This window comes from Colletotrichum godetiae (assembly GCF_030913485.1).
Source record: "Colletotrichum godetiae strain CBS 193.32 chromosome Unknown BDP55scaffold_57, whole genome shotgun sequence".
NCBI lineage: Eukaryota > Fungi > Ascomycota > Sordariomycetes > Glomerellales > Glomerellaceae > Colletotrichum > Colletotrichum godetiae.
The window spans coordinates 172732-238289 of NW_026851305.1; the positions used below are offsets into that span (position 1 = coordinate 172732).

At 54.0% G+C, this 65558-nt stretch overlaps 19 protein-coding genes across 19 annotated transcripts; 10 read left to right on the plus strand and 9 right to left on the minus strand.

The window, feature by feature from the left end:
- Positions 1–6535: 6535 nt before the first annotated feature.
- BDP55DRAFT_733038 (uncharacterized protein) lies at positions 6536–7274 on the plus strand (the record flags this gene model as incomplete). The annotated part of the gene is made up of 2 exons (XM_060580022.1): positions 6536–6573; positions 6995–7274. The coding sequence occupies 2 exons, from the start codon at positions 6536–6538 to the stop codon at positions 7272–7274; spliced, it is 318 nt and encodes a 105-aa protein (XP_060424487.1).
- Positions 7275–8201: 927 nt separating this feature from the next.
- BDP55DRAFT_678882 (FAD binding domain-containing protein) lies at positions 8202–11360 on the minus strand. Its single transcript, XM_060576013.1, has 8 exons — positions 10924–11360; positions 10791–10870; positions 10213–10720; positions 10123–10157; positions 9860–10073; positions 9729–9802; positions 9376–9656; positions 8202–9288 (listed from the first exon to the last, which is right to left on the minus strand). Exons 1-8 carry the CDS (start codon positions 11073–11075, stop codon positions 8578–8580), a joined length of 2055 nt encoding a protein of 684 aa, XP_060424488.1. The 5' UTR covers positions 11076–11360; the 3' UTR covers positions 8202–8577.
- Positions 11361–11855: 495 nt separating this feature from the next.
- BDP55DRAFT_733040 (uncharacterized protein) lies at positions 11856–14311 on the minus strand (the record flags this gene model as incomplete). The annotated part of the gene is made up of 5 exons (XM_060580023.1): positions 11856–13364; positions 13417–13704; positions 13754–13889; positions 13940–14195; positions 14263–14311. The coding sequence occupies 5 exons, from the start codon at positions 14309–14311 to the stop codon at positions 11856–11858; spliced, it is 2238 nt and encodes a 745-aa protein (XP_060424489.1).
- Positions 14312–15098: 787 nt separating this feature from the next.
- Positions 15099–17224, plus strand: BDP55DRAFT_733041 (DNA-directed RNA polymerase I subunit RPA34.5-domain-containing protein; the record flags this gene model as incomplete). Its single annotated transcript, XM_060580024.1, has 2 exons — positions 15099–16173; positions 16227–17224. 2 exons carry the CDS (start codon positions 15099–15101, stop codon positions 17222–17224), a joined length of 2073 nt encoding a protein of 690 aa, XP_060424490.1.
- Positions 17225–18038: 814 nt separating this feature from the next.
- Positions 18039–19196, minus strand: BDP55DRAFT_636712 (uncharacterized protein; the record flags this gene model as incomplete). The annotated part of the gene is made up of 2 exons (XM_060572925.1): positions 18039–18477; positions 18535–19196. The coding sequence occupies 2 exons, from the start codon at positions 19194–19196 to the stop codon at positions 18039–18041; spliced, it is 1101 nt and encodes a 366-aa protein (XP_060424491.1).
- A 229-nt stretch (positions 19197–19425) lies between these two features.
- Positions 19426–22286, plus strand: BDP55DRAFT_719667 (uncharacterized protein; the record flags this gene model as incomplete). The annotated part of the gene is made up of 2 exons (XM_060578446.1): positions 19426–21369; positions 21442–22286. The coding sequence occupies exons 1-2, from the start codon at positions 19581–19583 to the stop codon at positions 22284–22286; spliced, it is 2634 nt and encodes an 877-aa protein (XP_060424492.1). The 5' UTR covers positions 19426–19580.
- Positions 22287–22881: 595 nt separating this feature from the next.
- On the plus strand, positions 22882–24411 carry BDP55DRAFT_334903 (uncharacterized protein). Its single transcript, XM_060566873.1, has one exon. It carries the CDS (start codon positions 23007–23009, stop codon positions 24264–24266), a length of 1260 nt encoding a protein of 419 aa, XP_060424493.1. The 5' UTR covers positions 22882–23006; the 3' UTR covers positions 24267–24411.
- A 2687-nt stretch (positions 24412–27098) lies between these two features.
- Positions 27099–27650, plus strand: BDP55DRAFT_697458 (uncharacterized protein; the record flags this gene model as incomplete). The annotated part of the gene is made up of 2 exons (XM_060577684.1): positions 27099–27147; positions 27172–27650. The coding sequence occupies 2 exons, from the start codon at positions 27099–27101 to the stop codon at positions 27648–27650; spliced, it is 528 nt and encodes a 175-aa protein (XP_060424494.1).
- Positions 27651–28684: 1034 nt separating this feature from the next.
- BDP55DRAFT_733044 (AMMECR1 domain-containing protein) lies at positions 28685–29506 on the minus strand (the record flags this gene model as incomplete). The annotated part of the gene is made up of 1 exon (XM_060580025.1): positions 28685–29506. One exon carries the CDS (start codon positions 29504–29506, stop codon positions 28685–28687), a length of 822 nt encoding a protein of 273 aa, XP_060424495.1.
- A 1918-nt stretch (positions 29507–31424) lies between these two features.
- BDP55DRAFT_562383 (uncharacterized protein) lies at positions 31425–31681 on the plus strand (the record flags this gene model as incomplete). The annotated part of the gene is made up of 2 exons (XM_060570150.1): positions 31425–31491; positions 31554–31681. 2 exons carry the CDS (start codon positions 31425–31427, stop codon positions 31679–31681), a joined length of 195 nt encoding a protein of 64 aa, XP_060424496.1.
- A 3895-nt stretch (positions 31682–35576) lies between these two features.
- Positions 35577–36838, plus strand: BDP55DRAFT_697461 (uncharacterized protein; the record flags this gene model as incomplete). Its single annotated transcript, XM_060577685.1, has 3 exons — positions 35577–35770; positions 35827–36051; positions 36106–36838. 3 exons carry the CDS (start codon positions 35577–35579, stop codon positions 36836–36838), a joined length of 1152 nt encoding a protein of 383 aa, XP_060424497.1.
- Positions 36839–37420: 582 nt separating this feature from the next.
- On the minus strand, positions 37421–39222 carry BDP55DRAFT_733047 (cytochrome P450; the record flags this gene model as incomplete). The annotated part of the gene is made up of 2 exons (XM_060580026.1): positions 37421–38989; positions 39085–39222. The coding sequence occupies 2 exons, from the start codon at positions 39220–39222 to the stop codon at positions 37421–37423; spliced, it is 1707 nt and encodes a 568-aa protein (XP_060424498.1).
- Positions 39223–40179: 957 nt separating this feature from the next.
- BDP55DRAFT_335023 (uncharacterized protein) lies at positions 40180–41392 on the minus strand. The gene has a single exon (XM_060566874.1). It carries the CDS (start codon positions 41219–41221, stop codon positions 40424–40426), a length of 798 nt encoding a protein of 265 aa, XP_060424499.1. The 5' UTR covers positions 41222–41392; the 3' UTR covers positions 40180–40423.
- A 1523-nt stretch (positions 41393–42915) lies between these two features.
- BDP55DRAFT_335027 (ThiJ/PfpI family protein) lies at positions 42916–44518 on the plus strand. The gene is made up of 5 exons (XM_060566875.1): positions 42916–43046; positions 43271–43392; positions 43572–43988; positions 44045–44103; positions 44159–44518. The coding sequence occupies exons 1-5, from the start codon at positions 42998–43000 to the stop codon at positions 44298–44300; spliced, it is 789 nt and encodes a 262-aa protein (XP_060424500.1). The 5' UTR covers positions 42916–42997; the 3' UTR covers positions 44301–44518.
- Positions 44519–44736: 218 nt separating this feature from the next.
- On the minus strand, positions 44737–45556 carry BDP55DRAFT_636721 (haloacid dehalogenase; the record flags this gene model as incomplete). The annotated part of the gene is made up of 2 exons (XM_060572926.1): positions 44737–45305; positions 45379–45556. The coding sequence occupies 2 exons, from the start codon at positions 45554–45556 to the stop codon at positions 44737–44739; spliced, it is 747 nt and encodes a 248-aa protein (XP_060424501.1).
- Positions 45557–45936: 380 nt separating this feature from the next.
- Positions 45937–46749, plus strand: BDP55DRAFT_733051 (YisB protein; the record flags this gene model as incomplete). Its single annotated transcript, XM_060580027.1, has 1 exon — positions 45937–46749. One exon carries the CDS (start codon positions 45937–45939, stop codon positions 46747–46749), a length of 813 nt encoding a protein of 270 aa, XP_060424502.1.
- Positions 46750–47502: 753 nt separating this feature from the next.
- BDP55DRAFT_678925 (uncharacterized protein) lies at positions 47503–48127 on the minus strand. Its single transcript, XM_060576014.1, has one exon. It carries the CDS (start codon positions 47830–47832, stop codon positions 47650–47652), a length of 183 nt encoding a protein of 60 aa, XP_060424503.1. The 5' UTR covers positions 47833–48127; the 3' UTR covers positions 47503–47649.
- A 392-nt stretch (positions 48128–48519) lies between these two features.
- On the minus strand, positions 48520–51075 carry BDP55DRAFT_562380 (peptidase family M3; the record flags this gene model as incomplete). Its single annotated transcript, XM_060570149.1, has 5 exons — positions 48520–48769; positions 48888–49085; positions 49154–49457; positions 49581–49704; positions 49768–51075. The coding sequence occupies 5 exons, from the start codon at positions 51073–51075 to the stop codon at positions 48520–48522; spliced, it is 2184 nt and encodes a 727-aa protein (XP_060424504.1).
- Positions 51076–62377: 11302 nt separating this feature from the next.
- On the plus strand, positions 62378–63808 carry BDP55DRAFT_562333 (PAP2 superfamily protein; the record flags this gene model as incomplete). The annotated part of the gene is made up of 2 exons (XM_060570147.1): positions 62378–62805; positions 62863–63808. 2 exons carry the CDS (start codon positions 62378–62380, stop codon positions 63806–63808), a joined length of 1374 nt encoding a protein of 457 aa, XP_060424505.1.
- Positions 63809–65558: the final 1750 nt, after the last annotated feature.

The window sequence follows — 65558 nt, forward strand, 5'->3', positions numbered from 1 at the left end:
ACTGCTGCAAGGCGGACCGAGACTCGAAAGTGCTTGCGATTAGGCTCCCTCAAAATGTAAATATCCACCACACTCTAACTACTCGCTCATCGTCGTAGGTGACGATTCTTAGATTTATAGGCCCCCCCTCTCTCTCCGATCTTTTTCTGAGTTGTTGGCTTCCAACCCACGCTCTCATTCTCCTCTTTCTTCTCAGAATATCTACTTGAAGCGTCGAAGCAACTCCTAGAAACCACTGTTTTACATCTACTCCTCGGTTTACACATTCCCAACACCAGCAGCCAGCCTCCAGTAATGGCGTTATCAGTAAATGCACAGCGTCCAACGTCAGTCATAAACGCTTTTTCAGATTCCGTCCTCGTCTTGTGTTAACTCGCTTAACGATCATGATGAATCTTTTCGCAATGACCTATCATCGATTAAAAACTGACGAAAGAATAGGGATATAAGATACGCAAAGTTTAGAAAAGACCACGCATTGTCAGTTGGGCTCGGTTTCACTACGACGCGACCAGTTTCACAAGTACCCTCCACAACCGCTGCCGTCAAGCGACTCGACCTCGACTGCAGAGTCTCAGTAAGCTCCGGAGAGGCTGTTGGGCAACCTATCAACAACGTGCCAATCAACCTGCGTGGCACTGGTTCACAATTCTCAAACTAAGGGTTCAAATTCATCGGAGATCAGCCACTGGTTTGGTGCCATGTGCTACCAGCCTACCACACGTTGCCCCGGTTGTGGCTGCAACGGCGCCTTGGACCTAGATCCTTGAGGGGGGCTTATTTCGATTGGGAATAGCCTCGGGAGATCATCGGAAGGTACCGAGCGAGTGGGCGAACGAGAAAGAGGCGTTCCCCTTCCGAAACTTGGGGGGGGGGGGGGGGTGTCGAGTCTCGGGAACAAATGAAACAATTGGGGCGGAAAAGTATCGCTGGGATTACATAAGTTTTCTCTCGATGCAGCTGATGTGCGGTCGGTTTACCTCATTGAAGAAGAAAGGGTGCTGCGATCTGATGGGTCAATGCGTCGCGCCCAGGATTGACTGCTTGTTGGTTGCCGACGGCGGGAATAAACCAAGCACGGGGCTCTGCAGGTGCATTATGTCATCTTCAAGCTCCGCACATCGGAGCTGCTGGAGAATGGAGGTGATTCTGGGCATGGGAAAGGCAACAATGGAATTCGGGGCGTTTGGACCAACAACCTTATAGTTGGATGGCACCTACCTCTGCGTGCACCGGCGCACCGGGTAACTTATTCTCTGCTTTGGCGAGGTTAATTTGGGGTAGGGGCCCAGTATCTCATTCATGGCAAACTACATTATCTTGAGTATGCTTACATAATCCACATTATATTCAGACTAGATAGGACGTGGGATGGGACTTTTTCTCTCATCCATCGGCATCACAATTGGTTGTTGTCGATAGTGCCCTTAGCTCTCCATTTCTTTCATCAATTCCTGCCACCTGATCTTCATGGGGTTATCCCTGAAATAATCCACGTCAACGGGGCCGTTTCATCCCAATTGAGAAAGACACCCACTGAATTGTGCACGGACAAGAGTTTAAAGAACGGACCCGTCTTTCATCTCAATAGGTCGACTTTATTTTGACTGCGGTTGTTGATGGGTGAGATTGGCCATGGAAACCACTCCAAACACCGCTCGATGAGAAATCCCGAATTGAGGCTATATCACAAAATCCGAGATAACTCCGCCGGCTTTTTAGTTGCTTTTTTCGTCACGGGCTGCTGGTCGGTGCACCAGGCAATTAGGCAGCGTTGAGCACGTGAGAGGCCGCCGCCAACGACTCTGGCGAACTGAATATGGTTCGCCAGAGATCCTGGTCACGGGACGCGGGCGGGCGAGGAACATGAACGCCTGGAGATTTTGGTTCGTGATATTGCGCAGGGGTGAAAGTGCAAATGTGAAAAAGTTTTCTCACCCGAATTGACCAGTGGGTGAGAACCAGAGGGTGCCACGTACGGTGTACCTCCCGTCGTGACCTCACTGTTGAGTTCAGTGCTCTCCAGCGCGCGCAGGACACGCCCGTTCTGCACCACATTTCTACTTTATGTTTATGCAGCACTGCGACAGGTGAGACTGCGGCGTCCAATGTGAGTGCTGAAGAATGAAAACTCTTCACTTGCTGTGGCTGGGATTGGTCTCTTTATCGTGGGGTTGGCAGAGGTTATAGAATTCGCAGAATGTGGCTTAGATGGAAGGGACAGACAATGTGTGATTGAGATAATGTCAGACAGAAACGGCGATAGAAAATGTTTTCTCGCCTTGGCAAGGGCTGGTTACGCAGTACCCTGGTGAGAGACTCGAGAACGGTGTTGACTTGCTTCGTCGCTGCGCGGCTGCGCCTCAGCAGTCGGCGACGTGAAGACGAAAAAAGGGCTGTGTTTGTGCCAAATTTTGCGCACAATATCGTGGGCGGAACAGTGGCTGACGCGAACTGGACGAGTGCTTAGGTGGGAAAATGATGAGGAGGGAGGGGACTGGCTGGCGGGCACCTGCCACATCACAACATCCAATGGTTCAAATGATGGTAGGTCGGTGATCTAATCGCGGGACAAGCAGAAATTGATCAGGCCCTGACTACGTCGAAAAGCGCGAAGAGCGAATTGTTGGAACAAGTAGAGTGGCTGGAGCTGGGGCGGGCGGAGTTAAGACACTCAACGGCCCCCGTGAGCAGTAGGTGAGTTTGTGACACCATTCAGAGCTATCTCCAAGATTTTTCTGAAAGATCTGAACGGATAATCCTGGATTAGGTGATAAACACAGGACAACTGAATTGTCAGGACGAACAGGCCCCTGCGCCGGTAGTATGAGAGGCCAACCCAATGCGTGTCGGCTGTGAGTCAACGATAGCGGACATCGAGTTGTGGGTCTGGAGTTTCGGCCAACTGAGGTGACTAGGGGCTAATTCCGCAATCAAAAACGAACAGAGGGGACAAGGTATCCGTAAGTTCTGGTCCAATTCACTCATGCCGAAGGAGACCAGCGTGTTTTCGGCTGAAGCGGGCAATCAGCTGCTCCTCCCGAGCGCAAGAAGCGAGGAGCCGCCTACCGATGCACCATGCGCTTGCAAGAGTTGGAGGAACAGGCGGCGCCCGCGTTGGGCAGTGGCGCTAGGCGGCGGAATTTGTGGGGACGAATTTGGTGTACGGATCAGGTACTTTCATAGAGCGCCAACTGATGGAAATGGAGATTATCCTACCTACCTATGTCGTGCGCGACACTTGGCTTTCGGGGAACCGGGAGTAAATGACTGTCACATCTTCTGTTCAAAGGGATTTTTAGGTGCAATGTTTCAAGTGAGAATCTACGGATACATCATGTCTCTACGATCTTAGGTGCAGGGATTCATAACAAACCAGGTACTGCCAGGTACTCTTGAAGTCTTCTATCGTACCGTACCTTACTCGGTAGTCTTTCATGTCACTTTGTCAGCAGCATTTCCTACCATCCGAAGGGCCGAAATGCTCCCAAACCCAACCCTGGTGGGCCCTTCAACCCACCGTCGATTGAAGCAATGCGAAGCCATTCAGAGACCCTCGTGTACTTCAGCTTTCAAGGTCTCCAAGCTTTACGAATGGATTAGCGTCAGCACCTCCCCATGCGCCCGCCCGAGGCATCTTACGTCCCTTCATCTGAATTCCGCCGAATGAGATCAGATGGTCGTCGTCATAGTATCGCCTGGGTTGGCCCTGGTCAGAGCATCGTGCGAGATGATCGTCGTCAGAGCACCGACCCAGAATGGGACTGCCCCTCTGTTTCCCTTGCTTCTACCTACGTACCCCGGTCAGGCACATTTGTAGCTATTCGCAACCCAGCATATGTCGCCTCGAATCGGCTTGTTTCTGAATCTTCTGCCCGACGACCCCGCTACCGCCAGTTCTCAATCGCGACCCCCGCTAGCTCATCCGAGACCCTCGCGCCAGATCCAGACCGCGACGTTGTCAAAGATGGAAATTTTGGAGCACCACCACCTGCCCCAAGGCGCTGACGTCCCATGGCGTGGAACCAAAGGGGCGTGGACGAGCCTTATTCCCAGTCATCTTCTTGTCCCATGCTGAGGGAGGTGCGGGGAAATACAATCTACTCACTCACCGCGACTCACCCCCATGCCAACATAGCTATTCCGCGCCCATGACACCCCCCTCCCCGTCGTTGTAGTTTTCGTCTTTCACCCCTCCGCCTCACACACGCCCCTGTTCGCATTCCTTCATCTTCCAGTCTCTTTCATCTTTGTGTCCCCCTCGTCTTTGTGTCGGCCTCGCAGTCGGTGACGGTGCGTACCGAGATATTGGGGGCTTCAAGTCCAAGGCCGTCGCGCCAAGCAAAAATAATTACTCGTGATGTACGGAGCACAGCTGGAGAATTATCTCCTACGTGGAGCGGCAGGCGATGCTAAGAAGTTGGCCTGCAGGCAGATGAGAATGGGATATGAGATGGGGTGAGATGAAGTGTAGCGACGACCAGCCAATCGTCAGCTGCGCTGCCTTGGATAAGACGCCGGTTACTCAGCGCTTGCCTCTCAATATCCTTCATAAGGTCACCGCCTAGGGTAGCTTAGGGGTCTGTTCGATGCGCATCACGGACGAGGGATCGTGCCAGGGAGTGTCAAGGAAAGATCACAAGCAGAGCATCTAGAAGAGACGAGGGGCGGGAAGCAGATGGAAACGTGTAATCTTTTTGCTTTGCTACTTGATTTTGGCTTAACAAAAATGGGATGTTGTGAAAATTGCATTGCTCGGGGGAGTCTAGAGCGAATAGTGACTAGATTCACCCCCGCGTCCCCTACAGTCTACACCCGCCCTACTCCTCTATTTGCTCTACCCTATCTGGCTCTGGGCTAGGAGGATAGTTTAGAGCAAATGGTGACTCGCTTCACCCCCGCGCCCCCTACAGTCTACACCCGCCCTACTCCTCTATTTGCTCTACCCTATCTGGCTCTGGGCTAGGAGGATAGTGGCGCAAAGAGGAAGTCTGCGGTCGCTCAACAACACCTGGCACCTGTCAGACGAGATTGAAAGCTAGGTAGATGGGACAGTAAACCAACGGCGGGGCAGCAGCCCAGGGTTCCAAGGTTGAGGTGTGTCCCTGTGAAAAGCTGTATCCCCACAGGCCTGAGGACTCGCTTTCGTTTCACTCCCTCTCCAACCACTCCAATGGCCAATGGAGGAGTGCTTCTGTCCCCAAGTCTGCTGCCTGCGCCCCACCTCTGTCGTTTCCATTCTTCACATACTCCGTACACCCAAACCCTCGAACTCCTTGGATCCTGCCAGTTGGGTTGTGTGTCTCTACGTCCTCTATAGATGTATGGTTAAGGTACTAGCAGCAGTTCTAGTTCTGATCCTAGTCCTACCACTGCCGCCGCCGCCGCCGCCGCCACCGCCGTCCCCTCTACCTTGTCCTGCCTTAACCTACCGGCTTTGCTTTTGGAGGGGAAATAATAGATTCGCCGGCGAGCAAAAACTCAGGTACTAAACTTTATCAAGCGGGGACACGCACGTAAAGGATCTATGGAAGCTTTTGTTGCTCTTAGGTCTTCGTAGATTGACCTCCTCTTTCGGATCATTATTATCTCGCCCCTTGGGCACGAAATGAGAATTACTCCCAGAGGTCACCGATGACAAAATGCTCAACGGAGCTACAGAGCAAGCACACACAAGCATACCTACATTCGCACGTTGTGGAGGGGCGGATACCTGCCTTAAGATTCTGCACGTCACTCTCCCGAGTCCCCAGGCGTCTCATCCCCTGAGGTAAGGTAGGTAGATAGACCCAAACAGCTCTTCCCGGTTTTTTCGACTGGGACTGAACCCTGCGGGAGTCAAGTGCGGACCCTGTGCGTATATGGACAGTTCTGAGCCTGCCTATTGGGGAGAGGCCCAGTGGCACTGCTGGGAGGGTGTGGTGCGACCGAGACACTTGAGACCTCTGCGCGTGGGTTTTGGATCTTTCTCCCCGCCGTCATCCGCACTCTGAGATCTACGGGAACCAAATCCAGGCAATTGGCCCACCTGTGCGCACCTGGCAACTTTTCCTCCGGAACTCACTCGACCTTACCACCATCATGCCGCTGCCGTCGCCGCCGTTTCTTACACCCTCTCTATCACCACCATCGTCCTTTTCCTTATTACTTGCCTACCTTCCTCGTACTCTCTCTGCCCTCTCTCAAGTCTTTCCCTCTCTCTCTCTCTCTCTCTCTCTCTCTCTCTCTCAAGACGTTTTGCTTTTGCAGGTCACGCTTTTCTTACATCGAGTACCAACGCACGCAAGAGACCGAGTTACTACACCTAAGTCTAGTGTCATCCTACGATAGACCGGCTGTCGGCCTCCCAGCACCACACGCAAGATTATCCGGCAACAACACGGCCGTTCTACGCCCTGCCATTCCGTCGCTACTTGTAAACCTGAATGGCCCCTAGATCATTACGCCCTTCGCAACAATACATAACTTCACTTGCAAGCGCACCCTGACCTACCTTGCAACCCGCACTACAACGCCGAGGCGACCAAAATCCGGCATGTCCTCCAACGCAGCCCAACAAGGCTCCGCCCAGTCGTAAGTCCAATGCCCCATTCTCACGATCTTCAATAGTGCTCCACGGCAGGTTGCTCCATGAGCACCATGACTTCTTCTTGGTATCTCAGCACCCCTCTCTCCAAGTCCAGCTCTGCGCCGCCTCGTAAGCAAGTCTGCCATGCCGGCTTGTATGCGGAGGCAAGGATTTCACTCGTTCCTCGAGCCTTCCGGCCATCATTTGCCGGCTTCGCGGACTTGGCAAAGCTGCTCAGGGCCCCGCGGAGTTGCAGAATAGCATGCGGCTGTGGAGCATGCGCTTTCGAGCCAACTGGACATTTGCCGTGGCTGGGGATCGTGTCGGCGAAAGGTCCCTCATCATCCACCCAGATTCCTACCTCTTCTCTTATTGATTCGTTCGATTGCATCGTGGTTCGGCTAGGCTAACATGTGGATTGCTTAGGGGTGCTTCGGGAAGACAGCCCCCTCAAGAGGGAAGAGCTGGCGCCGGGGCTGAAGATCGTCTCCGGGACTTCGAGGAAGACATCGACCTCGAACTCGTGAGCAGCGAACGTTCTGGGAGCCATGAGCGACAAGAGAGCCGAGCCCAACGTGTCGCTGATGCAATCGCGAGGGTTGACCGGCTCATTCCTCACGGCCCAGGAGCCGCCGGTGAAGCAGCTCAGCCTAATGATGGTCAGACGAAAGACCTTCGAGGTGCTGGGTCGCGATTCTCGGAATAGTATTGCAGTCGCCCTGCAAAGTCAAGTCAGTGTCGGCTGCAATACCATATCAAGCTATTGCAGCCCTGGTCCACCTTCCAGACCGACCCGCCGCATGCCACTTTTGGTGAGGTTCGTCAGTCGACATGATTGGGTTAGGCCAATGGTCCGTGCACAGGGATAAGATAGCGAAAGCATCGACCCTTTCCCCAAGGTCAGCCTCAGGGAAACCCCTCATGTCATACGAATGAGGCAAAAACACCACACCAAAACAGGTCTTCTGAACGAAGGCTTGTCATGATGAGAAGACGGGTAATGAAGAAACGGAAGCGTCGCGAGCGAGCGGTATCGATGGAATTTCCTTTTTTCATCTTTTTTCAAGACGAGTGCGTGGATATCTCATGTTGAGAATGTGGAGAATGATAAATGGCGAGGGATCAGGTGATGTTTGTGGGAGGTGATGATATGAGACGCGATTTCTTTTGGTTCTGGGTTGTGATTTTCTTTCCTATGAAACGAAGGATGGCTTGAAGGTATCGCGCTTGGAATACTTGGCGTTAGGGGCCGAGTGGTTTGCCGCATACTCATCTTCGGTTGCGGAGAGTCGTCTTCCATGAAGCACTCAAGAGGGTTTATCCTTGGCCTCTGGATGCTATGGATGAGAGATTAAACAAAAGGTGGAAAGGGAAGTGTGAGCTGGAAGTTTGCATGGCGGAGGGGTAATATGATGAAGGAGAGATGTGATCGTGCATCGGAAGATGACACTTCCTCTTCTGATACCTAATATGAGGGGGGCTGGGTCCTCGGGCTTCGAATGAGCCAATGACGTTCGCCCTCTCAATCGGTCGAGAATTCTTCCGGGGCCTTTCATTTCGAGGAGTCTAAAATAACCGTTTCCGTTTTGCCTCAGCCTCCAGGTTGTTTGCATAATAAAGCTAGGCAGGCCGAATTTATCCAATACGAATTTCATACTTTGCGCATCAGTGATCATTGAAGTTTTGAACGATGGCACATTGCACGTCTCCGGATCTGTAAATATCAACGTATCGACCCCCTTGAAAGTATTGCACCGTGTCTTGCCTAACGAAAGATACATTCATGAAATCATTCAACATCATGATGGCTTCCACAAATAAATGTGTGCCGAATCTCGACAAAGATGCTCGAATCAGGTGTATCACAGGGCTCCCAGGAATTCATAACAAACAGCTTCATCTCAGCTAGATACATCGTAAAGGAGTCTCCTAGAGCTACATCCCCTTTTCACGGTCCTCGCGTCCCATCAACTAATCTATGTACTTACAAACGATACCAACCATCTTTCTCATGACCTCTGAAAGATGCCATCGAACCATTTCTGAATCTGCTTGGCCCCATCACCACCAACAAAAGTAACAAGCCCAACATAGCCATCCGGTCGCAACCCAACAACAGCACCCTCGCCCTTACCAACCCCATACTTCTCATACGCCCTCTCAGGCTCCTCATAAAACGTCTCTCCATCAACAAATACCTTGTCGTAATCCCATCCAAGCTTACTATCAAACGGATGATAAGCCTCGTGCACGTCCTTTAACAGATCAATCTCGTCCCGCGGCGCAGCGTGCACGAGCACGACGTCAACGATACTCGGGTCCTCGTCCGTCTTGAACTTGATCTCGCCGCTGTGCGGATCCGACGCGGGACAGAGCGCGATGGTCGGCAGCTTGGGGAGGTAGCTCGATAGCCACGCGCCGAGGGCGTTGACGGTGTCGCGCTGCGCGGGGCGGGAGATGTCGCCGCCAAAGACTACGATACGGAAGCGACCGTTGGAGGGGAGCTTGTGGTGCAGTTCCCAGAGGCGGGCGTCGGATTGGCGGATGACCTTGTATGACGGGAAGCGCTGGCCGAGTTTGCAGTTTGTCGCGAGGGATTGGGTGCTTTTCGCGACGCTCTTTACGAGGATGTTGGGCAAGTCGTCGGTGTCTGGGTCTGTATCTGCCTCTTTGGCGACGAGGACTGTTGGTTGGTAGTTTACGCCTACACCGGTTGTGAACTGCGATACGTAAGTCAGCTCATCGTCGCACTCACTCGCATCTCAACACTGGGAACCGGAGAAGACTGGAGTGGGTGTGTAACATACCATTCGACTCGTATGGAACGCCTTCTGGAACACATCATCCGACACGCCCGTCTCGGTCTGGATATCCTTTGGTGGCGCGCCCGTGAAGAGCTTGGAGAACTTGCCGTCAAAGGCGATGAGGTCCTTTGCAATCTTTTTGCGCTCGAGCTCGTACGTGGAGAGGACGTCGCGCGGCAGGATGTTCTTGCACGCGAGGCCGATCTTCCAGCCGAGGTTGTAGCTGTCTTGCATCGAGATGTTCATGCCCTGGCCTGCTTTCGGGGAGTGCGTGTGCACGGCGTCTGGGTCGCATCCGGTTAGCTTCTTAGGGGAGAAAGATATCAAAAGATAGCGGAGGTTGCGAAACAACTTACCTCCTGCGAGGAAGACGCGGTTGAGTTTGCTAAAGTGGTCGCCCGTCCTTTGACCGATTTGGTAGGCCGTCCACCTAATGACACGTCAGCATCTGTTCATCGCGATAAGCACAACTTGGAGGTCGACGTACCAGTCGCAGTAGTGGTACTCCAACTTGTATGGGCTGAAGATTCTCTGCGCAGACTTGAAGATGAACTCCGGTGTGATCTGCGACCTGTCGACGCGGCCGCCGCCGGCCGAGACCTCCTTGAGCTGGATGTAGAGACGGACCATCCTGTTCTCGCGAGGAATGATCATCAGCGCGCCGGCTGTGTTCTGGATCATGGTCCGGAACCTGATATCGGCTACCAGAAGTCAGCCTACTGCGTCATCATGGAAGGATTGAAGACGTACGGAAGTCGGTAATGGGGACGATATCCATCACACCCCTAGAACCAACACTGTCAGCTCAACGCCTAACCATGCCTCAAATCAGGCACTTACCAAATGGCATCAGTGCTCTCCCCCTTCATCTCAAACTCCTTGCCCAGCGTCTTCCTAGTCCACGAATGCGCCCCATCACAGCCAACAACATACTTGGCCCTCACCACCTCATCCCTCGCCTCCCGCCCCTTGGACCTATCCAACATCCCCGCGACGTCGTCCTCGGCGAGATTACTCCTAAAGATGCCATCACTAAGATTACTCAGCATCTGCGTCGGCGTCGCCTCCTCCTCCGTCAAGTGCCGCAGCGTCACCGTCACAGGGTGCGCGTCCGGGTCCTCGGCCGCGGCCTCGTCGATCTCGAGCGATGTCGGGATGACCATGCGCTCGACCTGCAAGGGTGTCTCGTTTGAAGGATACGAGGCGCGGATGCCGTCTATGAAGAATTGTTCGATGCGGCCTTGGTGCAGGACGGATTCGGTGAAGCGGGAGAGGCCTGGGATTGTGTTTACTGATTTGGCGCTGCGTTGGATTGTGCCATTCTCGTCGGGGTTCCAGAAGCTGACCTCTGCGGTTGGTGTTAGTGAGGTTTCTGCCCTCGTTCTCCCATATCAGGCGAAAGGTGAGGTCAGGCGTACCGAGCATGCGGTTTGCTTCTTTCCATACGCGCTCCGCGACGCCGAAGCTGTCTAGGATTTCGAGGGATCTCACTTGGAAGCTGTGATGTAGGTCAGCACTTGCGGTCCTATTCCGGAAGTTCGATTCTCTCACCCGTCGGCTTGCCCAGAGTAGACCTTGGCGGTCCTTTTATCGACAATGCGGGTCTTGACACCGAGTCTAGATAACCAGAGAGCCAACATCAGCCCAGCAGGGCCAGCTCCGATGATGAGGACATCAACCTTAGTCTCAGGAAGCTCAGTCATGATGTGCACTGCCCGGATTTCAAAGGTTCAGAGCAATAGAGATGGGAGGAGAAGGACTAGAGTGTTGAAGATGCAGGACAGACGAATTCGACTAGCAATAGTTTGAAATACTACTTCGTATATGAATTGAGCCAGCTTCGATTTCCCCACGATCTCAGGCGGATTTATTTCTCGAGAGACAAGTCCACGGATTAAAGGTATTTCGGAACATCATCTTGAGTTTGTGTAGCACCATTGGACGACCACCTATCCGCAGAAAACTGCCGCCAGAGGCTAAGGTTTTTGGGGAAATAAGCGATGAGAAAGCATGACAAAGAGGGGGAGGGGCCGAAGGGAGGGGCACAATTGGGGGACCTCAACTCACGGACGTCATCGGGGGATGTGGGGTAGATCTCCAATGCAGGGACTCATTGAGTTCAAGGTTTAGGTACTCAAGTACTTGGTAATGCGGCCGCCCTGAATGGACTGCCACACTGCATGCGCTGCACTTCATCTCAAGACACACATGGTATGGGCGGGACGGTGAGCGTGCCACATGTACGGGGTAACAGAATGCGGATGTAAGCCGCCGCATTCTAGATTGTGAAGGGGTGCATTCCCGTGATTTCGCTGTGTAAGCGGTATCTAACACGCCACTATAAGTACGGATATTGAGACGCCTCTACATACGACCCGATATCTTTCAGCCCACTGGCTACAATTTCCTACGTTTCTGCAGCACATAGACATCCCTCGTTCCCTTTTGTAGAGTAGCGGTAAATGACATCCGTGTCATCTCTTTCACTCAGCGCCCGGCCCGGCCCGCCCGAGGTCGCGACGGACTCTCCACACCCTGGACCCCACGGGGCGCTTTTCGTGACCCTGAAGCACCTCAATCCACGGCGTGTGCGTGTCACTCAAGTCACCGGCAAGCTCGAGGTTCTCAGGTTCTTCATCCGAGTTGTCGCTCTCCGTATCCTCGTCCATGACTTCCACCGTGTCGTACTTGGAGTTATCTACATCGCTGCCATTGAAGGACTGGTAGTACAGGTCTTCCGTATACGCCCAGCCGGGGGAGTCGAGCTTGCCGTGGACTAGCAACAAGTGGCGACCCGCTGCTTTGGCTGCTTCGATGCGTTCCAGGGGAATCGGTGTGAGGATCTGGAGAGCGCCGGTCTTTGTGTCGATGCCTCGTAATAGCACCTGGCCTAGCGTTTGGGCGTATCGTGGATCCAAAGTTTGAGCGTCGGTATTGGGGATATAAGGGATTCCCTCAGGAGTCCTGGCGACAATTGCCTCCAAGTCTAGCACAACACCATCAACATCCATCACGTCAGCGCTCGATGCTGCAGGAGAAAATTCACTGCTCTCTCTAGCAAGACGACTAAACGCCCTGATGTCCTCGGTCTCGACCAGACATAGAATAGACCCATTGATGGTCTCTGCGAGGAGCTCTGCCGGCGGTTGATACTCATAGCTAACAATCCCCGTAATTCCGCGGTTCTTCCCCTTGTAGCCGACCATCAACGGAGTGGATGATGAAAGCGGGGAAGGGTTCCACAGCAGCTGATTTGACGGGTTTCTCTTGGTGTGGAAATACGCCAACGCCTGCATCGAACGTAGATGTGCCGCTGTTCTCGAAGTGAATTCCGACTGCTGCGAGGGAAGAAGTGTGAAGACTGTCTTACACGCCGCCTGCAGGCCTTCGACGGTCTCTCTAGGGCCTTCCTCGGACATGTAAATCACCTCCGTAGGCTTGATTGTCGACACAAGTTCACCGAGTAGGTCCAGCCCTGTTCCCAAGACCCAACCAGGCGTGTTGATGATCAATGGCAGCCCTTGGCAGGTGTCTCGATAGCGTTGAAACAGATCGAGTGCACATTCCAAATACAGCTGTGGGTCGGACGCAGGTGATACTGAAGCTATTGAGTGACATCTTATAATGGTCACATTCTGCTCATTCGCTGCAATGTGGGCAAAAGATGGGCTCAAGTTGGGTTCTCTAACCTGAACCAAGGCGATTGTACCTGCCGGAGTATACTCTGGCTGACCAGGATCCAGCTCCATCACAACAACTGATGATGGCGTTTGCCGGGTCCTCGTCTGCTGGCCGGCGCCCGTGAGCAGCCGGTTGCCCAGTATACGGCCAAAGGTGGATTTGCCCGACGATTTTGGGCCGCATAGCATCACGCTGAGGGTTGGTTGCCCTGGTTTCGCCTTCGTCAACCCCGCCAATTTCTTGTTCCAGGCGGGGTGCGAACGCAGATCCTGAATGAGAGCTCGCTTCGGCGCGTCTTCGGAGGTACAGATCTGTCCGCTATTAGCATAAGATGGAGTCGAGGTGTCCCAAACATTGACTAACAATCTTGTAGGTATCGGTCTTTGCGCCTCGTTTGCTCGCTTTTCCTTCGGGCTCGTGCCAGAGACTGCGGAAGAGAGGTGACAGCCGCTCGAGCTTACGCAGGCCCGCCCCTTGCGGGTGAGGATGCATCTCGAGTTTTGTCTCCTCTGAGCAACGCAGAACGGGGATCGCATGGCAGTGAGGAGCATGAACCCATTTGGTGCCGTCGGAAGGTCGAATACTCGCTCCTGCTATAGTGATCTCGCCATCGAGGACCTTAATACCATAGCTTCCGAGCACCAGAAAACGCTTGACTCGTCAACGAAATTCTTTACGTCGTATTCAAGCATAGGTTTACCTCGCTGTCATGGAGTCTTAACTCGAGAATGCCTCCTCCAACTCTGCGAGAGTTACTTTTACTTGGCCTGAACGTCGAGAACTGCTGAATTCCAGCCTTTGCCGGGTTAATGTCATCAGGATCTGCGGTAGGACTACTGAGAAGCTTGTCAGAGGGCTTTCGAAGGGCGAGGCGGGGAGATCATACTTGGGTTCTGGTGCTCCTGTTACTGGCATAGATGCACTCTGGCCGGGATTCGTCTTTGGCGTGTGCTGGGTTGTTTCATCCTCAGTGGAGACGACCCTCTTCGACGATCTTGCTTTCGCGGGGGACCGTCCTTTAGGTGTAGGCGTAGGAGTTGACGCCTGAGAATCGGGGACCAACTGAGACTCGGCTTGAGGTGCTGGAGACAAGGACGGGCTTGCTGAAAGCAACTGTTGCCTCAAAGCAAATGCGCTCATTGCTATTCGGCTGTTAGCCGTTGCTTAAGTGAAGATGCCGTTGAAGGCAGCACAAGGGTGACAACTAACGCCTTGAGCCTTCACTTGTCTCGACCTTACGTCGCTTTGGCGTCGCCATGGTGGGTTTCTTGGTCGCAGGAGGAAAATCTTCTACGATTTTGATTCTAGAAAGAATTCTCTCAATGATCCTCCCGTGACTTTCAGGAGGCGGCAGGAGCAGTGACGGTTGTGCGTGCCGGGCAACTGCAGCAAGATAACCTCAGCTTGCACCCAGGAAGGCAGGATCCTCCTGATTTTTCCCAACTGGCAGTTACTCTACCACACTTCTCACAGTATGCCCAAGGAAGGTACCTTGGACGCCCCTGATTGAGACTGCCTTTCGCAATTTACCCCCTTCTTGCACCTTGCCAACGCCAGGTCAGCTTGTTTCTTTTTCTAATCTCAACTCAACGCAATCTCAACTGGCCAAACTCACACGCAGAATTTTGCTAAATTTCTACCAAACTCAAATTTCCAACACCTCACTCAACTGAGCACTGTGGGCGTCAATCCGAAATGGTAGCCGAATCCGTCGGACCCCGCGATCGCGATATGAGATTTGGAGGTGAAGCACTCACACCGAAAAACCGTGCTGGAAAATCCTTCATGCGCATCCGAACGCCCACGCCGACGCCCACGCACTTTAAGTCCCCCGGAAGCGCGGCAGGCACGCGGGTTGTCTCTCACCGCGTCGCGGTTCCCGCTACCACCACAACCCCACCGCTGGTCTGTGCGATCCCTGCAAAGATTTCTGAATCTTTGCGAGACCCTCGAAAATTCCTGTCCCAGCCATTCCCATCGTCTCGTCGCCCTCAATTCCTTCTACGCCAGCACCCCGTCTTGCCTTCAGAAGCACTCCAGGCACGATGTCGTCACGCAAGCTTGATGGCGTTCACTCGTTGAGCGCAATTCTCGAGAAGCAAGGCCAGGAAGCCGCAAAGCCCAAGAGCAAATTCGCCCGAAGCACACAGACCAAGAAGGCCGAAAAGTTCGACCCTCGCGCTCAGGACTCCGATTCCGACGACAGCTCCAGCAACAGTGACAGCAGCGATGATGACGGTCCAGCTAACCCCGATTTCTTCGCCAAGATTAATGGTCAGATGGTGTCGAGCAAATCTGCCAGCACTCCTCTGAAGAAGGCCAAGCGCGACAAGGCCGATGAGGTTGCCGATAGCGACGTCGAAAACAAGACCTCCACCGCGAAGCCCTCTGCCAACAAGAAAGCTCCAGTCAAGCCCGAGAGCTCTTCCGAAGAGTCCTCAGCAGACGAGGCGGCTGCCGAGTCGGACTCGTCCTCGAGTGACAGTGAGAGCGAAAGCGAGCCGATTGCGAAGAAGCCGGCGCAGAATGCCACAAAGACGCCAGTTGCCAATGGCGCTTCCACAACCTCTTCCAGCGATTCGGAGAGTGATGCCGAGAGCGAGGCAGAAAAGACGACCAAGCCCAAAGCCAAATCAGCGGTCAATGGTGCGAAGGCACTCGAGCCGGCTTCGACCAGTTCGAGCGAGGCAGGCTCCAGCAGCGGCGAGGAGAGCGCAGAAGACAAGTCGGATGAAGACGAGGAATCTAGCTCTGACGAGGAAGAACCCGAAAGACAGAGTGCCGCTGTCGCCCCGAGACGCAACAGCAATGATCTCAACGTTCCCGGATTCGTCGGCAAGGATTTTATTCTGAGACAAGCGCAAGGCGATGAGGATGGCAAGGATATGACGGACTTCTTCACCAAGGCCAAGCTCGAGGGCAAGCAGCTCTGGTACTTCACCGCGCCTGCTTCCATTCCCATCAACATTGTGGAGAAGCTCCAGATTCCCTTGGACAAGGCGCATAAGGGAGACGCCATCTTCAAGCACAACTCGGAAGACTACACTGTCGGCTTCGACGTCGGTGCCACCGCGGTAGAGCTTCTCCTTCCCAACAAGAAGGGCAATCGCTACGAGACAGGTAAACACAACGTAGCAAGCGCATTTGGACAGTCTGCTAACGTCGTCGCTTAGCTCCTAAGAAGGTCGACAAGGTCCTGCACGTCAAGCGTGTGACCCAATTGGTTGGTAGTGAGTCTAGTGCTCCCAGACACGTTCAGCCAAACCTTCCGCGCCCCCAGCCGCAAGGTTTGAGAGCTCGCTTCCACCCTATCGGTATTCCCGATGATACTCCGTTGGGCAACATCGGCTTCGATGAATCCTCCGACGAAGATGTTGAGATGACTTCGACACCTGCTCTCCCGACTCGCACAAAGAAACCCAAGCACACATCCACTCAACCCGCGGCTCCGGCAGGTGATGCCATGGACATCGATGAGCCTACCCCCAAGAGCAAGAAGAAGGACAAGAAGAAGGACAAGGTCACCAAGAATCCTGTCCAGGACTCTCAGTCTACCATCATTGAGGTACCCGACTCGCAGCCTCTACCCATCACCAAGGAAAAGCAGAGCAAGAAGCGACGCGATAGCATCGAGTCCATCTCGAGTGTGGGATCCAACCCCAAGCCGACTATGGCTACTCCCAGCCAGTCCAAGAAGGCATCCAAGCGCAAGCTGCCCACGGACGAGGAGTCCACCCCGGCCCAGTCAATCAAGGAGAAAGCCAAGAAAGTCAAGCGTGACGCTTCATCCCAGGATACTCCCGCTCAGGGCTCTGCCAAGAAGGTGACGGCTATCCCGCCGCCGACCGTCCCCAAGCCCGGCTTCTCATTCTCGGGCCTCCCCGCTGCCTCCAGCCCAGCCCCTGAGATCTCGACGCCGAAGCCGAAGTCGAAGAGCTCCAAGAAGTCCAAGGCTGATGAGGCTGCTTCAATTCGAAAGGAGACACCTGTTCTCCCTCCCAGCATTCGTCGCGAATCCGCGGTCCCAATCCCGCAGTTTCCCTCCAAGTCATCTCCCGCAGCTGAGGAGACGCCCAAGAAGGAGAAGCGCAAGAAGAGAAAGTCGGACAAGACAGACGAGCCCAAGTCAAGCAAGATGGAGACGCCCGTTCCGCTGCCTGGTAGCGCTTAGAATCCCACCAGCTTCGGAAATAAGCCGTTCCGTCAGCCCTTTCGACATGGCTTCAAGTAGCCTAGCTGCCGTCATCAAAAATGCTCACGTAGCATATCAGAGTTGCCCATAAAACCTCCCAGAGTATATACATCGGTTGCAGAGCCGTGCGATTTGGCTTTGCCGACCACATCGGCCCGCGAGTCTACTTGTGGAGGCTCATAGATACCAATTTGGTCTCTTTTCTTTTCTTTCTTGCATGCATTGTACCGGATGGAAAAGTACACACTGTGTTTTGGAGACGTAGTCTATGTTCTCACCCGCTCATGTCCCCTTCGCATGAGCCTTGTCTGGCTCTCGCTGTACCTGCAACGACGAGACCTGTTCAGCTTCAGAGAGCCACTGTTCTAAGCTGTACTGTGCAGACCAGACGAGGTACAGGTGTTGGAGGGGAAAAGAGCTACCATTGGCTTTGCTTTTACTTCATTTGGGGCGTTGGACGGATCGATACCTAATGTATGTCCCTCTATGCCAGGGTGTCATGCGGGTCACAGACGCGGAGGAAGATAGAGAGTTTGGCTCTTGGCCTGCTAGCTAGCTAGTCGCAATGATGACGAATGATCAATAGTTGCTCGATGTGCCCTGGCATGACTTTCTTGATGGAACTGGTATAGACTGACATACGTAGATTGCTGCTTGAGCACGATGTACCCTTATCTGCACTCGGAAAGCCGTGTTGTAGTAATCTAGCTTACTTAACATGCCAAACTCCAATTACGCCTCAAGCACGAACTACATCCAATGGCTCTCGCCTCGATACTACGACGGACTCAAGTCAACACAGTGCCTTGTGATCGTTCTTGTCCCAGTCACAGTACGATATCCATACCTGAACAGCCGCCAACAATGTCGCCAGCGTCCCCGAGACAGCAGCCACAACAAGGGCGGCGATCGCGCACTTGTACGTATGTCGGTGGGACTTTCTTCGCTCTGCGTATCTCTCCCATCGAGTAGTCGGGGTTGGATCATCGACTTCTTCCAAGAGACGGGCCAACTGAGGGGCCCAGTATGGGAAATCCTCGTATAGATCATACAAAGTCTTGGGAGGCTCTTTCTTGCAATTGTCGAAGGAGGGGCTCAAGAGGCTCTCATCCAGTCTTTCGCGCTTGACCCAGTCCCGCAAGAGTTTCTTAGACTTTGCACTTCCGATCGGCGGGAAGAGAAGGTTGTAAGTTCTGATTGTCTCTACAATGAGCTTTGCAGGTAGGCAACCTCTGAGTGACATGGTGGTTAGACAGCCGCCTTGAGTCGTGCTCTCATGAGGCACTTACAGTACTATTGCTTCCTCAGTATTCTGGCTGAGGCCTGGCTGGTTTGCTTTCAGCATTTTTCGACTGTGTTCGAGAAATGCTTTGTGAGAGAAAACAAAGAGCACCTTGGTCCTGGGGCCGCATCTGAGGTACAGGTGATCTGATAGCTTTTCGGTCTGCTGGATCTTTATTCCAGCGTCCCTAGCCAGAACGTGGCATCTGAAACTCATGAGATTGATGGCATCTTTAGGTACGTCCCTTGGAGTAGACTGAGTGTAGATCCGGTCCAAGTAGTCCGCCAACGTCTCGCTTTCACCCCAGCGATAGACATTGGCGCTACCTATGGCTGCGGTGCCTTCCGACTCGCACTCCGTCATGAGCATCATACGAACTGCGCACTCAATTGTCGCCATATTTCTCACTTCAGAGGACGCTTGCTTCAACAAGAGATCCTTCTGGGTCAAGGGACTTGACTTGAGTAATCGTATTGCGTCTACGACCTCTTTCGCAATGTCAACAGTACTCGGTCGGTTGATATAAAGAGACAGTCGCTGCAGGGCGCAATGGCTAAAGAACCTGGCAAGTCGTCTTTCCCGGCCAGAGGCGATCATATCTGTCTCACATGGTCCCCAGATGGCGTCCGCGATCTTTCTATCATCGGGTCGACTTTCGATTTCGCTCATTGTGAGGCAAGACTGATTCTCGGCGGTATCTTAGCGTTTTGGTGCTCAGACGGTGAAACGAGAGGGGAGAGGGGAGATCACTCCGGATATCTGCCTATTGTGTCACTCCAGTGGGAAGTCGCAGATCAGGCTGGAGATTCTGGGTCCGTCATCAACCCTCGCATCCTTCACAGTGCCACATGACTGCACAGCCAACAACACAGACCAATAATATTCATTCACTCCGATACACACAGCGGTAGGCGAAATGCGCCGCCCTTCGTATTCCTGGTGTTTCTTTACCTGCTCAGATCCCCCGCCTTCATTTCTTCCGTCTTTGAGTATTTGAGTGTCGCTCTCATCGATGATTTCATATTCTGCAGACCACACCATAACTTCCGGCCAATGCCGCTACATAAATCGCTTTTTCGGTACGGCCATCTTTATTTCAAGCGACCAAAGGGTTTAACCTCGAGATTCATAACTCAAGCAGCCATGGAGAAGGGCTGCGTGGATCCAGATCCTTTAGAGGAAGGCCTCGGCTTCATCCTTTATGCGATCACTTGGTGGGTCGTGCAGATAGGCATGGTACGAATGGTTGCGACGACTCCGACTTGTCAACCCGAACCTGAGATCGAGATGTTCGGTTCTACCGATGCTGGTAGCATCAGCAACGTAGATGACGACATGGTGGAGGGTATCGCGGGCAATGAGCAGACCGTTGAGAAAGCAACCATAGCAAAGCCTTCTCTGATGAAGCCTACTCCCGAAGAAAAGCTGGCATCAGAAACATTGGCATCGGAAACGCTTCCATCTACGACAACAACGAGGTCACCAACGGAATCAATGGAACCAACACCGACATCAGAGTCTCATATACCGCCAAAACCTCAAAAGGTCATTTTGCGGCCAAAGAGGTTCAAAAGACGCACTGAAGTACAGGTTGACCTAAATGCTACTTTCACACTAGCCGAGAATGCCATTTTGGAGCGCTTTTTGGAAGCTTTGAGGACTGAAAGAACCACACTTTTCATGAGCCTGGGTTTCGTTTTGCCAACTATTCTAGCTACTCTTGTCTCAATTTCTTCTGAAGGTCCATCTAGCCAGACAGCAACCGAGGAAGCAGACGCGACACGAGATGCCACAACCCTCATCAGAATCAGCGGCTTAACCAAGTGGAAACATATATGCTCTTTTCATAATGTCATGATCCAAAATCCGAATCTTTTCGCCCCGCTCGAGTTGTGTTATCATAAGGAGAAAATCCGTCGCATTGCGCGCGAAGCCTCCTGCGCGATCCGCCATCCGGCACAAACGCGGACGCTCTGCGGATGTCCCATTGTCGTTCAGACACCTGATCTGGGTCAGCGGACGTCGACCATTGGCGGCCTACTCACTGTCAAGAGTAATTTTTATGCTCTTACGACGAGCCATGTGCCCGATGACGAGGATGAATTCCCTGACGAAGTCGACTATGATAGCGATTCCGACGAGTCTTCGCTATTCTTTTATGATAATGATGCTGACTCTGACTACCATAACTCGGGATCAGTCACTCTTTCTGCATCAGAAGATTATACAAACGAGAAGAGCAAAACCGCGGCACAGGTTCCGGAGACCGAGTCGCCAGATGCAAATACTACCAAGGGCGCAGCAAAAACAGCGGAAGATGATGCCTTGGGAATCTCACCAGAAGGACCAGGTTCTGACACAGCTGGTTTCGAACAATATCCTGAGAAATTAGGGGCGGAAGAACCAAGTCACACCCCATTAGAAGACTTGTCTAGAAAGAGGGGGTACCTCATCAACCCGATCGAAGCAACCGAACTCCGGAGCGGGGACGATTGGCTACTTGTGCCTGTGGGAACAGATTTCCTTTTCCCAAATAGAATACCGGAAGGCTCAGAGAGACCATCCACATGGCAAACTCCGTTCATCGAAGGCTTCTGGCCTGATTTGGGTAAACTGTTCATAGACCATGATCAACCGCACGAACCCCCGTCCCGCCAAACAGTACCCCAATCTCGAGTACCGCTCGAGAGACGGCGAAGACAATGTTCAAGGGTATGGGCATTATCTGCAATGCACGGTTTGGTGCGCAGCAATCTTTCCCCAAACCCGTCGTTCATGCTTTCCGGTGGCGGCGAGAGGGTTTCAAAAGTCTGGACAGTTGAAGCAGAGGCCCATAGTCAAGGTAGGGGCCGCAGGACTCAGTCATTTCCCTACTATCTCAAGGACCACAGATGTGCTGATATTAGACCCATAGGCTTCCAAGCAGGAGATTCAGGCTCCTGGATCGTCGATGACAGATCGAGGCGCGTACTGGGCATCTTGGTGGCCCGGGTTGGCGGCGTCGGATACATGGTTTCCTTTGCTGGAGTCCGACAGAACATCGCCTCCACGCTTAGAATAAGGCCGACATCAATACAGTTGGCTTCCAGATTGGATCCTCGACTACGCGGCCGTAGTGGCGGACAGGTTCTCCGGTCTTCGTCCCCATTTAGACGACAACCCGAGCCGGACACGCGATCTTGGGGCCAATGGCTCTCTGATGGCTGGGCGGCGATCCTGGACGTCGTGCTACATCCCATAAACCTCGGCTACAAAGCCATGTTACTTGTCTTGGCTACTGCGATGGCATACTTGTATCTTCTTTGGAGGTTTCCAGTCGCGTTGGAGACTTTAACCTCCCTGCAGCTGGCGCTTCTGCCACCAGCCTTGGTCCTGTTCTTTTGGGCGCTGTCAGAGCTAGAAACACGTCCTGGAACAGCGAACCGTACTCCGGAGGAAAGGCTTCTCCTGCGAAGGAACATATACACGTGGGCTTGGATCTCATTTGTGGCGGGCATTTTGGTTGGTTTTGGGATTTATCTCGTGAGACCCCCGGTCCTAGACCGTCCTCCGAGATCCCCAGAGATGGCCTTGAGGGAGTGGAACAAGTTGCTTGATAGCCTGAACGAGATTGATGTTCAAGGCTCATACGATTCTCTGATGAGAGACCTGCAAGATCTGCAGTGGGCGTTGTTGCGTCTAGATTTTCGATTCTTTGTCGCTAAGCTCAAGGCAATCATGGTTAAGCTGTTCTTTCCCACGCGGCCAAGAGGATATTGAAATGGCCAGAACTATTGTCAACGCCATGTCTTGGGAGTACGGAGAAACTTGTATGATCCTTACAATGCCACGAGCTTTAGACTTCTATTTGGGCGGAAATTCTCAACACAGGAGTGCCCATGTCGCCCACGTGGTTAAGAATAGGTGTGAAACGAACCTGAGCTGGAAAGCCTCGAGGAAGATGGAATATCGGGTATCGCATCAGTCACCCGCGACATGACGAGTTCTTGGTCAAATACCATACTTCATAATTGGTACAGAGTAGGGCATTACTCTATGGCATCTTGCCATCACCATACAACAGTACTGTAAAGGTCATACGGTGCCAGGCTCAGCCCTTTTGTACCAAGCGAAGCGGGACTGCCGCATTTCCGAAGACGCCACCTCAGTAATAGGTAATCAGTCTCGCGCCAAAGAACTTGTTAGGGAGACGCTGAACCAACGGCTGCTACAACCCAAGAGAATATGAGACGATGACCAGCCGCAAAGACTGCTTTCGTTGCGCTGATCTCCTGGCCAGTCAGGTTTCAGAAACGTTGCTGAAACTGGTGGGGGTCCCCTAGATGCCAAGACTAACACCCGGCAAGAGGCAGCTTCTTCATCCCATATCCACAAGGCGGGATACTTTAACTCCACGTCAGTCAACTGACAGGAATGCAATTCGTCTCACAAAAGAGACAATCTTGAATTTGCAGGTTTTTCTTGCACACTTGGGCAGACATGATGCTGTCTTCGTCATTACTATTCCCCCTCGCGTTCGCGTCTTACACGGTCGCATCAGAGGCCCAAACACACTTGGGTGGGGTACGAACATGCCCCTGGACGCCACTGGAGACGCTGTTGGAATGCTCGACGGACATCGTGGCAGAAAGAAAGCAGAATAAAGAGACAGACCAGAGGCAACGAAATGAAACGACAGAGACTGAGCCGTTAGGATGGACGGGGCCTCACGGGTGCGCGGGAGCTTACTGTTTATACGCAAATCGCGGCTTCGCGAACGGGCGGGGGATTGTCATCATCTCAACGCCAGAAAACGTGCAGAAAGCAAAGAGCTTGGAACAAGACCTACAAACTCCAGATCGAGAAGATGATCCGTCATCACGAAATCCATCTTTTCAGATCGCAGAGGTAGAGGGCAAGGGACTTGGAATGCTTGCGAGCAAGACCCTCGCTCGGGGTGACACAGTCATGCTCAAGACACCAGTCCTCCTCGCCCACCGCACCTTCATCGAGCGCACGCCGCAAGCAGACCGGCACTTCCTTCTCGACAGCGTCACGGGCTTCCTCCCACCCGCGACCCGTAAGACCTTCCTCGGTCAGATGGGACACTTTGGCGGCCACAAGGTCAGCGACATCATGGCGACCAACTCGTTCCAGATGGACCTAGGCGGCGGAGCACAGGGCGACGGCCACCACTACGGCAACTTCCCCGAAGTATCGCGGTACAACCACGATTGTAGACCCAACGTCGCCTTCCGTATCGACGGCCTCCGCCACCGAACTACCATCGTCAGGCCGGTCAAGTCCGGTGAAGAGCTGACGATCTCATACCTTGACCAGCTCGGCGTCCGCTCAGTGCGGCAGCACCGCGCTAAGAGGGCGTGGGGCTTCGAGTGCGGGTGCTCGCAGTGCAGTCTGTCCAAGAAGCTCGCCGCGGCGTCGGATCAGCGACTGATGGAAATGGAGGAGCTGGAAAGGCAGCTCTCTGATATCGGGGCCAAGGTGACGGTGGCCATGGTGGAGAAGTTCTTGAAGTTGTATAAGGAAGAGAGACTTGAGTCGAAGCTGGCTGGGGCGTATACGACTGCGGCGCTCAACTTCAATTTGCTTGGGAGGAATAAGCAGGCTATCAAGTATGCTAGGCTAGCTGTTGAGGCGGGCACGATTGAGAGTGGACCAGAGACGGGGGATGTTGAAGCGATGAGGGAGTTGGCGGCGGACCCGAAGAAGCATTTTACATGGCGAGGGAGGCTTAGATGAAGAGACCAGAAAGAAAACACAAAATCGGGCTCCGCCGATGGCTTATGTTCTGATGAAACAGATGCACCACCATCCATGCAATGGAAGCTCTCACCCCATGATTTTAGCCCCTATCACCGCCTTCGAAGGAGTTAAAATCGCAGTGAAACCCAAAGTGAATCACATTTCAGACTTCTTTTGAGCCCCAACCACCTGCTCGAATGAGTTAAAATCGCAGTGAACTCTCGCTATCTCGATTAGACATTCGAACCGTGGCTTTGTCTTCGCTAGGCAATGCAGCCCTCCACACATGGCTTGTCAAGTCGTCGCCAATACAAGTCCTCAATCAAAGGTACCGCTAATAACAGGGATCCTTCCTAAAAGGGAAAACAGCAGAGTCAAGCACCCTGCCATAAACCGAAATGAGACACCTTGTCGTCCTGTCACGGTCAGCAATAACATTAGACATTGCATGCTTAGTTCCACGTGGGTCGTGATAGACGCAGGTCGACGCAGGTCCAGATTGCAGAGAGCGTTCGACCAGGCGACTATTAATTCTCGTCGAAACATGCGTCAATCAGCTGCTTTGCAGCAATTTTTAATAAAATCTCAGATTTCCCCGTGACGTTAGAAGTGCTCGACGCAGATCTGGGTCTCCACAGGAAGCGGGTTCCTCATCTAAGTCCAACGGGCCCCATCACGATAAACTTTCGGTAGATCCGGGCTGCGGGCCGTTCATTGTTTCTCGACGGCCGCGCGGCGAGTCGGGAGAACCGTGGTTCTTGGTCCTCAATGTGACACAGGAGCCTGGTAGGACTGCGACTGTTTTGAGCAGGTTATCCTACGTTGACGGTAGAGCGCGGTCTCCAGATCGTCGGCTGATTGCTGGGGGTGTTTTGGGCTCTGGGTGTTGTCGCGGCATGAATACCGTCGGTACAGAACCGCAGCTTGAAAGGATCGTCCATACATAAGTGTCCTTTAATCTAAGGGCACGAGGGGGAATGTTGTTAAAGACTGGTAAGGTTATCGCGATCGCTGTTCTACTTCGTAGGGCGTGCAAACGTCCCTGAAGATCGTTTATTTCTGGACATGGGGGCTCCGCTTAGACGCTCCAAGCGGAACTCGGTCAAGTACTTTCGTCAGTAGAGGTGAGCTCGGTGAGCTCGGTGAGCTCGGTGAAAGAAAGATTCGCTGAAAACTGACTCGCCCAACGGCGTGTCCTCGTATGATGGAGAAAAGCTCGGGGCATGATTTCTGGACCGGCATGTTGTATTATATTGGAAGCCCAATGCAACTCGGGGCAGGCGCCCTTCCCCTAGTCGAATAGAACGGTCTACCCGCGCAGTCAGCTGCATCAAAGAGAGACCTTTTCTCCCCTCCTTCTTGCAATGGTGGATGTGTGTCTCACGCGCAAAGAAGACGCCGGCAGGCCGGAAAAAAGATCGAGATCCAAGACACGGGACGCTAGCACCAGGAACAAGGAACATGGCGGCAGAGAGGAAACTCGGCACCGTGGAATGGAGAAGGTTCGTTGTGCGCTGGACGTCCTTGTGACGGGATGACAGGCGGGCGGGCGAGAAGGGACGGGGCTTGGTTGGTGGTGTGTGGAAGTGTGGGGGCCCGAGGTGCCGGAGGACCCACTCCGGACGGAGGTTGACGAATAGTGAGTGTCCTTTGTCGGCCGATGCGGATTTTTTGAACATCCATCCCAGCCGTGCCAGCCACCCCGGCCACGAGCCAGTGACGTAGCTGTGATGGTTCTCGGCGGGATCCACGCTCAACTTCTTCTTTTCTTTGCCCTTCCCTCCTAGCCCTAGCAAGCCTAGTATTAAGTCGTATCGCGAATTAACCTTCCGTCCGGCATCGCCAGCTTGTTTCTTGCTCGTCTAGGCCTTTTGCTATGGGGAAATCTCAATTGGGATGTGTGGGCGACCGACCACCCCTCCGCCTCTCCGGTGTAAGACAGACGTAATGCTGTCTCTGGATGAGGAGAGTCGAGGCCGGGGTATCTTTCGATTCATCAAATTCAAACGGCTTCCTTGCTCGAACCAAAACAATTGATCAAAACGGCGCATCAAAGACAATGGTCCCCGACGTACGGTGGAGCCCGAGTTGGTAAAAGTGGTAAACAGCCGTGCTCTTTGTCTTGGAAATAATGCGGTAGAGCTGTTGGTAGAACAAGCTTGAACTCACTTGTTCAGGCGCAGAAGCTTGAAATCCCCTCAGTCCAGATTGCTCGCACCTCGGCAGACCAAGCTACCGAAGAAAAGCTGCATATCTGCGTGGTAATCCGTGGTGTTAGTCCAAGATTTACCCTGCAACTGAAGCGGGGGATTCGACCAAGAACCCCGTCTGCTTTTCCTGCGCTTGTTGAATGCTACCGTCAATGCTCGTGGCCGGAAATGTTTCCACTCACACTTGTGCAAACGGGCACTCGACCTTTGCTCCCCGAATGCTGTTGGCTCTGATCACTGGTTCTTCGTGCCATCCCTACCCCTGCTTGTCACGTCCATACGTAGTAAGGCCCATGACTTGCAGGCCCGGGCTTCCCACCCAGCCCCATCAATCGTCTTCACCGGGATTATTGGGAAGGTCGCTTGGCATATTTGCAGTGAGCCCTGCCCTTTTCTCTATTGAAATGCGCTCATAACATGGATGGTCGTCATCCTGTAGTCACCAACTAGTAAACTACATGCTATTTATCACTCGTGTTCTTCCCCCGCCCTTTGCAAGGTCTAGCTCAGCTGTCATCTGAGCTCTCTTCTTCCTTCGGGTGTCTCTACTAGACTTCACCCACCCAGACCTTCCACCAGCCATACAACATACACTACGCAACGACCATAATCTCACACCATGGCACCAGTAACACCAATCTCAAACACCCTCTCGGCCCTCGCCGCAGGTCTCACAAAACGCAACCCATCAGACCTTACACCAACAAGAACCCTCCCCTCCTCCATCCGGGACATCTTCGTCCGCCAAGTTGTCACAACAATCACATCAACCCCCGAAACGACAGAAGAGTCCGCCTCCAACAACAACCTCAGCGGGGGCGCCATCGCCGGCATCGTCATCGGCTCCATCGTCGGCTTCCTTCTCCTGCTGTGGATCGTCAAGTCGTGCGGCATGTGGAGCCGGCCCAACGACTGGTCCGAAAAGGACGAGTACGCCGAACGCAGCCGCCGGTACCGTGGCCGATCACCCGGGGAGCGGCACCGCAGGCGCAACCAGCACCGGTACCACCACGAGACCTCGAGGCACAGCCATAGTCGTCGTCCTTCATACGTGGTTGACGAAGTCCGGTACACGCAGCCTGTTGTCGTGGATAAGAGGAGGAGGGCGAGCGGGTCGCCTTTGCCGCCTGCGAATGTGTATCGCAGCAGTCGCAGCAGGACAAGGTACTAGATGTTGTTAGGGGATATCTCTCGTGAGATGGGGACTGGGTGGTATGACTGTATTCCGTCGCTAGACGGCGTCTTGCTACAGGTTCCAAGGGGCACTTTGGTGTGTGTGACAAGGACACAGGTGGACGCAGCTTTAACGACTTTATGAAATGTATTTATTTGCGTGCGATACAATGTAATTAGACCTGATGCTAAGAGCAAAGTCATCTGTACTTTTAAAAGATGTCCTCTCCGATATTGATAAACGGTACATGTGAGGACTTTAGAAAGTGATTGTCTCGGGCGTGTGCCTTCTCTATCATAGTACCCTGTGTCAATATCCAGGTCAAGGGGTAGGGGAGTTGCATAAGGCTGAAATGTCCTAGAACTTGATGCAGTGTCAGTCTTCCTTGGATGGGAAAGCATTCTACCTTTACACAAACAATGATTAGCGAAGCCTCCAAGTGTCATCTCATGACGAAGTAACTGTAGGAGCAGTTCTCAAGGTACTTGGTATTCAATGCGTGATCCTCTAACTGATACCAGGGAGCAGGGTAGGTCTAGGGTCACGTCTCAGGTTGAACACTGATAACAAGGCTACATTAAACGACCAAACCCAACTTTCTGCTGTGAGCTATCAATCTGGTATTGTAAGTCTTTGATCAAGACAATCTCGTAGACGGCCGACTCCTGAAGTAGCGAGGCATCAAGTCAGGCTGCGTGTCTGTCAAAAGTCTAAGCCTAACTCACCATATGAGACTCGTTATCGCTGATAGGTGACGACTGACCAAGCGCACTGACATGCCGCTGCAACACACGGCCACGGCCAGAGTCCATTACTCAGACAAACAGTTAGCCAGAGCTGTAGAGCTGAAATTGCCTGTATTACCACACAGAAGCATCCCTCCATCTACCAGAAGGGACTAGAATAGAAGCCTTCTATACCCATGTAGCCCGTCGCCTGATCCACGACTCCTAAAAGCGGATGTCCCATTTCCCAAGAATAACGCCATTTGCATATTCTTCATCAATAGATAGCACAGAAAGCCCGGATGCTCAGCCAGACTTCGTCTTGTTCTTCTGAACCCAGTCGGCCCACTTCTTGTATTCGCCGTACTCCAAAGACTCCTTCTTGCCCTGATACCGCACGACCTTGAGCTCGACGTCCTGCCACTTGCTCTTGCTGCCCACCCAGCCCGCCTTGCGCATGAGGCTCACCAGCGTCTCCTCCTTCGTCCACTCCTGCTCAACGGCGACGTCGGGGAGGTACGTCGCGCCGTAGCGTCTGCCGTGGTAGAAGAAGCTGATGCGCAGGCCGTGCACGCCGAGCGTCCAGTCCATGGCGTCGTCGGCGTCCTCAAAGTCGGTGAGAAGCGTCACGGCGACTTCAAGGGACGGCAGCTCGGGTGCCTCGACGGGCGGGAAGCGCGTGTCGTGCAGCGCCGAGGTGAGGGCGTAGCTCGAGAGGCCGTCTTCAAGCTCTTGGTCTTCAAAGGTGCCGATGCAGCCGCGTAGAGAGCGGTGGCCCGAGCGGGGGGAAACGGTGTTCCAGGTGACGAAGAGGGGGGACTCGGAGATTTCCTCGGCTTCGTCATCGTCGTCGTCGGCGAGGGAATCGGTGGAGGTTGCGGGGGTCTCGGCGGAGAGGGAGATGCTGGAGCCGGAGGAGGCCGAGGCGGAGTCGCTAGAGGGTTCGGCGAGGCGTTGTAGGGCAGGAAGGAGCTTCTTGCCGTCTTTGCCTTCACTGAGGCCGGGTGACAAGGTCATGGCGTATTCGGGCCATGATTGTTTGATCTCCTTGAGGGACAGACCCGGCCGCCTCTCCAGGTGCGAAGCCAGCGCCTCGAAGCAGTAGAGGCAGTGTTCCACGGAAGCCATGAGCTCGTTTCAAAAGAATTTGGCGGGTGGTCTGAGGTGACGGAGCTGGAGAGGGTGGCGTGTCTTGGGAATAAGACGGAGAGCTACTGAGCGTTCCGAAGAGTTAATCTCAGGCTGGCGACTGCACGAGGCTCGGCAAGGGACACGGAGATGGACGAGTTTTGCGGTATTTGAGTACGAAATTGGAGTAGAATGAGAAGAGGATTGGCGAGGAGAGCTTCCTCCAAGTAAGGTCAGCTCGGCCTGGGGAGGGGCTGCCTGCCTTCGAGCATGGCCCAAGGTGCTGATCGGCGCTACGTACCGCGTTAAACCCCACTTCAGATAACGGAACCCCGCGATTTGGCCCCGGCGGTTGTGCATTTCTGGGGCAGTTATGTCGTGCGATGTCACTGGGCATAATTTGCACAGCTCAGTTGTGCGGTGGTGTGCAGTGGCTGACGCTAGATCAGTGCCACATTGCGTCAGCCACAATGGATAAGCCACAGGATGAGCTAAGCTGGTGAGTTTTTGTGTCGAAGAGGAAGCAGACACTAAAAATACCAACGGGCCGCTCTAATGATTTTCCCGCAGCAGACTCTCCCTGACGTCTACGGAGCAAGGGTCAGCCAGTTTCGAAACACCCCCTGAACAGGAATGATACTGGTCCGAACGCCTTCTTCATCCCGTCATTCCGCTGTCGAAGAGTGAGCCGTCCCTGGAACCGGTCTGTTCTCTTCCCTCTCGCAAGGACGAAAAGTCTGGACCAAACCCACGTCCCGGCTGCGCGCCATTCCCACTGATCAACCTCAAAGCCAAGCTTCACGAATAAGGTACACCGGGGTGAAGACTTGGCAACATGCAGCGGCCGGGGTAGCGTCGCCCGCGTCCCTTTCCCATGGACCATAATCCCGCCTTCCCCTGCTGACTTTGCTACCGGAACTTGCTGAAAGCGAGCGTCTTGCTGTCTGATCTTCGTTCGTCTTAGCCTTGGGCAGCAGGGGTCACGGCTTGCGAGAGGTGGGCTTCTGTGACAACGGCACTCATTTTGACTAGTGGGGCCACTGCTACGCGGCTTCTTCGTCACAGCCCAGTTTCAGACGTTGCCCCGTCGTCCCCTCTGGACGTCCTCTACTCCCGCGATCAAACCTCACCCCAAAAACATGCCGATCTATCCACTTCCCTGACGTGGGCTTGAAGCAGAAACCAGGCGGACGAGCTGGAGAAGAAGGAAGAGGCGGGAACAGAGGAGGAGCAGGAGGAGTCTCCAGAAGATGGGGATGGGCCAGCCAGTCAGCTCCTTGTCACTGTCCCTTGGGTTTCTTTAACAGTTTAACTCTCTTGTTCCAGGTCTTGGCATCGTTCCTGTTAGTGCGGCTGACACACCGGGAAGTCCCTTGTTTTCATCCACATCGAACTTGGCCCCGTCTGGAAGAGCTCGCGGTTGCCTCCTTCGTGGACCAGGGCCATGTCAAGTCGAGAGGAGGTGGGGGAGGTCGCGGCGACCACGGCCAGGGATGGAACCGGGCGTTGGGAAGCCCTGACCGCATAGTCTCAACTTTGATGGTGCGGGAGCGACAGGACTGTAAAGTTCCAGTCAGAATTTGGATGGCAGATCTGCGTGTGTGTGGCCGTGTAGCCGTGCGGCTATCGATGTCCTCGTCTATAGCGTCCTTGTCTGATGTGTGATGTCGATGGTGATACTTGGCACAGAGGGACCCCCTGAGGGGACGGGGGGCTAAGGTAAGGTATGTGGGTTTGTCGATAACATACAAATACGTCCGTCTCCTTGCCGTGTTCTGTTATTCTTGATCTTGCTAGTCAACCAACACTCTCTCAACGTACTTGACTCTTACCAACCTTCTCTTCTTGTACAACTTATCTGCTCGTCGCCGGCCGACCACTCGTTCTATTCAACAAACCTTTCCAACCAACCGTCAAAATGAAGTACTCCGTTTTCACTCTTTTCGCCGTTGCCGCTGCCTTCGTTGCTGCCGCTCCTACCGAGAGTACGTTGCCAGCTCGACTTGGATATCATGGATGAGCATGACGTATACTAACATGAGCACAGTGGTCGAGAAACGCCAAGCTGCTTCCACTGTTCCCGTTAACGAGGCCGCCATGACGGACGCCAACGGCAACATTGTTCCCTTCAACACCGCCGGCGTCTACCAGGCCAACAAGGAGGCCGGTCTCTAAACGGTTTAAACCATCTCAACTTGAAGAGGGGAACTTGAGCAGTATAGACCGCTGGACACTATCACGAACTGCAACACGAACAACACAATATTATTAAACACGTCCGTAAACTCGTAATCTGGCGAAAATACCGGGATGGAGGGTTACAGGGCGATATAAGCATCACGGCAGATCAATCAACGATTTTGGCTTTACTTTGATTTTTTGGGACCGGAATAAACGGAATGGGTGACAGACGATATTCCCCGCCTTCTGTGGCAGATAATTCTGAATATAACTTGGCAGTCAGTAATACGCCGCCATGCGGTTATCACTGGCTGGCAGCCTTTTCTTCTCACAGAAGATTCTCGTACAGTAGTACCTTATGCAATTTTCCTTTCCGCGCTTGCCTCAGCAGCATTGTTTCTGATGTCTGTCAATCAATGCGCCAGCCGAACTGTCACTCACCATCCATCACGTCAAACTGACTCGGCAGGTGACCAGCCTCTCGAACATGACCGGAAGAGGAAGTGGCCCGACGACGGTTGCTATTTTCTGCTTGCTGGGTGGGCACTTGGGAAGACCCAGGCTCGAGAAAGACAAGAACTTGGCTGTAAGCTTAAACGTGCCAAACCCACTCCATGTGGGCGGCGGCAGGGGTGCGCCCTGAGAGGGGCATGCGCAGTTCGCTTCAGACGCCTGGGACAGTGGGCACAACGGCCTGTCTCCACGACTCTACAAGCAGTGAGGAACTGGGGGCCCGGTTTTTCGTCTGGTCGCTCAGCCACGCTTCATCTTGCGAGGCGGGCTTTCTTGCTGCATTGATACAGCTGCTCCGCTGAATAGCCATGGCCTATGGATGCTGCGTCGAGGACGGGGTTCGGTAATGCGACTGCCTGTTTTTGGATGTTCCATGGGTTCTTTGTTTTTCCAGCGGAGGCTGTGCATTCGCTGCACGGCAACACTGACCCGAGTCTCTGGTCTGTTGGAGCCGTTTTGGTGACAACAGATAGGGCCGCTCCACACCGCCTATATGCAATGGCCAGAGGTCGATAACAAGAGGTCAGTATCGATTGGGGGCTCATTAGAGTTTGTGTATGATGTTTCGTTGGTGTTGGGGCAATTGTTCGGGGGCGTGGTGCAGCTAAGGACGTTACATTCCGAACACATGGGTCATTGGCAACTTCAGATTTGTCGGTTGATGGAGGGCGATCCGACGAAAGTCAACTGTCGATGATACTGCTTCTTGACGAGCTGACGTCTTTGACGTGAACGTGACGTGACGAGCGGATGGCAAGGATGGCTGCCATGACATGGCCAGACGTCCCATTCGTGCCTTTGGCCTTTGACGAGTGTGGTATCGTCTGAAACTGCCTGCTTGACTTGGCTGCTCGTCAAGTCATGCTGGTCGGTCGATGTTCTAATAACGGCGTGCTTGATGCTCTATGGCGATCTTTCATGCTTCCACATCGCTCTTCCACCGTCACAGGCGTTCAGATGATGTCCTCTGATTTGATCAGCGAACGAGAGAGCATTGACGTTGAGTGTTCCAGTTGGGACGTTGTTTGGGTCGTCTAAAGGAAAACATTTAAGGTTGACGAGGTAAGAAAAAGGGCTAAACAGAGATGAAAAGGCACAGACGAGAGACGGAAGCAACAAGGTAGCGGCCCACTTTCCAGTTTCCACCGCTTGGGAAGTGGAAGGCACGATCGTCAGCACAGTGCACAGCCACCTCTCGTCACCTCAGGCGTCAACTCAACTGCTTCTTCCACTGTCTTCCAATTCCGCACTCACCTCCACCATGTCGGGATCGTTTCTTTCTACCACAACCGTCTTGTAGTTGAAGGCCTCCACTGCAGACAAACCAACAACAATCTTCCGAACTTCCCTCCCTGCCCTACTATGCCACACCATTGCACCAACGGCAGAAGCAATGGGTACTTGTTCCGTGGTGTTGCCGTGTCGGGCCTCAGAGTCACATCCAATGCAACCAAGTGGGTTAGGGACAGGCCCAACCTCAATTAAGCTCGTCGTAAACAATCCGACCACGCCATGGCATCTAACCTTTTCCCATTTACAGTCCTCATCGAGGAAAAGTCGCGCAAATTCCTCATGAAAAGCTGCAGCCTTGATGGATCACAGCCTCAACGTTGCATGCAAGGCCAGCACAAGAGAAGAACAGATTGCACTAGAAAGCAGGGACCGGACGATGTCTCTCGTCCCTGGCGTCAGCAATGAGACGCTCGAATTAGCCTCGAACTAGGCTGCTTTCAACATCACTCCCCCACCTTGTCAGCCCTGCTGAAAATGCCGTTGGTTTCTTGGGGGAGGAGACCAGAGCTTAGAAGAGCCAAGGAGAGTTCAACACATCATCAAGCAGACCAACAAGACCGGTCCAGTCACCCACGTTTGGCCGTTGGACCAGCCAGTCATTGGGAACCCCTCCCCGCTCCGAAATGAACTAGTTACAACCCTTGATGATTCTGTTCGGCAGACCAGCGCCCCCAAAGAAAAACAAAACGTGTCTGCCTGTGCCGCAAAATGATACAATTTCCAATAGGTTAGGCGGGGAATTTCACAAGTGGACCGGTTTTAGTTGATTTTGCTTGCGCAGCCACCACAAGCGCGTCTCATGCGCATCGACAGCCGATCCTGAAGGAAGACGACAAGCGCGTAGCGAGATGAAGTCGGAACCAACCTTTGATGTGCCCGACCCTCCACCTGGCGAGAGAGAGCCGCAACTCTGGAATTCGCGTTTCCTGTTTCGTTTGACATCAACCAGGCTGTGAAGCTGGGGGGTGCGCACTTATTGGCACTGCGGGTCGATCACCTGGACCAAAAGTCCTTTGCAGCCATCCAAGCGAGGTACCGCGCTTGTTGCCCACTCTGCGGTTGTCTTCTATGCTGTCAGCACAGCGTCCCTGGCAGTATTATGCTGCCCCTTATTGCCCAGTTGGCGGGAGATGAGATGAACATGAACTGATGGTCAGGGCCGCTTGCCTCACCGAGTGATACTGATCGCATGGCCCTGGACTCAGCCGCAAACGCCATCCGATGCCTCACACTCAGTAGTGGGATGGCAGCATTCCCCCATTCGACAAAATACTCGCCCTTGCGTGGTATTCCACGGAAGGGAGCCGCGCAGGCGTAGGGGTAGTGGCTGTCCTCGCGGGAAGGCGTTAATCTCCTCCATGGCCCGAGACCTCGAGATCCCCCTAGCTTAGCTGCTAGGCTCCAACAATCCAACGATGACTAGCGGAGGACCCATGTTGCTACCACTGTTCCCACTGCCCAGACTCCTTGAGTCCTTCCCCCAAGGAAGGTATCCATCACGCCCGGGAGCTGGGCTGGGCTGACAAGGGGCAGCAGTGGCAGCTCACTGCGGGAACCTGAAGAGTCTGTCCAATGATACCATCGTGGCTGTATACAGTGTACGCTTCACCGCTTTCGACCTGCGGCAGAGCGGCTCCCAGCTGCCCTGGTGCCCAGCCCATCCGTCTAGGGCAGAAGTAAGTTGTGACTGGAGCGATATTGTCTGGACAGGGCCTAGTGTACCTCGATAAACTGCAGCCTGGCGGAGGGTTCCTCTTTGCTCATTTCTGACGTCCCGGCTCTCTGGAAGAAGTGGTTTTATATATAGCAATTGCAGACACACTCGAACCAAGCAACCAACTGCCAGCTGGATCGCCTTACCACAGCCTCCCTCTCCGCGCTTCTCGGGCCCGGTTCCGACTAACTACCCCTGTCGTCATTGTTATGTTTTCACTCTGTCTTAGACCTTCAGCTTATAACTCCCTGTGATCGCCTTGAGTCGAGGCTAGTCTCCCTCAGCCTCGAACAACAACATCAACTGCGGTGACCCGAGTCAAAAGCCTTCGAGGAACATCATACTTACCACAAACAACAAGCCGCGACAATGGTTCTACATCGCCAACAAGCTCAGTTCGACAGGTCAAGATGGTGCATGGCGCTGCTTGTGCCTCTTTGGATCCTCCAATTACTCGTCTGCCTCGTCGTTGTCGCCCTTTTCTCTTGGCGTCTATCCGATACACTAAGAAACTGGGAAACTGAGGAGGAAACAAAGGGGATGTTTCCCATGGTCGAGGTCGTGTAAGTCAGAATCGGGATTATGATCGTCGTCAATTCTGCGTACTGACCGTGTGCAGATGGGAATCTGTCAACATGGCCTTCTCCCTCGTCTGCCTATTTTCCACATTTTACGAAATCTCAAAGCTCGCCTCCGAAACCTTGACACCCTGGACCATGCTTTTCACCCACATCTTGAAGATCGTTTGCTCCCTGGCCGTTTTGGCCCTCGATGTCGTCGTCTTTGTGCAGCGAAAGGACAGCCACTACTCAGTCGTCGGTCTCGGCTTAGACTGCTTTTTCCTGTAAGCCATGCTGCTCACAATGACTCCCTTAAATACACAACTAACATCACATAGCATTCTGGTTGCCATCCCAGGTATCTACTCGATCCAGACGTACCGCCGACTCGCCAAGTACGACGACTACCACTACCCCGTAAACCATAAGCCCTACGGCTTCAACGACCTCGAAGGCGAGACCTACTATAACGGACGCCTCTCCATCGGCGGCCTCAGCCTCGCAGACCACTCCCTTCGTCGGATATCGACATCGTCCACAAAGTCATCGACTCAAAAACAGGAAACACCACAGATGGCACAGCACCAGCAAGAATCCGAAGCGACCTCCCTTCAGCGCAGACCCTCGCAGTATAACAACGAAAGAGATACGCAGTTCGACAGGTACATGGTCGAGCGCGCCATGAATAACGAGTTCGGTTGGGCGAACAACAGCAGCCCCGGCGTGGATCCCCTCGGCCGCAGCGACAGCTACGTCGGCAGCGGGTCCATGTCAAACGGAAAGGTCGTTACGCGGGAGAGCATGGGTCGCGCGCCGAGCTGGGGCAGCTCGCATGTTCTTGTCGCCGTCCCGGAGATGGACGAGGAGGAGGCGGCGCACGGCCGTGGGGGAGACATGCAGGCGCTCTTGGGACATAGGAGACAGGACAGCGATGACAGTCTCGGACCCGGCAGCCCACCGATTTTGGCGGCTATGCCGCCGCCACCCAGGATCGAGATTGAGGAGTCGGATATTGTTAGTGGCGGTGCTGGAGAGAACTCGTGGGAGCGGAAGCGCAAGAGGAGCCAATAATCGACTCGGTTCCGTGCTTCTTAAACTTGCGGAAGTGAAGAGAGGACGGTCGGAAAAAAAGGTGAATGGATATACCCTTCTGATTTTCGGATTTCCTTTTCTTTCGTTTCTTGCACAGACGCACGACGTCTGGTTGCATTCTTGTATACTTTTCATCTCATATACCACATGGATCACGGCGTTCATGGTTGGATTAGACGACACCAAAAGGGGAAAAAGATGGGATGAAAGAGAGATCCCAATGTTTACGAGCTACGGCTTGATTATACATAACTCTCGCTCTTATTTGAAGATGTTTATAACTCAACAGCATTATACTGCCTTATGATGGTTACCTCTCAACTTTGTTTCCCACGTAAAAGTGCCTGCCACACGGTAGGGGTTGAGTCGGGCTGCTCATCTTGGCGAATTCAACCCTCGTACCGTAAATTAATTCTCGTCAATCAACCATGGGCCACGTTACACTCTTCGGACGTTGTCTATTCTGAGAGAACCGACTTATCACGGACCAAAGCATACACCAGCGCGTAAACATCACAAAACATTGCACTTGAATCTAGGCAGGGACCCGGCTAAGACCTCTTACTTCCCATACCCGCTCAAAGATACCCTACAAGGATACCCATCCGTAGGATGCGCAGCGCCCGCCTCCACCATAAAAACCCTCTGTCCGCCCAACCCGCTCGTATCCATCTTTTTGCCGCCGTCAATCTCGCCATAACAGTCCCGGATATCAAACTCTCGCACCACGCACGCCAACACGGCCCTTGCCTCCGTCATGACAAGCTGCTGGCCAACACACAAGCGCGGGCCGTACTCGAAGATCCGCCAGCCGCCCTTGGGCGGGTACAGCTCGTCCTTCGGATCTGTCACAAGCCACCGCTCCGGCAGGAACTCATCTGGTCGCGCCCAGTACCGCGGGTTCCGGCCAATGGCCCAGTGCAGCATGTTGACGGCGATGCCGTCCGTCGGGTAGGCATTACCTTTGGCGTCGTGCAAGACCAGGTCCGCGCAACCCTGGCGGATGCCGCCCGCGGGCGGGAAGAGGCGAAGGGACTCCTTGATGCAGGCGTTTGTGTAGGGCAGGGCGTTAAGCAGGGCCGGGTTCTCCGCGATTTTGGCCGGTGCCGCAGAAACGTCGGTGCCGAGAACGGCGTCGTGTTCTGCGCGGACGCGGGCGAGGATGGAGGGGCGGGAGGCGATGTTGTGCAGGCAGTAGACTATCGTCGCGGCAGAGGAGTCGTAGCCTGCGAAGAAGAACATGCGCATGTTGCGCGTCATGAGGGAGAGGTAAGCCGCGTCTAGCTCTCCGCGCCCCGCGTTGCCGGTTTGCGCGAGCCAGTTCTCGAGGGCGCTGTCGAGGACGGATTGGAAGTTTTCGGATTTATTGCGGTTGTGGGCTTTGTTTTGGAGGAGAGTGGCGAAGCGGGCGTTGATTTGGTGTTTGATGTGGTTGTCGAGGACGCGGCCTCCGTTCCAGGTGCGGAAGAGGAGGAACGGGTCGATTGGGGCGAGGAGGTTTTCGGGCTTGTGGGAGGTGAATTTGAGGCGGAGCTGGCCCTTCATTGCTTCGGCGAGGGGGTGTTGCTGTTTCTGGGTTTCGAGGCGGACGTTGAGGAGGACTTCACCGATGACGTCTGTGATGAGGTCTAGCATCAGGGGTTCCAACCTGAACATGTCTCCTTCACTACCCTCCTCGCCCTTGTCCTCGGAGGAGGAGGAGGAGGAGACCCTGGCGCGCAGCCGCGAGGTGAAGGTGGCGATGTTGCCGAGGATGATGGGCACAGCAGCAGTAATATTCTGGTTGCTGAAGCTGGGGTTGAAGAGGGCGTGGAGGTTCTTCCACGGCCGGCCGTTTGTGTCGAACTGGCTCGGCCCGCCGGTGATGGGGTGGAACCAGCCGACGAGCATGGGGGGTTTCTGGGAGCCGGCGACGGGGTGGTAGACTGTCTGGTGGGCCATGTCCGGGGCCGTGACGACGAGCATCGGGTCGGCCATGGGCCAGGTGTCGATGTAGTAGGCGCCATTTTGGCCGTGGAGCTCGCCTAGACGGGCGAGGACGTAGCTCGCGTGGACGCCGGGCGGGAGGGTGTCGAATGCTTTCTTGGCCTCGAGGAGGTTGCCGAAGAGGAAGCTGTGGGGGACGATTGGCTGGGTATTGTTGTTAGTTTGGATGCGTGTTGATGGTTACAGCCAGTCTCATTCTCATGAGGTTATGAGGCGTGATGAGAGGGAGGAGAACTCACTAGTCCCTGTTTTCTCAGCTCGTTCATCTTGCCTCGATGCCTCCTCAAAAGCTTAATGAAGTACAACACCGACCCCACGGCGGCGGCCAGGATGGCCGCCGTGAGACATCTCAGGATGTAAGCCAAGACTCCGTCCATGTTGTGCGACTCGATGTTGAATATGAGATATGTCACCAGCCGGTGGATGTCTCGGGAGTGTAAGCCACGTCGCTACCACCTGGTACCAACTGTCGCGGTGCAGATCTGTCCAAGCAACGGGCACGTGCTAGTAGGCCCAAAAACGCCTCCAACTGTCGACACCGTCGTCGCGTGGCACAGGTTGCAATTTCCAACGGTGTCCGTGTGCGACGGGCGGCTGGCTTGAACGTTTAAACTTTTTTGGAAGAAGTTCACCCGAGTATTTAAGAAGAGATATTTCGAGATGCAGTGAAAACGGCGCCGTCAGCGAATAAAGTCCGCCGATTAGGCCCCGCGTAAGCACGGACTACGTATCCGACCCTCCGTCCGGAAATCTACGTCTTTTCTCTCCTGATTCGTAGCAAGCTAGGTCTTTTAAGGTTCGCTAGAGCCCTATGGACCAGCTCCGTAGGATACGGATGGCTAGGTGAGGGTGGATTCAGGATTCAGGGGCCCCGTTGAGGCCCTGACACGCTGTCAGTTAATCACCCCGGGAAATTAGGCCACCTTCCACAACGGTAAAACACCTGAGGTTCGCGATAGACGAGATTGCATCAGATTGCTCAAATTCACCGTCTCGTCAAAGTCAGATTGTGATAAACAAATCAAATTGGGTATCTAATAATGCCTCTACAGTGATGGTTGTCAGAATGCAAAGCCCAATTTTCTTTTGAAGAGAATCCCATGATACGCCAGTGCTGTTCTGTAGTGCCTTTGTCCCCCTTCCCAATCCTGTGATTCCCAGATTCCCAAACTCCCGTCTCCAGAATACAATGCCGAGTAAGGTAGAGGCGCGGGGTAAATGGTGTGCTGCGTCCTTCAGGGCAACAGATGAAATGATTTTGTAAAATGCTGCCTTTTGAGTCTGCGTAATTGACGCTAGCGCTGAATAATGTGTCGAGTAACTTTTCCCTCCTCGGGCTTATTGATGTACCTAAGTACACATGTTGCGATCCGATCAAGCCTCAGCAGCAAGGGCATGCGGGAGAATTGCTATCAGCCCATGGCGCAGAACGAGGCGTGACTATCTTTCGGACCAAGTGGCTGATGCTGAGAGATTGCACAGCGAAATGTTGGTTTGCTTCTGCGCTCGCGTGCCCATCAAGACGGGTGTGAGTGAGCAAATCGCTGTGAGCCAAGATAGCTCAATGCATGGCCTTCTCTACCTCGGCACGCCGCCGGCGAGGCCAACAGCAACGGACGATGTCAAGAACTCCAAGTCGTCATAGGCCTGTCGCTTGCAGCCCCGTGGCGGCTTCCCCTTGACAAATCCATGGCTGTAAGCATCGCCGAGGACGTTCAGGTCCGTCGTCGAATCCTCAGGCTGGTCGAGTCTGCGCACGACGACCAAGGACGATGCGCGTGACATCATCCAGATCTCGTCACCGGGCCTCGTTTGGTTGGGTACCAATACAAGGGCGCCGTGATCTTGGGTTAAGGCTACTCGCCGGCTGCGGTCCTTGACAAAGGTCTCAAGGAAAGGAATTATGGGTTCTGTACTTGCGGCGAGGGGGCCTCTGCCTGAAGCGGCGTCAGAGAGCAGATTCCTGTCGTCGAGAGCCCAGAATTGGCGGAACGAGTCAGGATCTTCGCCGGCGCCCACGGCCTGCTCGAAGTCACCGAGACCGGTCAGGCCATTGAGAACTGGGCTCAGGAACCTGCTGAATGATTTGACGATCTCGTCTCTGGTGAATCCTTCGGGGTGTCGGTCCGTTGTTGTCTTGTTGAGGTTGTCGCCTGATAGTGTCCGCAAAAGGGTGTTCATGTGATGTTCTTCATCGGGGGTTGGCGAGCGCATCTTGTAGACGAGGGTCAGGAGCTTGACTAGCGGCAGAAGCTCCTTCATGTGAAACAGCTCTTCAGATATCTCGACAACGGTGTCGACGTAGGTACCTCCTAGCTGGACCTGCTCCGAGAGAACATTGCTGGCAGGCATCGTCTTGTTGGGTGAGAGATTCATCGTCGTGGGCGTGGATGTGAGCGTGAGCTTGAGTAGAAGATGGGATGGTTGGGTGAATGGTGTGCCGTGTCAGTGAAGAGTGTCGGGAACGAGAACGGGCACGGAGACTTGGCGTGGCAGGAAGGGGAGGTATATATCAAGAAACGAAGGGCCCAGACTGTCGTCACTGTCCGCAAAGGCGGGTCATAGTGGCCTTATCTAGGCGAGCCATGAGTATCCGAGCTGCCGGGAGTCTGGCAGCAAGGGTTTGGTACATGGGAGAGAACAAGGGTACAAAGTAGGTAGGGGATTGTGTAATTAGACGATAGAGAGAGTTGAGAGCGCGCTTGCGCCTGCTTCTTCCTATCCGGGGAGCGAGTCCGGGGAGACTAAGTTGGCGTGGTTGCGTAGACCGGCGGGGCCCACTGGATGGGAAGGGCAGGATGTGCGGGTGGAAGTGGGCTTGGTGCCGGTACTGACGGGGCCAAGGAGGGCCACGATGTCATGCGTTATGGAGACTGGCGAAAGCTTGAATATCCGTGGAGTTGTAACTGGTGAGCTGCCCGCTGTGTATCCGTGAGGCATCTAGCTAGTTGTGTGCGGAATGATGGCCATTAGTCGTGGAGAAATGTCAGAACAAATGGCTGCTGGTGTCAAGGTTCGCGTCAGCCGCTTGGCACTGGGGTAGTCTGCATTCTGGTGGCCGCATTGTAACTGGTCTACTGCGAGGTACGGGCAGAATAAGTGCAGATAAATGTAACTGCATCTACGGTGTATGAAGGTAAGCAAGGATAAGACTGATATCCGTGCAACGACACATCCAGGCCGTAAAAGTAACAGACAGAGTACACAAGGCAGACTCGGGCTGACGGGGAGAAAGATGAACAGGAGTTTGAGCCTTGAGGTTAAGGTAGGTGTTAAGTCAACGTATCAGGTAAACGGAAGGTAAGGGGGAAGAGACGGAAAAAGTCTGGCAGAGATGACGTCGAGACGGGACCCGCTGTTGACGGGTCCCCGTTGCGTTAGCGCTGCACCTCAGTTACCTGACGGATAGAAGCACAGAAATTAGGGGCAGGAACCGGGCACACGGACATTTTGGGTACCTTCCTTGCTTGCCTGCCCTTGCCCGCCCCTGGGCCTGCCACCCTGCGTGCCTGCCTCATGTCGGGTCGCTTCAGGGTCCGCTCATCCAATGTCAAATGTCCAACGTTGGAACCGGGAACTTGTTCACGGACGCATCATGGACATGAAGCACAGTCCTTTGAGTCCGTCCGTCAATTTCGAGCCGTTTCTTCATTTCTTCATCTCGCCTGAGACGCAGCATCGAATTAGATACACACGTTTACGAGATGAATCTTATTTACGGATATTCCGTACAGCAACCAACAATCCCGGCGAGTCAGCAAAGGCATGTCGGCCATACAGCCTCGGAATGCAAGCCAAAGGCTCCTGGGCAGCAAAGGTGCAGATGAAGGCGCTGACGACTGATGACTGACTTGCTGTTCAAACGGTCAGAGTTCAGCGCTGATGTCAACTTGTCTCGCTGGTTCCGGCGACGCGGCACCAGCCAGTATCCGTGTGTGCCGTACAGGACAAATTGTCGGCCTCGGTGATCTGCCACCCCCGCGTTGATCACTCCCACGTCCCTCCCTGTCAGCCAACTTCAGACGATTCAGATCCTTCAACGTAAACCGTGTCGTGTCGTCCCGTCCAACTCGTATCATCATCATTACGCTACGCCTTGCTCGACTTCATCTGGGTATCACCGCCGATAACACATCCTCAAGAGTCATCAATATGGTCAAAGTCCTCATCATCATGGCCGACTACGGCCATGATCCCACAGGTAGCTGATCTCCATCATCCTTCCGCTCGTCCACCCATCCTATCCCGCCCATCCCCTCAACGCCAAGTCCCCGACTTCGTCCCGGTCCTTGTCAGACTCCATCTCCGTCCCCCCTAATCCTCTGGCTCCGCACCAGCTCCAATCGTCCAAACATGGCAAAACCCTTACTCCACGGGATCTGCGTTACGAACCGCAAAGCTAATCTCTCCCCTCTTGCTTCGCAGAGGTTGCAGTCCCCTACCAGGCCTTTCAAGATGCAGGATTCGACGTAAACTTTGCAACCGAAACGGGTTCAACGCCCCGCTGCGATGCCCGGATGCTCGAGGGCCTCTCCCAGAAGCTTCTTGTACGATGATGCCCTTTCTCAGCGTGTTGCCAGCGTCATTCTTCTTAAACGTCAGCGCAATTGCACAACGAGCGCTTGCAAATTCCTCCCTTGACCAATATCCCGCCTTCCCCCCACCCACCGAGGACTACCTAGCAATCTGGCGATGGAATAGAGTTGACCTGCTACCCGTCCAATAGGGCGCCACGGCCTCCACGAAAAAGCTATATGATGTTATGGTCAAATCCGCCGAAATGCAGGACCCCTTGTCCTGGACTTCTCCGGGCTTTACACTCGATGATTTCGACATTGTGCATATTCCTGGCGGTCACGACAAGGAAGTCAGGCAGCTCATGGACTCGACCACTGCACAAGAGCTACTGGCCGACTACTTTCCCCAGACCAAAAAGCCGGGCAAGAAGATTGTCTCGGCTATCTGCCACGGCCCGCTGGTTCTATGCAACACCAAGGGTCAAGACGGCAACAGTGTCCTGTACCATTGCACGACGACGGCTCTGCCCGGATGCTTCGAGTCGCTGGCGTACCAGGGAACCAGGCTATTTCTGGGCGATTACTACAAGACGTATGGTGCGGGCACGGAGAACGTCGAGGACTCGGTAAGCAGACGCTTCGGATCAAGGAACACGACTTGCTCAAGTGCTTATTGTATCAGATGCGCAAAGCGGTGAAAGATCCTAGTCAGTTCAAGAGCAGCTGGGTGCCCAACCGACCGTTCGTGTCTCCCCCATCGGCGGATGCAACCACATTTGCTAAACATCTAGTACAGCTTCGTCGTGGAAGACACAGAGTACAACTACATCAGCGCGCGCTTTCCACCCGATGCGGCAAAACTAGCCGAAATGACTGTCAACCTTGCCCATCTCGTCCACGTTCAAGGCTTCAAGGGTCAAGACCCGACTACGGCATAACATGCCGAATAGGCACTAAGCTTTTAAGCTTGTCGTCTACGTGGCATCCTTCTCGCACCCGTCGTCATCAGTAGCTCTGGAAACGCGCATTACAGTTGCAGCCAGGAGATGAGACTCGTTCGATGGTTTCGTTTTGTGAATCAGCTTGTGTACTATAGGGATCTTGATGCGACAGGCCCGTTGAGCACAAGTTCCCAGTTTGAATGACATCAATGTCGTCATGGTGATCTATCCCAGTGTTGAAAGTTCGGGGAATAGGACTAGCACTGTCCCCGGCTTGAAATAAGCTCAGAGACCGTTGCCAACGTGATGGGGATACATGGGGACCAGCATGATGCTTGAAGTGAATCCTCCTGTCCATCTTGCAAAGCGACACCGAGGCGGCAAGTAAAAACCTTGCCAGATCTACAACTCCAAGCGATTGCATTTTACAACACTACTTTGAGAGCTCCGCAATTCTTTGCAGAGCTTCATCAACACCTCGGGCCACAACCGTTGGCTTGGTGTCGATGAGGCTGCCCAATGCATCAATCCACCCCGTCCCGGCCCGGTCGATCCACGCAGACTGCCACCCGACCGCTCTCGCACCAAGCGCATCAAACGGATTTGAACTAACTATCCAAATGTCGCCCTCTCTACCGGTCATACCCACCGTCTCCGCAAAGTGCCGGTACGTTGCCGGAGCGGGCTTGAAGCACCCCGCCCCCTCAACAGTCACCAAGTTCTCGGGCCCAAAGATGCGGCTCTTGCGTTGGTTGATTTCAGGGCAGGTTCTGATGGACGCGCCGACCATGTCATTCGTTCCGTTGGAGAACACATACGCGTCGATCGAGTTGTCCCCTTCGACGATGCGCATCGCCGGCTCTACGTCCGGAAAGGCTTGGAGACCGTTATAGGCTTCCATCAGACGGTCTTCGTCCCCCTTTGACATAGGTGACTTCTTTCTCTCCGCGACGGCATGCTTCAGCGCTGCGCGCGTGATGTCGGAAAATGGATGGTATGTGCCTAGATTTGTCACGTTGTGTCAGTCTGCTACTAGGGAGTTTTTGCCTTGTGAGATTCGCACTGCGGTACGAACCCATGCTATTTATGCGCCAAGTATATTCGAGTTGATACCGCCGCCACTGCGCCGCCATAGTCTTGGCTTCATCTTCGTCGCCGTAGAGCTCTGCGAGTTGCTTTGCAATGGATTCGGTCGAAAGGAGAGTGCCATAAAGGTCAAAGGCTATGACCGTCTTGTGCTTGTCCTGCGCCATGTTGTTCGGTGTTAGATTCACCAGTGTCAAAGTCAGGATTCTGTTTCCGGTGAGTATAAAATAAATTCTCTCTAAAGATGTCGCGATAGTTGAGGTAGATGGGAGGAATGTCGTCTGAACGCCTCTCGATCATGGCGGCTTCCGTCACCAAAGACGCGGGGGAGAGGACGGGGCACTTATACCCGGGGCCCCCGCACCCAGCAAATACGCGCTAAAGCGCCCTAAACATCGCTTCCGTCCGAACGGATCGTGAGGTGACCTCCGAGAAGCAACGTCGACTCAACGTCATCGATTGACGCCTTCTCGCCTCATCTTACTCCCACGTCTCACGAGAGAAAAATCATCTCACAGAGTCAGAACTCGCCACCGCACTTGACAAGATGAGAAATGCTGATGAAGAAACATTCCAATTTGAAACGTTACGAGACTGCCTCTCAGCCGCCGTCGTAGAACGCGTGACAAAACCAGCAACGAAACCAAAACGCCGCTCCAAAAAGGCAAATCCTCGCCGGCCACCCAAATCTCAGAGCGATGCATCCTCGGCCGACATCAGCGGCACCGGAGACGACGATGATAGCGCTCAAGTGGACGCAGACGACATGATCGACTTCACATCCTACCTCGCCTCCGAAACCTTTGACTCCTTCCCCCCAGACCTCAAATCCCTATCCCACGCAACCCACACAGCCGATCCGTCCCTCCTACAATCCCGCTTCCCCCTGCCCCTAACCGGCGCCGACGTGGCAGACCTCTTACCTACCTTATCCCCAGACGTCGCCGACTCCCTAGCAGCCTACCACATCGTCGACCCGGCTAAGCAGGGCGCTCACGAGTTCTTAGCGCCCGTGTTGACAGAGTACATATCCGCCCTTGTCGCGCCACCGCCGCCGCCGCGGTCAACGCGGGATTCTGTGGACGGGTGTGAGTTGTGCGGGCGGAATTGGATCGGGCTGACGTATCATCATCTCATTCCGCGCATGGTGCATGACAAGGTTGTCAAGCGCGGCTGGCACCGCCAGGAGGAGCTGAATAATGTCGCGTGGTTGTGTCGGTTATGTCATTCTTTTGTGCATCGGTTTGCGGGGCACGAGGAGCTTGCGAGGCATTATTTTACTGTCGAGTTGCTGCTTGAGCAGGAGGAGGTTGTGAAGTTTGCGCAGTATGCCAGTCGGGTGAGGTGGAAGGGTCAGTAAGATCATCATTAAAGTGAAAGGTGGGAGGTTGTCTGGGAAGCGAGGGGGGTAAGATTTGCCATTGTCTTGCTCCCGGGACTACCCAACGAGCTTTATGAGAGCTCAGATCCGCCTGCTTCTTGCTTTTCGATATCTCGCTTCATTGCCTGTCCAAGCAATTCCCTCGTACAACCCCGATAAATCTCTTCCGGTCGCTTCAAGACCTTCAGAACACCCGAAGTGTCATCAACCAAGCTCACACTATTCCATTGCCTCCACCCTCCACCGCCTCCCGCCGCTCCTCAAAGATATTCCCAGGCGACGTCGGATTACCACACGCCAAGGGAGCATACTTGAGACAAATCCTCCGACGCGGACGATTACAACAATAATTCCACACGCACGCTTCATCAGCGCTGCAACCACTCGACGAGGTACATATCCTGGCCTCGGTGCACTCCTTCTTCTCGACGCAGACCTGCCTTCGACCCTCTCCGTTGTCATTCCCTCCTGCCTCGCGAAGACAGGTGCAAAAGGTGGCCGGCGTTCCGCCGCCGCCGCCGCACCGGTAGACGTTCACGCCGTCAAAGGGACAGTCGCGGGCGCCACGGCAGCCTGGGTTGGTGTATTGGGTTGCCGTGACGGTGGTGACTGGTGCGGGGAGGGTTTTTATGGACGGGGTGATAGACCAGCAGCTGCAGGCGGAGGAGTAGGCACTGGGGCCGGGGCATTGGGGCGTTACGTATGAGGGGACTGCGGTAGGGAATTGCGTTACTGGGGTGCGGGTTGTGGACTGGGAGAAGGTGGTGGTGGGGGTCGGGGGGATGTCGTCGGTGTAGACTGTGGTGGTGACGGTTGAAGTGCTGTTGGGCCATGTTAGAGTTGTGTCCGCGGTCTCATAGTGGATTGGGAAAATGGCACTTACAGTGTGTCCGGGATGACAGTGGTCTGCATGTAAGAGGAACAGTCTGAGCGGCGGGATGAGATGTCCACGGGAATACCAGCCCTGGTGCCAGTCACGGCACGGGCGCAGTTATCGTTGTTGCATCTCTGGGCATTGACGAAGGAGAGGAGACCTACGATGGCAATTGGGATATACTTCATCTTGATGACGGGATTGTATCTGTTGAGTTGTTGATGATTTACCAGTGACTGAGCGCAATATCGAAACGATATGTGGATGAAGATCAAAGGCTATTTATCTAGCATTGAATCTCAGATGTAGAATAGGCCGAGAGATCTCGCTGACCCCAGTCTGGCCCGATTTGAGCAGTCTTTGGTAAAGGTGGCACATTCAACTTGGACAGATGCCAACGAATGAGACCCGGCAATACCAGCTGAGCACGAAGCCATCGTGGGATTATAGACCAGAATCACAGCTAGTACCTGTGAAGCCGTGAAAGTTGTCTTGCCACATTGAGTCAGTTGCAAACGTAAAGTTGTCATGCCTCGTGTTGAGTGGCAGTCTCAGTTTCCCATTACCCCAGAAAAGGGGCTGGAGCACATTGTGGTGTAGCCGATACCTGATTTGCTCAATCTTGATCCCTAGTGACGCCACGAATTGTGAACAAGAGACAACAGGGTCTACTGAGACTGTTTGGGATGGTGGTACCTGAGCAGACGCAGGACGAGTAGATCAGCTGAGCTCTCCAATGCGCGTCGAGGCAACTTCAGCCGCGATTCGACTCAACAATCATTCTCTAACTACCATCTCATCGTATCTCACAACTGAGACCTTGTCTCGATGCAACTAAAAAGATCTTTCTTCAATGAGACAAATTACAAGGAGTCTCAAATCGATGCCGCTGAGGGTTCAACCCCATCGGCCCCGGCGCTCGTCACATCACCTTCCAACAAGCCGAGACTTATCAACAACGCATCCGGCCCGGGCTCCCGACCCAGAAACTCCGTCATCATCTCCATTTCATTCCTGCTACCGCCGTACTCGAGGATTCCACGTCGGTACCGATCCCATGCCTCAGGATTGCGAGGGTCCTTGGCGAAGCACGACTCGAAGAAGGAGGCCGCGAATGCTTGGGCGCTTTTCCAGGATAAGTCAGCACTGCTCATGAAAGTTGTAGTGGAGGATCTTGAGGAGTTGGGGAACGGGAGGTCTCAGTTTCGCATGGAGTTTCGATGGGGTGGCACAGCAAACTTACCTCACGTAGGCGTAGTAACCCGCGTCATAGAGATCGATGAGATGCGTAGAGTGAACCAGCCCGTAGCCTCTCTGATCCGGATTAGGCTTAAGTGTCATGGAGTCTTGAAGATCGTTGTAAAATTTCACTTCGTCCAATTCCCTTAGCGCCTTGGTTGTCTCTTGGTTGTTTATCCTCATATCAAACGTAGCAAATACTCTGTCCAGCGTCAGCCGTCTATCACGAACCCAACAACCTAGCAAAGGAAGGCCAAAGATGAAACGTACAGCTGCCTGAGAAACCATAGTCCCCGATTCAGTTCTCGACTCTTGACCAAATTGTCCGTCAACCCCTTGGGAAGTGTTTCCGGCGGAGGCTCTTCGCCATCCGCATGACCCTCCTTCCACTTTGCCATGTACGCCGGATCGACGCGCGTGTAGTGCCGGCCTATCTTGGCGAGCTCATCCGGCATCCAGCACCACTTCTCCAGCATCGTGCTCGGCGCCTCGCCAAAGTCGGGCGCCACGCGTGTTCCATGGAATCGGGTGTGCTTTGTGCGAGAAACAAGGTCGTGAAGCCCGTGGCCCAGCTCTGCGAGGACCAACATCGAGTCAGCCGTGTGAACACGGGAAAGAGACACGATGAATCACTCCCGGAGAGGAACATGAGCAAAAGAGGACGACGAAAGGGGAGGCGCGAACCAGGCGTACGTACCGTGGAACAAGGTCACGACCTCGCGATGCTTTAACAGTGCACAAGACGCGGCTGTAGGAGACTGAAAGGCACACATGAGCACCGTGGCAGGGTAGACTCTGCTCCCATCTTCCTTCAAGTAACCCTGTAAACGAGTCAGTAATCCTTCTTGATGGAACCCAACGGGAAAGAAGTTTCGGCAACGCACGCATTGCAAGTTGACATTGCAAGCCGTCCGGTATTTCCCCTCTCGCCAGAGAACGTCGGCGTACAGGTATCCCACAAATTCCCCCTTTCTCTCCCCTCTGCCCTCCCAGACGGCCCAAACTTGTACCTCCTTATCCCAGATACTCCCAACTAGATCTTGCTCCGGCACAAGTTCGAATTCGAGACCGAGGAACTCGGAGAACAAACCCAACATGGCCGATAACGTGTGGTTTAGGGGGAAATATTCGGAAATCATCTCCTGGTCAACGTCCGCCTCCTCTTCGAGAAGCCTTGTATAATAATCAAAATCCCACGGCAGAATCTTCCCTTCCTCGCTTCCTTCTTCCCCCTCAATAGTATCCCCTCTAATCCCCATATCAGTTCTCTTCCTCTCCGCCAAACTTGCCATCTCTTCCCTTCCCCTAGGCTCCAATCCCTCACTCAACCTTTCCAAGAACCCCTCAACCCACTCAGTCGACGGCGCAACCCTCCTCTCGATCCGGAAGTCCGCGTGGCTGCCGTAACCCAACATTCTCGCGTTCTCGTCTCTGAGGATAAGCATCTCCTTGAACAGCGGCACGTTCTCAGGAAACCGGTTATCAAACGCAACGTACACTCGCCTCCTCGTCTCCGGGTCACGCGCGTGTCGCAGCACAGCATCGTAATCCGCCCTCTCCAGCGTAACAAACCTCTTGCCCCTTTCCTCAGGCACATCGTCCCGCCCTCCCTTCCATCTCTCCATCTCCGCTCTCGGTACACCATCCAACTCCATCTCCGTAAACCACAAACCTCCACTACCTTCATACAAATTCTTCCTAAACGCCCTCTTCAACTCCTCAATCCTCTCCCTCCGCTCCAAATACACCCCAATCCCCTCCCCGTCCAAAACCCCATGCCCAGCCCCACGATAATCCAACCACAGATCTCTCACGACTCTCCTCTCCTCATCCCCAAGCTCCTTCTCATCCCTCTCCCTGACGGCATCCACAAGCTCATAGACCCCCTTCATCCGCAACCTCTCCGCCGTAGACGCAGACCAGAGCCTCATACCTTCGTCCACGGCCTCGCGCGTAGCCTTGTCCGGGCCAGAGAAGCGGAGCACACTGAAGGACCCCGTCTCTCCCTGCGTCTCGTCGTCGGCGCGTAGAAAGGGGGCGATGGTGTTGGCGAAGGTTGCCTCGGAGGGCTTGATGGTCGCGGCTGCGTGTTCGCGGGCAGCGTGTTGGTTTGCGAGGACGCGTTGGACAGTGGGGATGATTTCATCTGCGGCGAGGACGCGGGCTAGGGGCTGTGGTGGCTGGCGGAGCATTGGCGCGGGGGGGTCTAGGGTTGAGTCTTGCATATTGAATAGATGACAGCTTTGCTCGGAAAGACGGAAGTCTTTGTTTTTAGTTAGCTATCTAGACAATGTATTATAGATGTGTCTATTTTGTACGAGCTCAAGATGGATATCGACATCATCCAACTTTACAAGGCTAAGTTTAACCCCCTTTGAACAGGGAAACCAATCCATCACAAACTACGCAACTCCCCACCACGTGCTGCTGCAACCTCATTCTCTCACCCCTGAACCACATCCCTCGTAATACCTAATCCGTCAAAAAAGCCTCATCACAAGACACACATCGCCAAGCTCCACCCCGTCAACTTCAACACATCGAAAGCCGGTGATAGGACAACTGGTCCCGCCCCCTTTCCCACGCCGCATTCCCGCATCACCCGGATGTTCCGCACTAAAGCCGGACCCCGCCCGCCGAGATGGACCCGCAACTTGGTCATCCCCTCGGCGACTCGGCACCGGGGAGAAGGGCATCCACTCCCACCAACTCGCAACGGCGCCTCTCCTCCCCAAGACGCCGATGATTGGACCGCCGGACTCGGCACGATCGGTCACGCGGATGTCACCCCGTTCGCGCCCGCTAATCTGCAGGAGACAAGGGGCGCCTAGGAACGAAAAAAGATCCTGTTTTCAGTTTCCCCTCTCTCTACGTCTGCCTGATACCTACAACTTCTCAGTCGCAAAGCATCAAACTCGCCGTAAGCACCTCTCCCCACCTCGAAACCTAGAAATTAAACGATCCACTTCAGCTTGTCTTGGTCTCGTAAAAGCGACAAAAGAGACTTTGGCTCTCTGACCAGCCCGTCTCCATATCTGAAGCAGTAGAGTCGGCAAGCAGTTCATGCACGTCAAAAGTTCTTGACCTCCCCGCCGACTCTATTCTCAGAACCGGGAAGGGTGGGTGGAGTAAGGTGAGTGAGCTTGAACCGTTCGCTGTCCTTGACCCAAACTAGGTCGATTTCTCGGCAGGAGCACCGAGGGAAGCCCGTCTGCGAGCTGTGCTCTTGGGGGGGAAAGAGAGGCAAAGCGGACCTTGAGAATGAGATGGAATTCTAACACTAACGGCACCCGGCATGAGTTTTCATCTCAGCTAGGAACGGCTTTCTTGTCAGAGGAAGAGGCTGGTGGTCACTGCTTTCGCAAGTTCACTGTCCCCCTCCCCTCCTCTCAGCTGTTCCTCAAGCTAGCTTGTTGAGATAGGTAGCGTCTAGACTCGATGCCGTTGCCTGGCTATGTGGTTGTAAACTTCCAGGTATAGGCACGTTAGCAAGGTGACGTTTATGATATTTAGTTAGTGCTACATCACAGCTGGAATCGAAGGGTTTCGGAAGTTGTATGTCAGTCTCCTGTTCATAGTATCACTTCCAAGGATTGAATCCAGCTTTTGGGAAGCAGACTCTCCCTCGGAGCAGTAGCCTCAAACCGAAAGAGTAGTCGTCGCCTCACTCATGTTTTGATAGCCGAGCTGAACATCTAAAAGCTTCACAAACCCAGTTCAAACTCCGACTTGAGATCTGTGTTCAGCATCGTCCGCGGGAGGAGAGGAATCAAGTCAAGATAAGCAACCTAGACTCATCCCACACTCTCTCCCCAAACACGATAACATCGGAAACCGTCCCCGAGGCAAACAAAAGGCCATAGCAGATTTCAGCCTCACAGCATCGACAAAAGTCTCCGTGCGACTGAAAAGGAGCTTCCTCATTGCCTTTCCCATCTGCGGCGAGAACCCAGAATCGTAAACAGCATAAGCAGTCTATGCTCTCATGCTTTCTCGCCTCCCCACACTAGGTACCTCACCTCACCTCACCTTACCTTAGCTAGCCAGCTATGTGACCACAACGACCAGAGCTTCATCGCCTCGTCACTCGCACTCGCCCTCGCCCATCTGGCACCAGTCCCTAGCCCAGCTGAGTCGTCCCGTCCGCCAGATCCTCCCCCGGATCTTCCCCAAGATCCCCAAAGCGGTAAAACGGTTTGCCTCCCCCCACCGCCACTCATGGAAATACACAGCCCTCATGTCAGCCGACCCTGTAGTATAAATCATCTCAACCTTTCAGCATTGGCGCCAAGATAGCCAAGACAAGTAGAGACTGCCTTAGGCTTTTGTCTGTTCTCTGAATGCGCCTAGAACATGGGGCGCATGGGTAGGAACGTGACTTAGAAACAAGGTAGACTTAGAAATGTATGCATCCAACCTCTAGTTGGCTCGCCATGGTATTGGGTGCCCAACCTGACGATGCCCGTGCCTCTCAGCCTCGCCTCATTGAGTTGTGTGTACATAGGCAGAGTCGCGGCAGGAGGAGAGACACATGGCTCCCCTCAATTCGCCAATCTTGGCCCAGTTGATATTAACTCTCGTCTCCCCTCCCCTCCGTCTTTGGACCCCCAAGGGCCAATTTCAGACTTCTGAAGTGGCAGAAAGGCAAGTTTAAAAAAAGAAGAAAGGCAAAACGGCGGTCTGAACTCCAGACACGATACCCGAAGCCTAATTTCCAAACTGTGAAAGCAGGTAGAGGAACTCCAGAATGAAATCTCCCGTCGCTACCATGATGAGAGTACGGCCCGACTTTGACAGCACAGACAACACCAATGAAAGAGATCATGCATTGTGTCCACCACTCGGCACCACTCCCTGATGGTGTTTCTCATGGGCGATTTTGCCTTTCACCGCACCGGCCAGTGGCCGGTAGAGGTTCAGCCAACGTCAAGCACCGCTGTGAAGTTAGGTCTAGGTGCCGACTCGGTTGCTCCCGTTCGGGGAGCAGACACTCGAAACACTCTTGTCCCATGTGCAGCGACGGCTTCTAGCCGTCAACATGGTAGTTCCATGTTGGCTCCTTGGTGCCAAGACCCATGCGACTCCAGTTCTCTGCCATCTGGAAACTTTGTTTCGACTCTTTGTTTCGACTCGACAGAAAGCCTCGACCTCCGCAAGTGTCTGTCCAGTGTCCATCGAAGAACGTGATCATAATAAGTGATAGACCAGTTGACTGGTTATCGTGTGGAAGCTGAGGCTCAAGGAGAAAAGTCACAGGAGGATCCGGCTTGGCTTCCGCCCGGCGCGGCCGTTATCAGGGAATCCCGCCCTCCGATTAACGCTGAACGCCGGAGCGGCTCTAGGAGGTGACAGAGTCCAGTAGAACGGGGTGGTCGGAAATAAGGTGTCCGCAGAACTTCGGACGAATCCCAATTGCCCGTGTTTGAGCGGTCGAACCACCGCTGGCAACCAGGGCGATCCTCTTTCAGGGTGAACCACCGTTCTCTGCCTTGTGAATGGTAGCTCCTGAGGAAGCAGGCTCATGCCAGTCTGGCCATCCACATCACTAAACCCAATGTTGGGAGGGTTGTCACAGTTTCATGCGCATAGAAACCAATCAGACTCGCCTGGAGGATCAATCCCCGTCTGTGTCCCAGCCACAAGGGCGATGTCGCGGTTCTGGCACTCATGCTATCTTCGACATTGCGGAACGTTGGAGGCCAGTGAGCACGACAGAAGGCTAGTAATTTAGACGAGCAGGTCAGAATTCAAAATCACAAACTCGTGTGGTTGGCACCTCAAGCACCCGTAGAGGGCACGTACAAGACGCATGGATGATGTGAGACAGCAGCAGACAACCGCCAACTGCAAACACTGGCTGCAGCGCGTGTGGTGATAGAAAGAAGAAAGGGGGCGGGGATTCGCTAGACCGAGATGGTGACTCGTGAAGCTGTAAGCTTATTTTCAAATCTCACCGACTCCTCCAGGTCATGAGCAACTTCATGAGTCTCTACAGACAACGGAGCCAATCAGTGCAGCCATAACGGCTGCGGTATCACGGAGTGCTGGCGGGTCTTGGCACCCGGATCGCTCGGAGGTTGTGCGCGCCAGCGGTTGCGCGTGTCTCTCAGTCTTTCGGTTTGTCAACTCGCCCTCCCACTTTTGTTGATCTAAAGCGTGAGACAGAGCTTGCCCAGACGCCGGAGTTGGGTTGAGCTCCATTATTCTTTTTGGCGGGTCCGAGTGACCCCATTGGAAAATATGGAAGATTTCCTTGGGAGCTCATTTCGGGGAGCGTCGTCAATGAGTCCCGCTGAAAGATTCCGAGGTGGAAATGGGGCGGGAGGAGTGGGAAAAGTCCGCCGATGGCAGGGCTACGGTCGTTCCATCAAATTTTGATTTTGCAGGCTCACAATCTCGATTGTCGCCAGGGCTCCAGAAATCCAAGGGAATCCTCTTGCTCGCCAGGTCTGTTTTCTTGGGCTCGTGGGAGGAGTGGACGTTGGTACCTTGACTCACATCAGCGGGGGCCAACGTAACGCACGCGCACGCGACGCACGACACTGGAGTGGTTGAGAGAGAACAGAAGCTGCTGCAAACACTTCCGCCGAGCTTGCCCCCTTGTCGATATTGTCGACCCGTAGTTTGTGGGTTACGCGAGTACGCGGGAACGTGACTGGCTGCCGTGTTCGGTGTTGCAGCACAGACAATATCAAACTGCCAAGACCGCCAAGTGCGCTGGAGCCTCTCAATGACGATGAATGCTGCCGGTGCCCTACACTCTAGTGCTTCCCCCTCCTCAGCTGGACTGACACAGACAATACGCTGTAGCGCTTCAGCAGTGAGACAAGGTGATACGGTGACGGGCAGGACCTGCAGGCCATGCGACTTCAGCGTGTAGTAACAGTGTAAGCTTGGTTTGCTGGCAGGTGCTGTAAAATGCTGTGAAGGGATTGATGTTGAATCAAACAAACTGACGACGTTGAGAAGCCGCCTGCAAACGTTGAAGCGGCTGCAAAATCTAAAGCACCTAGGCTCTAGTCGCCGGTCTGGTGCAAGAGCTTTGCAGTCATTGACTTTGTTTATGGTCGGCGAACACGGACATCGCGGTAGTTTCGAGTACCTACAGGCACTTGTACAGGACGCCGGTGCGATGACAGCCTCTGATTAGTGTTGCGCCCGATGTAAATGTGATGGTCGTCACAAGTTTTTCAAGTTAGTCGCCGTTTGGATGTATGGGTGATCCATGATGCCGACTTTGTAAGGTCTCAGTGCTGGCGCCGTGTGAATGGCTGCTAAGAGTCGACTATGGCGCACGCGGCGAAAGTGTCAAAAGACGATCCCTGGCACATGTGGCTTGCAATTACACAGTAGGCCATCAGCCATGCCAAGACAGGGCGCCTGGTCTGGTGGAGTTTGGTGGATGACATCCATGTGGCGTACAGACAGTCGTCGGGCTCGGGATCATCCAAGTCCGCGAAGTTCGCGGTCTGGCCTCTGCCGCTCGCAGATCAATCATCACCGACTGCAGCAGCAACAGTAGCAACCAGCGTATGCACTCGCCCGTCGGTCGTCTGACTTGCTGTGTAAGCAAATTGGTTAGGTTGAGCAAACTCGGACGAATTGCACGTTGTACTACGACCGAGATTGTCACCATCACAACCATATCCCACATGCTTATCTTGCGTTCTCCGTAATAACTTGAGGCTAGTCACTAAGTACCCAAGCTTTGTATCTTTGCAGCATAGAACGGGCAGAGGCTATTGGCATCACTTGTTCGGTGTGTCCCGCGTATGGGCGGGGAATCGCATCGATTGGCAGATCGCAGGGTGGTCGACATGCACAGCTGCATAGGTAGGAAGGGGGAGACCACCCTGGAGACCCCTTTGAGGCCAAGGGATGGTATTTTGGGGGCTGTTTGCGATTTGCGAAGAGTGATGCGAGAAGGATGCGAGATCACGAGATGTCGGTTTTGGGACTCGCGCGTGTTGCAATCTGATTCTGGAGAGGTATGAAGGGGTTACCATCGGGAGGTTTCGGTGTGCCTGTGCTGCTTGATATGGCCTAGAATGGCGGACGCTCCTGTCATGGCCGCAGGACCTCAAGCGCCTAGCGTTTCGCTGTAGGCAAAAGTGAGGAAACCCTCTTGGTTGCATGTACAATGCGCCTGCCCCCTTCGAGTCCCGATCGAGCCATGTGTAGAGCATCGTCCCATCCTATGGACGGCCGTGACTGTTCGTGGGCGGAGCGTATCGGCCGGCACAGACTGTAGACTCAACTCTACGGTAGAGCGTAGAGAGGCAACAGGATGTCACAGACCGTTGGAGGTCTCACCTCTCAACTCTCAAGCCGGATTGGTGAATGTGGTACACAGTAGGGTTGCTGCTGTAGTACCCGCGTACTGCGTATCTGCACCTCATGTAAACGACGTCCATAAGAAATTATGGCTAGGTCTAGTTCTCTACGGTAGAGAGTCAGGAAAATCAGATCAGCATGCGGGAAACGGAGGAGTGAACTTGACCGATCCCGACCTCCTGAAGCGTCGGACAGCGGCGTCCTCGACGGTGGGCGGACAGCGGTCGCGCGGGAAACATGTGGAATCCGGGATTAAGCGATGTGGGAAATTTGAGATTTCTTCCGTAAGCAATTTACCAGAGAGAGGGAAAAGCAAAGGAGAAATTCATGACGACAGTGGGGTTGAGTAAGGTAGGTATCCAGGAACGTCGCTCGCCAAGTGGGGCACAGGAAAGAAGACTCACAGAAAAAAGTAGTCAACAGCTCAAAGCAGAAAAGTGGACACCAGAGTACCTTCCCAAGGCTCGCCCGAGGCAGGACGGAGGTACCGGTACTTCCCAAAGGTACTTCGTTCCTTCGACACCGAGCGATCCGGGTACTCCTGCCCCAAAGCTCGGGAAAGCCATGCCCACCCAGCCTCACAATTCAGTCTTTCCCCTCCAGTTTCCTCTCACTCGGCCGACTTTTTCAGAGGCTGGAAATTCTCGAGCTTGCCCAGATTTGCTCCATTCGCTTTCCGCTCGGTTTCGCTGGGCCCTTTTCCTCCCCTTGTCGCTTAACCTTGCGGCGGACAAGGTCACGCGGGCTTCGTTTGGCTGCGCTTGTTTGTGTACTTGAGTCCTCGGGGGCGCTAGTAATAAGAGAGAGAGCGAGTCGTCGTCACCTCAATCCCCAATCATTTCGCATTTGGTTTGGTTGGCTCCCTCTGGGCTCTGCCTCTGGCAACTCTGCATCCCTATCACCCCTGCCTGTGGGTGACGATTGCGTATGTACTACGCAGTAGTGTTAGGCGATACTGGCGGTAAAGGGAGGCAAAGGCAAGGTCGCTTGTTTGATGCGGCGCCTTGAGATCTTGCATCATTATGATCTGGCTTGTTTTCTAATTTCCCTACAACCCCCGTCTCCTGAATTGCAAAACTTGAGATGACATTCATCTAGCGCTTATATGAAGCACATCAAGGGTGATGCCATTATCATGAAGCCTCGATGATGCTGGCATCCTAGCGTCTAAGGGGTCGAGGTCCCTTTTTTCGTTTCCCCTCTCCTTTCGCGGCGGTGGACTTTGGGCGGAAGTTGGAACAACGGAGCTAAGGAATGCAGGATACCCTTCGTTCGCATTCCGTCTTTGAGCCTCGGTGCCGGCGACGGCGGCCGATGGATTAGATAAGCGCGCCCGGCAGTGGGATTTCGAAAAAAGGGACCTTCAGCCTTCAGGGAAGGGGTCGAATGATGTTGGTTAAGTTCGAAGCCATTTCAAGCCACCGACTGCAAGCCCCATTTTGACAGTGACGCTCTCTAACGCCTTTCGTCAGGCTACCAAATCTGATTCACATCGACGCCGGCATCGACGGGCCAGCGGCCAGCCCGATTGTACCGTCCGTCGCCGCTTTCTCCCAGAGTCGCAAGCCCCCCATCTGCTTGACTCCACGATGGCGCCGTCGTCTCGGCCCAATGACCCGCGCGGGCCACTGAAGTCTGATTTTCACGAGTGCGGCCGCGCGATTATTTCCTTAGTGGTGCGCCGATTCAAAAATGGTCTTGGATGTCGGCGGTTGCAGCTACCGCACGCCGATGGGCCTCCGAAACCGAGATTTACGTCGTCGACATGCAATTCCCGAGCCGTGATGTACCGGTGTCAGGTCCGTAGGTGAGAGTGCCCAGCCTCGCTCTTTTGGTTGACTTGCATCGTACGGACAATCCGCATCGCAAACCTCGCTGCGAGCCTGCAACAAAGGGGGCCTCGGTTCGGTAGGTATTTGCAGACGACGCAAAGATGACGATAATCTCAAAATCGGGTGAGCAGCAGCTGGTTGTTTCACCGAGATGATTTTATTTTCAGGGGTGGACAGCGGCCAGATCAGGGAAGACGTATGTGTCAAAGTGCCATTGCGTTGCTTCTTCCTGCTGGATGTGCGACAAGATGCGCTGGGCTGTTGGTAAAAGCCCCGGTCTCCGGGGTGAGCAGTGGGATGCACGGGTCAAACCGTCAAACAAGATTGTTGGGACGAGTTGGTTCGTAGTCACAAGTGTGCGCCCATCAGCCCTGTCGACCGGGTCACAATCAGCACGCGACATGTTTTGTCTTTCTGCGACTCTGGGTTGGGTGCAGGTGACGCCGCCAAGTGGGAGAGAGAGAGAGAGAGAGAGAGAGCAAATTTAGGTACTCCAAGGTCCGACGCGCCGACTTCGACGGAGGCCGGGGGTGGACTTTGCGAGCCTCTTGATGGACTCGAGATGAAGCCGTCCGCGGTCGTAGGTATAGAGTATAGACGAACCCATTTTCTTGTCGTTGTCCTACTAAGATAGTCATCAACAAGTTCTTCGCGAACGGTGGAAACATTCATCTGCACAGCAGAGTCTTCGAGAATAAAATTGCCGCTAGGCAAGTAGAAGAAACCATGAGCAGACCACAACTTCTAGATCAGCTAACTAATTCCCGATCCACCACGGAGGTGTTCCGTAGATGGATGCAGAGGAGCGACTTTTGCTGTGTTACTTACCTCGGGATTGTGATCTGTAATCCACAAAAGAATGCGAAGGCGAGGACGGAGGGGGAAAAAAATTGAGTAGACTAATGAGAAAAATCGAAGCAAAAACTGGATCATCCCGGCGTCACCTAGAATTCTTCTTCTTGCCAACCGGTAATAGCGCATCATCACGTAAGGCAAGCCCGTCCGCCCACAGAAGTGCTCCTTCCCGCCCACGCCACAAGCAGCGCCAGCGGACTTGGGAAGGAACGGAGTACGACGGGAGGAAGGTAGGAGTACTTGGGAATACGTCCCGTTGAGAAAAGCCTCCTGCCCGATCAACTGCAGGGAGCGAGGTGCGCATCGCCCAATCCCTGCACTCGTTTCTTGCAAGATAAGCCCGTGCACCTTTCTCACCCCGCTCTTTTCCAGCGTCTTCACCAAAGAAGAGGGCAGAAGCCACTGGCGACTTTGTCCATGTACCGCAAATGCCCCGCTCAACCGGGAGAAGTACCTGTACCCGAGCCGCAGCATCCGAGCTTCCTCTCTCATTTTCTCTCAGATTTTTGTGTCTTTTGCGCTCGCTGCGTGCGACTCTGTTTTCCCACTCTGCCGCCGATGTTGGCGATGGCCCCCAATGGGTAAGCAACAACGGAATCCACTACTCCGTACCGGCATGGGTGAATACGCAAAATACGCAAGTACGTGTACTTCCATTGCTACGGCACCTGCCCGACTTGTGTCAGTCATCGAGCAGTCAGTCGGTCAGTCAATCAGTCATCACGGACCCCGACAGAGACAGCAAAGCACAAGCACCGTCTTTTCATCCCCCCGGAAAGATCGACATGAGACCTCGCAGAGACGGCGCAGAAGCTTACCAGCTTTTCGACAGCAATCATGACAGCAGCACTCATGACCAACCAGTCCATGATCATCCTTCCCGAGGAAAGGATGATGGAAAGACGGCAGAGCATCATCGACTTGGCATCTGCCTTGCCATGCTTCGCCCAGTCTGTGAATCCCACGTATGGAGTATTAATATGCCAAAAGCGAAAGGAAGCAAAACCTGGGCCATATTTTACAAATCCACACAGAGGTGGTACAACGGTACGGACTACAAAATCTGTACAAGCACGAATATACCTGCAGCAAGAGACGCAGTGGAAGACGCAGTCGGCGGTGGCCGAAGGACAGACGGAGAGAGGGCGGGCGGGACGACGGGAGTACTCGGTACTCAGACTGAGTGTTTGCCAAGAAAGGCATGCTAAGGGACCCCAGGGTCGACCTGGGTGAAGCAATACTGCAGCAGAGCATCATAGCTCCATTTTCTTTCGATTCGGACTTTTCACTTTGCCCAGTCCCAGCGTCCCACGCACCAAAACGGGCCACTTACCGCCCGACAGTCCTCCCCCTGGTCTCGGTCAGCTGTGTAGGGACGGGAGACTCGCGCCCACAAGGAAGGAAAGCGTGGTCAAAGGTACTCCGTACCCACGATACCTTACAAACCCGTCGACCCGCTCACCATAGAGACAAAGTCCGCGTACCGTGTACATTGACGCAAGGCAGTCTGGGTACTCGTACGGTCCCTCCTCCCCCCCCTGGTGCCTCGCTCCGGTCCTCTGTTCTTTGCGAGAAGGGACGGAGAGCAAACTAAGGTAGCCCACACTCCACACACCACAGTGACCACACCCACCGGGAAGGTCTTGCTTGCCCAAGGCTCGCTCACCTTCTCGCTGCGCCAGTCGCTGCACCCAAAATCTCTCGGCTTCTGACAAGCACCCCGGTCCCCGCCGCTTCCGTAGGCCGGCTTGGGCAGTCTTGGTACCTTTCCGCTGTGTCTTGGGTGTCCTTGGTACTTGTCCACTCCACACGCTCACACGCTCTCGTTCAAAGATGGACTCCAAGAGTCCAAAGGCCCAGAGCGACAATGTCCCAAAGCTCGGCCTCCATCTGCAAAAGTCTTGGGACCGTGGACCTTGTCATTGTCTTGTCTCCGTTCTCACTCTATCCCGTCTCTGCCTTACCTTAACCTACTTTGCCTTACCCTGCAGCTTTGCCCGCCTGTTCCGCTGCCTCATCATACATATCAATCTAGTCATCCACACTTTTCGTAACTTTGTCGCTTGTCTCATTCCCTTTTGACCTCCTCTCCTCCCTCTCCAAACTGCATCTTCCTTCCAACGTCCCTTCGTTGTCCGTTGATTATTTACCTATTTCCTCCCTTCCTCCGGTGGCAACCAACCAACTCACCAATACTCGAAGCAACAGTGGAATTAGGAATTTTGGGGATTCCAACGGGACGGTTCACTGGGACGCGACGTAGCCGGGTCAGCGAACAAGACAGATTCAAGACAACACACAACGCCTGCTGGATGGTTCGGTTTTAGTCAGACACGGACAGTCGACGCACCCCCGGTAGAAGACCAACTCGCCCTTTGGTCCTCTCTACCGTCACCTATTACACCTTCCGACTTCGCCCCTCGCATTGCGTCGCGACTCTCTACTACCTTCCCCTCCGAGGGCATCAGTAGCCATGCAGGACTTCAGCTCTTTCCTGAAAGGAAAGCCCACACTGCCATCTCTATGGACCGGTAACATCAACTTCGCCAAGCTCAACCCTATCCCCCACCGATATCGACCTAGTCGAGCAAAGAGGAACCAGAAGAAGCGCGCTTCCGGGAACTACACTGGCACCGAGGATGTGACCTCGCTGCAAAAGTCTCTCAACCCTCTCGACACATTACGGAAACTGCAGAATCACAAGTGGCGCCTCCTCGACCTGCAGTACACGATCCTCGCCGCCCTCATCATTTTCTCGCTCTGCATTACGCCCTCGGCGCCACTGATCAAGACTCTCGCCGTTACTGGAGGTCTACTGCTTTTGACGATACCCGTCACTAGCCAGTTCGTCTTCCCGGGATTGAGTGTATGGGCATACCTCATTTATTTCTTTTGTAGTCGGTAAGTTAGCTTGCTTGTGGTGTTGGTCGCCTGGCTTGGATGCTAATTTGACGACAGCTTCATTGATGCGAAGTACCGCCCCCATATCTGGGTTCGCGTCCTCCCCGCCCTCGAGAACGTCCTCTACGGGGCCAATCTCTCCAACATCTTGTCCGCTCACACCCATCCGGTTCTCGACATCCTCGCCTGGATCCCGTACGGACTCGGCCACTTTGGTGCTCCCTTCATCTGCGCCGGCTTCCTGTTTCTCTTCGCCGCCCCCAAGACGCTTCCGATTTTTGCCAAGTGCTTCGGATGGCTGAACGTGCTCGGCGTCACCATCCAGCTTGTCTTCCCCTGCACTCCTCCGTGGTACGAGAATGAGCATGGCCTCGCCCCGGCTGCGTACGGCATGTCCGGATCCCCCGCTGGTTTGGCCCGCATTGATGCCATCCTCGGCATCGACATGTACACGACCAGTTTTTCGACCGCCCCAGTTCCCTTCGGCGCTTTCCCGTCGCTGCATGCTGCGGACGCCGTCATGGAGGCCCTCATCTTGAGCTACTGCTTCCCCCGCTTCCGCCCTCTTTTCGTCATTTACGTCGGATGGATCTGGTGGGCCACCATGTACCTTAACCACCACTACGCGGTTGACCTGGTTGGTGGTTCCCTCCTCTCCGCCGGAATTTTCTACTTCGCCAAGGCCCGATACCTGCCTCAGCAGCAAGCCGATAAGAAGACTCGTTGGGAGTATGACTACGTTGAGATCGGCGAGCAGACCAAGGTCTTTGACGAGGAGTACGGACGGATGTACAACATGGGATACCTTCAGCGCCGCGGCAGCTCCGACAGCGATGAGTGGACAGTTGGCAGCAGCTCCAGCTACAGCACATCGAGCCAGGGTAGCGGAAGCTTAAGCCCCGCCCTTTCCGAAGAATCCGGTCGCAGCATTTTCAGTATCGAGATCAGACCCGATAACGACAGATACGAAATTCCCCAGCTCACAGAGGTGGCTGTGCAGTAAAAATCTTTTTGTCACACGCGCAGACCTATTCAGAAACATGATGAACAAGGGGAGCAGTGCCGCGAGCCGGAAGGGCGATAACGCCGGATCAGCCCCGCAGCGCGCACTAGAAACCCTCGGACGGTTCTTCGAAACCATGAAGCAAAACACCCCCCCCTAACCAGCACTTTTTTTTCTTCGATTCTCATCATCAGCACTTTTTTTTTCACTCAAAACGGATACCACTTTGGATTACCTGTACCATTTGCATCAGAAGCACAGCAACGGCGCAATAGTGGTTATTTTTACAAACGACAGAAACAGCCGGAGACGCAATGATCTCGACAGGCTTAGGAGTAACGGCCTCATGGATGAACAACAGCAAAAGAGAGACCCACGGAGTCGGTGAAGGGGCACCAATGGAAGAAATGGGGGACACGGGATGATGATAGAGTCCCCCCGTACATATTAATGTGTTCAATGTCGAGATCTATCTCTCGACCATTCTGGCGCCTAGCTGGGTTGAAAAGGGGATTGATCTCAGGCGCCCGACTAGCAGGAAGGTGGGCCCGATATAATGCGGAGGCATGAAGGGGAGACTATACCACGAGTAGAGGTAGAGCAGTCGCTACTGAAGTAGTTGATGAGATGAAGAGAAAGAAAGACGCGATTACCTCTCTGTACAATCGTTCCCCTATGTCCTGTCTGTGATGTTTCGCCCTTGCTGCCTGCTGCAGTTCAGATTGAGGTCACGTTCAAGGATGCCAAGCTGGGGTAATTGCCTGCATTCTGACGTCGAGTGGTCGCCGATCATCTCTCCCCGTGGCTCTCATTCTCGACCCTCTCCCCCAGCTGAGCTGACCGGCAGCCGGCTCGGCCGGCGAAGTAGGATGCGCGGCCGGGCTGGTTCTGGTTTGGGAGCTACGGCACACACGGCAGGATTTGTAGTCTTTGGTGGCGTTGGATGGCGCAGACGGCGGCTTAGATGGCCAAGGTGGAGGAAGAGGGGAATGTCATCGAGGCTTGAGGGGGAAACGGCAAAGCAAGAATGGAGCAAGTGACGCTAGAGCCAAGACCCGAGCGATCGGGTCCGGCAAATTCAGCCTGACTACGGATCCCAAAACCTAATCCCCGCCCCAATTGCGGGTTGCTTAGCTTCCCTGACTGCGAAAGTTCCATGTTGGATATGCTGCGCCGATTCCGAGGAGCCGGGGGCCCCCGACCGGGGGATCCACTTCGCCGAGCAAGGGTTCTTGGCATTGGTTTTTGGGTTTCCTTCCTCGTTTCCTCTTCGCAACTTGGACGTTTTTTTTTCGTTATTTCTCTAACGGATCGTTTGAAGGTTAGGGCGAGACATGTGGTCTTGGAGATTCCGCAAATCATTCATAACGACTGCCTTTCATGGGCAACGGAAGTTTTCACGGGCGGTAACCATGGTCCAGGGGTAGATGCCAGAAAGGGAGAATGGGAAATTGGAATGGCTGTCACGAAGGCAGCAAGCAACCGGGATGGCATTCGAAAACGCGCATCTCTTTTAAAGCTAAAGGTTCAACTAGGTGAGGGCATTTGGGAATCTCGAGCCTCGAAGTCTCGATAGCCAGGCCTTTGTTTACTTCTCGCCAACCAGGTTCATAGCTACTTAGCAAGCAGCGACCCATGTCGCTGTCACCGATACATCACCCACTCGACCTGGCGGAATACCTGTTGACTAGCGGAAGTTGGAAATGCCATCTTTTGTCGGACATCTCGCAGACAGTTTGGGGTGTATGTA

Excerpts from the sequence above, each read along its gene's own strand:
- BDP55DRAFT_335023 (XM_060566874.1), bottom strand. The coding sequence starts at position 41,221 with ATGAATCTCTCACCCAACAAGACGATGCCTGCCAGCAATGTTCTCTCG.
- BDP55DRAFT_678925 (XM_060576014.1), bottom strand. The coding sequence starts at position 47,832 with ATGAAGTATATCCCAATTGCCATCGTAGGTCTCCTCTCCTTCGTCAAT.
- BDP55DRAFT_335027 (XM_060566875.1), top strand. The coding sequence starts at position 42,998 with ATGGTCAAAGTCCTCATCATCATGGCCGACTACGGCCATGATCCCACA. Across the intron at positions 43,047-43,270 it reads CTACGGCCATGATCCCACAG|AGGTTGCAGTCCCCTACCAG; the intron begins GTAGCTGATCTC and ends CTTGCTTCGCAG. Across the intron at positions 43,989-44,044 it reads CGGAGAACGTCGAGGACTCG|ATGCGCAAAGCGGTGAAAGA; the intron begins GTAAGCAGACGC and ends TTATTGTATCAG.
- BDP55DRAFT_678882 (XM_060576013.1), bottom strand. The coding sequence starts at position 11,075 with ATGACTGAGCTTCCTGAGACTAAGGTTGATGTCCTCATCATCGGAGCT. Across the intron at positions 10,871-10,923 it reads TACTCTGGGCAAGCCGACGG|CTTCCAAGTGAGATCCCTCG; the intron begins GTGAGAGAATCG and ends CCTACATCACAG. Across the intron at positions 9,289-9,375 it reads CGTTCCATACGAGTCGAATG|TTCACAACCGGTGTAGGCGT; the intron begins GTATGTTACACA and ends TACGTATCGCAG.
- BDP55DRAFT_334903 (XM_060566873.1), top strand. The coding sequence starts at position 23,007 with ATGATGCTGTCTTCGTCATTACTATTCCCCCTCGCGTTCGCGTCTTAC.